This window comes from Lactuca sativa, chromosome 2, assembly GCF_002870075.4.
Source record: "Lactuca sativa cultivar Salinas chromosome 2, Lsat_Salinas_v11, whole genome shotgun sequence".
In the NCBI taxonomy this organism is placed as follows: domain Eukaryota; kingdom Viridiplantae; phylum Streptophyta; class Magnoliopsida; order Asterales; family Asteraceae; genus Lactuca; species Lactuca sativa.
This window is the reverse complement of record NC_056624.2, coordinates 172,705,765-172,777,853: the sequence shown is the minus strand read 5'-3', so window position 1 is coordinate 172,777,853 and position 72,089 is coordinate 172,705,765. Positions and strand designations below refer to the sequence as shown.

General features: G+C 39.1%; 1 protein-coding gene and 1 non-coding gene across 2 annotated transcripts; one reads left to right on the top strand and one right to left on the bottom strand.

Moving 5' to 3' along the window:
- Positions 1-6,974: 6,974 nt before the first annotated feature.
- Positions 6,975-10,450, bottom strand: LOC111900236 (leucine-rich repeat receptor-like serine/threonine-protein kinase BAM1). Its single transcript, XM_023896109.3, has 2 exons — positions 7,702-10,450; positions 6,975-7,593 (listed from the first exon to the last, which is right to left on the bottom strand). Exons 1-2 carry the CDS (start codon positions 10,319-10,321, stop codon positions 7,136-7,138), a joined length of 3,078 nt encoding a protein of 1,025 aa, XP_023751877.1. The 5' UTR covers positions 10,322-10,450; the 3' UTR covers positions 6,975-7,135.
- A 30,305-nt stretch (positions 10,451-40,755) lies between these two features.
- LOC111900322 (small nucleolar RNA R71) lies at positions 40,756-40,862 on the top strand. Its single transcript, XR_002853177.1, has one exon. It is a non-coding gene; the product is annotated as a small nucleolar RNA R71 (small nucleolar RNA).
- Positions 40,863-72,089: the final 31,227 nt, after the last annotated feature.

Genomic DNA, 72,089 nt, shown 5'->3' with positions numbered 1-72,089 from the left:
TAAACATTGTTTTATCATGTTTTGTTTTTGGGAACAAATTCCGCAACTCTTTCAAATCAAAAGGATTTACTCTGAAAATATTTTAAAAGCATAAATGAAAATCGGTCTTTTATGGCCGAGATTTTGGGGATGTCACGGTTGGTATCAGAGCATTAGTTTAAGCGAACTAGGAATTTGTAGGATTTCTAGACATAAACTTAGAATGCTAAGTGGAATTTTGAGATGTGTGTCTGTTGTGTTTTAAACACGAGCACTAGTTTATTTTAGGAAAGTTGCCTAAAATGCTTTATGTGCTAAATGTTATATGTTGCCATATATGATATTATTTGTTCGGATCTATGGTCTGTTGCCGACCGGATCTAGAAACCTTATGTGTGTAGGATTCTAAGCGTGCGTCTACGATATTAGAACTAGCATGTAAACGTTTCGGAGTGATAAGGATGATTTGAATATCTATCATGATTAAGGATCTAATTTCACCTTATTCAGTGTGTAGATCAAAATGGTGAGAACAAGAAGTGGAGTTGGAAATGCTAACGAAAACAGGAATCAACCACCAGTGATTGAACAAATACATGTCGTAGCAGCAGCACCTGAGCCAATAACCATGGCTGGTGTGCAAATGATGATTCAGGCGATGTTGGATCGTCAGATGGATGAAACTAGACGGTTGCTTCAACAGAATCGTGAAGAACTGTCAATTCGTGTGGAAGAGCCTGAATTAAATGAAGGGCACTCGGAAAGTGGAAATTTCAGTGGGTCTGTTGGTCCAGCCAACCCACCGATAGTTAGGCAAGATAACCATGATGGAAGGAATGATGGAATGGGATGCAAGTATAAGGACTTTCTAACTTGCAAACCATCGACCTTCAATGGAAAGGAGGACCCGATTGGAGTTATGGATTGGATCTCCGAAATGGAGCTAGCCTTCATGACTTGTGGCTGCAGAGGTAAATTGCAGACTATCTATGCCGTGCGTCAGTTCCGAGGTGGAGCCGTTCGTTGGTGGAACACTCTAGGGAAGACCTTAAGCCCTAATGAGCCACAGCAATTGTCATGGGCAGAGTTCTTGGTGCAGTTCAAGCGCAAGTTCTGCTCGGCTCAAAATCTGTTGGAGTTGGAGAATAAGTTTTTGACATTGACGAAGGGCAGCATGTCAGTTGATGAATACACCAATAACTTCACCGATAAGATGGAGTTTGCTTTGCGCATCGTTCCAGATGAGCTGACAAAGGTGGATCGGTATGCGAAGGGACTCCCATGGGAGTACGAGGTGCCAGTACATCAGGCACATACTCTAGAGGCAGCTATCTGGGCTGCCAAGTCTGTTGAGAACATGATTAAGGGGAGAACCACCGACAAGGTTGAGGTTGGTGAGAAAAGAAAGATTGAGGGAACATCTGGTTCCGGTAAGAAAGGAAAATTTTCGAAATCTTATTCGAAAAAGTTTGGAGGAAAAGGAGGCGAAGCAAAGTGGTGCGATAAGTGTAAGAAAAAGCACTTTGGGAAATGTAGTGAGGATGTAACCTGCTACAAGTGTGGAAAGGTCGGACATTTTGCCAATGAATGTCCGAACAACAAAAGGATGTGTTTTGGGTGTAATGAAGAGGGGCATATTTTGAAAGACTGTCCTAAGAAGAAGGAGGCAGCTAGGCCCAACATTCCACCAAAGCCGAAGGCGAGAGCCTTCCAGATGACACGTGAGGCTGCGAAAGATGAAGCTGATGTCGCTTCAGGTACCTTTCTCGTAAACGAATTACCTGCTCAAATATTGTTTGATTCTGGAGCCAACTACTCCTTTATTTCGCATGAGTTTGGTAGAAAGCTAGCTTTGCCTGTTGATAGACTAGATAATGCTTTATTAGTCGAAGTAGCTAGTGGCAAGTTTGTACTTGTTAGCCATCATATGAAAGACATCTTAATCGACCTTAATGGGAATAAGTTTCACGAGGAATTATTGCCCATCGATATCAATGGTTTCGACATCGTTTTGGGAATGGACTGGCTTAGCGCCAATGATGCCGAAATTTTATGCAAGAAGAAGATAGTTAAAGTAAACCCGCCTGGGAAAGATTCATTTATGGTGTACGGGGACAAACTGCGAGTGAATTCTGGAATCATTTCTCTAATGAAAGCCAGAAAGTGTTTGACCAAGGGATGTACATCATATTTAGCATTCGTGATTGATGCTAAGAAAGAAAAGAAGGTGATGCAGAGTATTCCAGTGGTGTGTGAGTATCCGGAAGTATTTCCCGAAGATCTACCTAGATTACCGCCTAATCGACAAGTGGAATTCCGTATTGACTTGTTACCAGGAACCACGCCAATAGCAAAAGCACCTTATCGATTAGCACTAACGGAGATGAAGGAGCTGATGATGCAACTTCAGGAGTTATTGGACAAAGGTTTCATTAGACCTAGTTCATCACCCTGGGGAGCTCCGGTGTTATTTGTGAAGAAGAAAGATGGAAGTATGAGAATGTGCATCGATTACAGAGAGCTGAACAAGGCAAAAATAAAGAATATATATCCGTTGCCAAGGATTGATGACCTGTTTGATCAATTGCAAGGTTCGAGCTATTTCTCGAAGATCGATCTTAGGTCAGGATATCATTAGCTAAAAGTAAGAGAGCAAGATATCGAGAAGACTGCATTCAGAACTAGATATAGACACTACGAGTTCTTGGTTATGTCGTTTGGACTAACCAATGCTCCGGCAGCGTTCATGGATTTGATGAATAGGGTTTGTAATCCTTTCCTTGATAAATCCGTGATAGTGTTCATAGACGACATTCTGATTTACTCGAAAAGCCAGGAGGAGCATGGCAGACACTTGCGAGAAGTGTTAGAAGTTTTGAAGAAGGAGAAGCTATATGTAAAGTTCTCCAAATGTGATTTTTGGATTCGTGAAGTCCAATTCTTGGGTCACGTGGTCAACCAAGAAGGGATAATGGTTGATCCAGCGAAGATCGAAGCTGTGACGAAGTGGGAACAACCGAAAAGTCCCACGGAGATTCGAAGCTTTTTAGGATTAGCCGGATATTACCGCAGGTTTATCCAAGGCTTTTCTTCGATCACTACTCCGTTAATAGCTTTGACCCACAAAGGAGCTACTTATGCTTGGAATGATAAGCATAAAGAAGCATTCGAGAAGTTAAAGAAAAAGCTATGCGAGGCACCGATACTTTCTCTACCCGATGGAGTTGAAGAATTCGCTGTTTATAGCGATGCGTCTGGTGTTGGATTGGGTTGTGTTTTGACCCAAAGAGAAAAGGTGATAGCATATGCGTCTCGACAGCTGAAAGAGCATGAAAAGAATTACCCGACTCATGATTTGGAGTTGGCAGCGGTAGTTTTCGCTCTGAAAATATGGAGGCATTACCTCTATGGCACGAAGTGCAAACTTTTTACTGATCATAAGAGTCTCCAATATCTCTTTAATTAGAAGGAATTGAATATGGGGCAACGACGCTGGCTAGAATTACTTAAAGACTACGACTGCGAGATACTTTACCACCCCGGTAAAGCTAATGTTGTTGCTGATGCTCTCAGTCGGAAAGTCAATCTTGAAAGGAAGAGGCCAAGAGCGTTGAGAATTGAAGTTGTCTCGACCATTGTGGAAAGTATAAAGAAAGCTCAAGAGGAAGCTTCTAAGAAAAATGACTGAAAGGAGGAACGTTTGGGTAAAACGTTGGTGTTTGGTACTAACGGTCATGGACTGAAGGTATTCCAAGATCGTATTTGGGTACCTAAGTCAGGAGGAATTAGGGATCTTCTGATGGAAGAATCTCACAAAACCATGTACTCAATCCATCCAGGTAGCACTAAAATGTATAGGGACCTGAAACCCTACTACTGGTGGCCGACGATGAAGCTTGATGTTGCAAAGTATGTGGCCGAGTGTGTGACTTGTGCGAGAGTCAAGACACAACATCAGAAACTATATGGGAGTTTAGAACCATTGCATGTGCCTATGGGTAAGTGGGAAGACATTGCTATGGATTTTGTCACTAAATTGCCCAGAACAAAGAATGGTCACGACATGATTTGGGTGGTCGTTGATCGATTCACTAAGAGTGCGCATTTCATAGTAGCCAAGGAGAAATGGTCTATGGAAAAGCTTGCAAATTCTTACGTGAAGGAAATTGTGAGGCTTCACGGTGTTCCGTTAATGATTGTATCGGATCGTGATAGCCGTTTCACCTCAAGGTTTTGGAAAAGTCTACAAGAGGAAATGGATACCAAGTTATGTTTAAGCACAGCTTACCATCCGCAGACTGATGGTCAGAGTGAAAGAACGATACAAACGCTTGAAGATATGCTGAGAGCATGTACCTTGGAATTCCTAGGTAATTGGGATGAACATTTACCTTTGGTAGAATTTTTCTATAATAATAGTTTTCACTCGAGCATTAAGATGACACCTTATCAAGCTTTGTATGGACAGAAGTGTCGTACGCCGTCTTGTTGGCCTGAGGTTAGGGAAAAACAGTTTATGGGACCGGAGATGGTTCATCAAACTGCTGAAAAGTTGAAAATAATTAGGGAAAGAATGTTAGCGGCTCAGGATCGTCAAAAGAGCTATGCTGTCAAGAAGCGAAGACCGACGACTTTTGAGGTTGGAGATTCGGTTTTGCTTAAAGTCTCGCCGTGGAAGGGACTTATAAGATTTGGTAAAAGGGGAAAGTTGAGTCCAAGGTTTATTGGACCATTTAAAGTTCTTCAGAGGGTTGGGAACCAAGCTTACAAGCTCGAATTACCCGAAGAACTGAATGGAATTCACAACACTTTTCATGTGTGTTATTTGAGGAAGTTCACGGGAGAAGTTCCCGATATAATTCCAATTTCTGAATTGAGAATTGATGAGAACAAAAGGTTGATTGAAGAACCAGAGGCAATTGTTGACCGAAAGACTAAGAAGTTGCGACGCAAAATGGTTGGATTAGTGCTTGTCCGATGGAAACACACGAATGGGCCGAATCTCACCTGGGAGACGGAGAGTCACATGTTGAGTCGCTATCCGCATTTGTTTGTTGATGTGTGATTCCGGGGACGGAATCATTCTAAGGTGGAGAGAATTGTAACGCCGGTGTTTCCGGGCTTGCCACTTTTAGCAATGTAATAGTCTAGGTTAACCTTTGTAACCCGTTTTGAAATAATAAGATTGTATTATTTGAGTATTATGTGTTTTGTGCTTAATTGCTTAATTATGTGGTTTGATTAATTAAGAATAAAAATAAGCGTCAAAATTTAAGTGTAAAATAAACTTAATATCTTTGATTTATGTTGTAGTAGTTGAAACGTGGTTTCCGAATATATATAGAACGCCCAAATCTGACTTCGTATGAGGAAGTTATGATTTATCGAAGTTTCGGTTTAGCGGTATGCAGCCTGTTTTACTCGATTTGAGATCGAGGGGTTTTTAGCCGAAGCAATCTAAATGAGAATTGAAGATCTCATTGTTGGTATCGTAGCAATAAAAAGTTAGGCGAGAACGGACGTCAAACGAAGAAGTTATGAATTTATAACGAAGTTTTTCTGTCGCGGCCTATTAAAAATAAATTCAAAATTAGCCGACGAAGTGTAAACGAAAGTTGTAGAGCGTAGTCTCACCTTTCCGTGGATATAAAGAACGTCGAAAACGGAGTTCGTATGAAGAAGATATGAATTTCCGAAGTTTATTAAATAAATTGTATTTATTTTTAATCTTTAAATCCGGCATTTTAGGCGCTTGAGCCACTCTGTGAAGGGTTGGTTAGCTTGTTGAACCGACCGTTATATCTAGTAATGGAAAAGTTGTTATTGATCTGTCAAGCAACATCTGGGTGTGGTTGATGCATTTTCGTATGGGCCTTGTTTAGTAGTTGAGAGCACTCAAGGGTTTTCGAGATGTATCAGTTGACGGTGCTATAGATGCATCGATCTTTCGTCAAGTGTGGAACAATGAGTATTTTGACTCCTAGTTAGGGTGTCGGAGCAGCGTTGTTCAGTTTTTAGAAAGTTTTGTCAATAAGTTGTGCATTTGTAGGGTTTATTTGGTTATTTAAGATTGGGATATTGCTTTGGGTTGAAGATGTTAATGTTGGGTTGTTCATTGATATGGATTGCGACCACAAGTTGGAAATCTTGGGGTTTTGTCGCTATGGATTTTTGGCATATAGTGGAGCTCTTGAATATGTTTGAGAAATTCAGATTCTTTTATGCCTAATAATGACAGGTGTGGGTGTCAAGAACCAACTGGGTGACTTTTTGGGCTGGCTAGGAAATTCGAATGGTTATGAAGTTGTTAGAGCGTAGTTCATTCCATGTGGGGGAGAATCGCTTCAGATTAATGGAAATATTTCCAAGTGCGGGTCAACTTGGAATTTCATAACCAAGAACAAATGGATAGCTAGTTTTGGTGGTGGTACGAGTTGAGGCTTATGCAAGGAATAATGTTCATTAGCATGTTGTAATCAGAGAATAAAATGTTGAGAATCTAGGTTATCTTGTCGAAGGACGCGAAGCATAGACAGTGATATATTTTGGTTATGTAACTAGGTTTTGTTAGGCGGTGGTAGAGGTGTTGTAAGGATGGGGGATGTCTTGTAGCATTCACTAGGATGGGTTAGACCATCGCAGGAATGGTTGTAAGACTATGAGAAGATCACAACATTAGCTAAGGTTGAGTTGGACTTGTTATTGTTATTTTGTCGCTCTTTTTGTCTCTAATAGCACCTAATGAAACATGCATTATGGGATAATAAGAAGCTTGGAAACTCAGTCACAACTCCATGAAATATAATAAATCAAAACGAATCATATCACTATCGAAACAATGAAATCGAAGTTAAAACGAAATCACATCAGCTCCAAAACATTGGTTTATAGATTAACCGTAAAAGATGCAACAAAATACTTTCAGACTTGATCAAAATACCATATTTACATTAAACCCATCTATGATTAATCAATTTTGTTGCCTGAATCTTGAATTTAAATAACGTTTTCGCCTGAATCTTATATTCCATTTCATTTAAAAACATCCAACCATATGAAAACACTGCTTAATTACCATAAACTCAATCCTACCATATACAAATCACATTCAAAAACTAAACAAATAACACAAAAACCCCAACCCAACATTCTTATTTCATACGCTTAAAAGATCACGAAGCTGGTTTTGTTCCCTGTTGTCAACACCACTCTCGAGTGATTCCACTGTAACCGCCGCCAAAATAGGTGAATCCATTGAGTCGCCACCACCACCACCGGTGGTGGCTGCCACCGCATCTCCTCCCTTTGGAAGCTCCGTCAAGATCTGAACAACTTCTCTCATGGTAGGCCTTTCCACCGCTTGTTCTTCAACACAAAGCAATGCCACATAAAACACATGCATCACTTCATGGGTCGGGGCATTGGGTAATCTCGGATCCACAATCTTTGAAACCCGTTCTTTGTTACCTCCGGTCATCTTTCTCACCCACTGAACGATGTCAACGCCGTCACCAAATTCCCCAACCGGTTTTCTCCCGGTGACCAGTTCCAATAGGACTACACCATAGCTATATACATCGCTTTTCTCATCAACCTTTAATGTGTATGCATATTCTGCAACAAAAAAAATAGACACGTGTCAATATTCTAATCCAAAACAGACACATGTCACAATTCTAATCCAAAACTGACACGTGTTAAGAATTAGGAATCTCTCTGTACCTGGTGCAATATACCCGTAAGAACCAGCAATGGCGGACATGCATTCAGATGTGCCAGAATCTTGTAAGAATTTAGCAAGACCAAAATCGGCAACATGGGCTTCGAGATTGGAATCTAGAAGGATGTTGTTGGATTTAACATCACGATGGAGGATCAATGGTGAACAATCATGATGGAGATAACAAAGTCCTTTTGCAGATTCGATGGCGATTTTATATCTTGTATCCCAATACAAATGGCCGCCTCTTTTTCCGTGAAGCATTTCTCCTAAGCTTCCGTTTGGCATATACTCGTAAACCAGGAGATTCGTTTCGTGATTTGAACAGAATCCAAGTAATCTTACGATGTATCGGTGTCTAATCCTCCCTAGGGTTTGAATCTCGGCGTTGAAACCATGATCATGGGCTGAACCACGGCTCATGACTGGTAATCGTTTCACAGCGACAAGCTCGTTGTTTGGCATCACTCCTTTGTAAACGATTCCGGCTCCTCCTTTTCCGATGATGTTGTCTTCCTTTAAGCTATCGAGAACATCATCGCAGGTGAAGTCTAGTCGCTGGAAAGCTGTGAGCTTCCATGATCGTGCGTCACTGGCTCGCTTTAGAGATCGAGCTTTAATGATTGCTGCAACTGCAAATACTATTGAACAGAGAAGCAGGCCGATAACGAGAAAAAGCTTGGTTGAAGGTGAGAGTGTTCCTTTTGAATGTGGTTGATGGGTCCCATTGGCGACTCCATCTTTACAAGGTCCTAAAAATGGTCCACAGAGATCTGGGTTTCCTAAAAATGAAGTGTAGTTGAAGTAGCTGAACTGGCCGGTGCCTGGAACCATGCCGGAAAGACTGTTATAGGAGAAATCAACAGATGTTAGACTCTGCATTGATGCTATTGAGGTCGGAATGTTGCCTACCAAATGATTTCGTGATACATTCAAGTAATTGAGAATGTGCATTCCTGTGAGTTCAGTAGGAATCTCACCGGAAAGCTGGTTCCGGCTAAGATCCACGTATGTTAACAGCTTACACTGGCTGATCTCCGGTGCAATTTCGCCGGAGAAGCTGTTGCCACTGAAATCAATCTTTGATAGTTGTTGTAGCTTCCCTATTTCAGACGGAATAGGACCTGTAAATTGGTTACCATCGAGCAAAAGTTTCTGAACGCCGGAAAAGTTACTAATGGTAGGAGGTAACGGACCGGAGAGATGGTTATTGGATAAACTCACCTGACCGAGGCTGATTGAAACAGAATTGGTCGCCGGGAATTCACCGGTGAGGAGGTTATTTTGAAGCTCAACCTGCGAGAGTTCAGGCAAACTGAGCATCCCTTTCGGAATCGAACCGTTGAGAAAATTATCCCCCATTCTGATTCGATTTAACGATTGGCATTCACCAAGGGACGCTGGTATCGGCCCAAACAAGAAGTTTCCCAATGTGATTAGGGTTTGAAGCTTGTTTCCGGTGCACAAATTAGGCGGAAGTTCGCCGGTTAATTTATTTGAAGACAGATCAAGTATTTGCAGCTTCCCGTTCTTTCCAAGACCTTGCGGAATGCTTCCGGTGAAGTTGTTTTCCCACAGCTGCAAGACTTCTAGCTCCGGCAATTCACCGATGAAGTCTGGTATTGAGCCGTGGAGTTTGTTACGAAACAGGTTTAGTAAGGTGAGGTTGAGGAGGTTGAGGAAGGAATCGGGTATTTCTCCGGTGAATATATTGTTTGAAAGATCCATTGATTTCAAGCTTTTTAAAGTTCCGAGCTCTTTCGGTAGAGATCCATAGAGCCCATTTACTTGTAAAAAGAGTGTATCTAGGTTTTGAAGTTTACCAAGTTCAGAAGGAACTTCTCCGGTGAGGCCACAGTTGGCGGCGTCGAAGCGAATGAGGTTTGATAAGTTACCAATTTCCGGAGGAATACCGCCGGTGAAATTATTGAAGTAGCCGATGTAGAGATATTTGAGGTTTGTTAGGTTTCCGATTTCCGGCGGGATAGCTCCAGTGAGTTCATTTCCGGAAACCGCTAGGTATTCGAGCGTAGGAAATCGGCCGTATTCCACCGGAATAATCCCAGAAAAATAGTTTCCGCCAAGGTGGAGATGACGAAGGTTTGTCATTTCCGACACAACAACAGGAAGATCTCCGGTCAAGTTGTTGTTGTAAAGGTCAAGCACTTGGAGAAACTTGAGGCTAGCAAGTTCTCGGGGAAAGGTTTCATTGAAGATGTTGTTAGACAGGTTTAGAAGACGAAGCCCAGAAATCAAAGAAAGCTCCGGAGGGATAGGCCCAACAATGTTGTTGGAAGCGACGGTGAAGTTAACGAGATTGCGAAGGTTTCCGATGTCGGAAGAAAGAGTTCCGGTGAGGTTAAGTCCAGAAACGTTTAAGGCGATGACATGACGATTGGAGTCGCAAGTAACACCAAACCAAGTGCAGTGACTAGTAGAGATCTTCCATGAAGAGAGAGTGGATTGTGGGTCGTCGGTGATGGCAGTTTTCAAGGAGAGGAGGGCTCGATATTCCGGCAACGGAGCCGATCCGACGGCGGAGGAATCGGGGAGAAGTTGTAAGTGGAGTAAAAGCAGGAAGAGAAGACAAAAACCCATCTTGGGCTCTCTGCAACTCTCCATTTCTCGAAAGCTTATTTCTTGAAGAAGGAAATGGGGAAGAAGAAAGATGATGGTGGGTAAAAGCAACTTAGGAGAGTATTCTCAGCACAAGCAATGTACAAGTATCGATGAACAATGTGCATATTATTAAAGCAAAGTTGCTATGTACTCGTAGTTTTTTACTCTAAACAAGGTTTTCCTTTTTTAACGTGTACTCATCGTCGCTTAAAATTTGTTCTTTTTCAAAATTTACTATATTTATTACGTTTTAAAAATTCTAGAAATTTTTTATGTTAAAAAATAGACAAAATTTTGGTTTTCTTAACAAGGTTTTCCTTTTTTTTTTTTTTTTCTCTGTGTGTTAAAAAAATTACAAAACTTTGACTTTTTTTTTTTTTTTTTTTTGGTTTTTTGGTCTAAATAAGATTTTTTTTTTTTTTTTTGTATTTTTTGTATTTTTGAAATTTTTTTATATTATTTTTTAATTTTTTCGTATTTTTAATAATCTTTGTTTTTTCATTTTATTTTTCATCAATTTAATTAAAAAATTTGACGTTTTCAAAAAAATGTAGAACTTATGAATATGTTATAGTATATTATAATTTTGGTGTTTTGAGTCTTTTTGGTTTTCAAATTGAAAAAAAATATATTTTGAATTTAAACTATTGGAATTTTATATAGAAATAGGATTTGCAAGTTACATTTTAAAATTTTAACAAGTTTTTTTAATAATTTTAAATCGCAAATACCACACATTGAAACATTAATTATAATATACTCTAATATTTTCTTACATTTTAAATTTTTTCAAAAATATCAAAAGAAGTATCGAACTGATGAAAAATAAAACGTAAAAGTTAAGAAAAAAAAAACAAAACAAAACAGAAAAAGACAAAAAAATTATAAACATATGAAGATATTAGAGTATATTATAATTTTGGTGTTTGAGTTTTGTTTTTTTTTTATTTTCTATTTTTCATTACTTCAAAATAAATAAATAAAATAAATTGCTAAAATTAAAAAATAAAAAAAATAGAAAACAAATACTAAAATAATGATAATGATAAATACAAACTTGAAATTATAAACAATAATTACTATGGAGTATCCAACTAAAAAAAACATAAACCGTAACGGTATAAAACTAATATATATATATATATATATATATATATATATATATATATATATATATATATATATATATATATATATAATAACGGTTCAATTCAAAAATAAGAAAAATAAAAGAAAAACGGTTTTGACACTGTTTATCAAATTTTAGTTTATTTACTTGAATCAAAATAAATAAAACATTAGAAAAATCATAAAAAAAAAAAAAACAAATTATGAAATAAAAATACAAAATAAAAGGTCGAAAAATTAAAAAAAAAAGTTATCAAATTGTTGAAATTATATATACATATATATATATATATATATATATATATATATATATATATATATATATATATATATATATATATATATATATATAAATTCAAGTTTCCAAAATTACACAAATGGTCATGGAGGTTTGTTGTTTATTAGATTTGTTACAAGAGTAAAATAGTTATTTCATAAAAATCTAGAAGCTGAAAGTTAGTTTTAAGGTCAAAGTCAAAAGGACCATTCATGAAATTTTGTAAATCACAGTGACCACTCGTTCCGTTTTCCATAGGAGTTGTCAAAGTGTGATATTTTGCAAGCCACAGAGACCAATTATGAAATTTTTTTCCAAAAGATATTTTAAAATTGACTCCAAAAAATGGTACCTTGTAAGTTGTAGTAGGTTTATAAAGAGATAATGACTTAAAATTATAAAATATTTTTCAATTTTAACACATTTGGTCACTGAGCTTTCTTTCGGTCCATATTTACCACTTCAATTTGTTTAATTGTATACATTCAGTATTTATGACAGACTACTCCAAATAAGCTAGAAACAATGACTTATTATGGTAATATATTTCTCATTTTGTACACATTTAGTCCTTAATATTTTCTGATGGAAAAAAAAAAGTCATTGTTGTTTTTGTACACATTAAGTATGTATGAATGGTTTTTTAGGTTTTTTTTCACAACAGTCTACATAGGACAATCATTAATGAGGTGTTCGGGGCTGTTCATGCTTATGGCCACTGTGGCCTTGATTGATTGGTGTTTAAGTATTGTCTTCTAAACGTCGTAAATTCTTCATACAATCTCAGATTTGAACGATTTTTATATCTATGTGTTCGTATTTGAGTCTACTACAATTTTCGTTTAAATTACTCCCATTAGAAAAGTTATAATATATTTTTACTTATGAGTTTATAAAAAAAAACATTGATACATATATTAATAAAGAATGCATGTATATAAAGATCGTAAATACAAATATATTACTTTTTAATGGGAGTAATCTAATCGAAAGTTGTAATAGACTTAAATACGAATGTATGGATATAAAAATTATTGAAATCTGAGATCATATAAAGAAGTTACGCCGTTCAGAACACAAGATCTAAGCGAAACACAAGACCTAAGCAACCAAGCAGCTGAGTTTGTGGTGGCCATAATCATCAACAACCACGAACACTTCATTAATTAATTGTTCGGCATAGGATGTTGTGAGAAAACCTAAAAAAAACCGGTCATAAGTACTACATGTGTATAAAAACAACAAGAGTTCATTTTCAACAAAAAAATATTAATGATTAAATGTGCAAAAAATATTAAGGACTAAATGTGTACAAAATAAAAAATATATTACTCAATTAAGTCATTTTTTTTCTGGCTTTTCTGGAATAGTTGGTCATAAGGATTGAATGTGTATATTTAAACAAGTTGAAGGGGGAAATATGGACGAAAAAATTAGTGACAAAATATGTACAAATCGAAAAGTATATTACCATTTTAAGTCATTTCCCATTTATAAACGAAGGGAACAAAATATTATAACGTGGAAATTCGTTTATATTCATTTATTTAATACTCCTTTCGTCCCATATGTATTTTTCACTTTTGACTTTTAAAATTTTTATTCTTCAACTTTGACCTAATATAATTTTGTTTTTAATATATAATGTTTGATACAAAATATATGAATGAAATGTGTTTTAAATGTTTTTTCATTGTTATAAGTTTCATAAAATATTTTATAACACAAGGTAAAATATTTAAGGTCAAAGTTGAAGAAAAAAGTTATCAAAAGTCAAAAGTGAATAACAAATATGAGACAGAGAGAGTATATAAATGAAAGTATATAAACGAATGAAACAAAATATCATATGATGGAAAATTCGTTTATATTCATTTATTTAATATATAAGCGAATATGAATAAGATATATTGTTTGTTTAGTTAAAGAAACGAGCATAAATAATAATATTGTTTTTTTTATTTATGTTTGTTTATATATGATTGTTTTATGTTTGTAAGTATTTTTTCATATTTTCCCATAAACAACTAATTAATGGATTTGTCATATTTTTTATGTTTGTTTATATTTGGATATTTATATTTGTTTATTTATGTATGGTTATTGATTTGAATGTTTATATTTATTTATGTACATCTTTTCATATATGTTTGTTTAGTTAATTTTTGGAAAGGGAACTTCGCTATTGAGGGTTTCCGGACCAGCTTTTGCACACCGACTAATCCCTCCTGCGAACATGAGGCCATGTCTCATGCCCTAAAGGCACTGTAGACGAACCTCCATGTCCAAAAGGGCTGAGTAGTGTTAGTATTTGAACATGGGTCAATAGGTTATCCACCATATCTTGTTTAATTTATTTGTTTTCTTTTGTTATGTATATTCATTTAAAATCATTTATATTATGTGATATGTTAGAACAACATGCTAGTACTAGGTTAGGGATCTTCAGGAATTGCATGATAGAATTGCCTGATTACATGATGCCTGCTAGCCTAGGGTTTCCTTTATATGAGATTTACATCATTACTATAGTTTGCTTAGTGTATGCAACACGGTCGTACATAATTAAGATCTTATAGCCTGAGAATGTTTGATTTAGCCATATGTTCTGTTCTTATTGATTAAGGGCATAGGGTAGGGTCAGTTATTCAAAAGTATATAGGGTCTAGTGTTATGTATGACTAGCATACACTAGTGCTGCAGGGTTGGTGGACGTTTCATGAATGGGTAGGTTGTGCGAAGGCCGGTAGGCCAGTTGTGAGACAGTTAGCCTTCCTCTAAGAGTGAGGTTGAGTGACCACCATATGCACGTATATTGTTAGGGTGTTGTGATGATACTTGAGACAAATATGGGTAGGTGTGGAAGATAGTATAGGCCCGTACTACTGAAAGCATAGGATCCATACACGTAGCAAGGAAGTCACAACCCCTAGGGTTTAGTCGGGAGTTGGTTCCCAGTTATTTATGCGGATTGTTTGATATCTTCCTGTTATATTATCAGTATGGTGGTTACGAGGTGTTTTGTGACTGGATCTAGATCGGGATCAGGGCAGGGCCAATGTTGACAGAGGATCGAGTCAGGGAGATCATCCGCAAGGAGGTGGTCGAGATTATCCGGGGTTAGATTCCGAAGTTGTTTGGGTCTGTCAAGACCACTATGATGGAGTACTTCGATGAGAGATACGCAACCCTTACAGAGACGGTTGTCGCTGCAACTGCATCGGTTGTATCAGCGGCAGGAGGAGGAGAAGGAGACACTCGGGGCTTCCAGTACAAGGACTTCGATAACAAAAAGCCCACTACTTTTAATGGGTCTCAGGACCCCATCAAGGCTATGAGATGGGTTTCTGATGTGGAGGGGTGTTTCTTTACTTGCTCGTGTCTTACTGACCAGAAGATCAGGTGTGCTCTGAACCTGCTAAGGTTCAGGGCCAAGGAATGGTGGAGGTTGACGACAAGGTCGTACACTGATGATTAGAGAGCTGCTGTTACTTGGGAGCAATTCAGGGATATGTTCCGCGCCCGATACATTCCATGAGTTGAGTGGGAATGATTGTCACATGAGTTTTGAGTTTGAGATAGGATGGGGAGTCGGTGACGAAGATCACCCATATGTTCATAGAGAGGGCGATGTTCTGCCTAGAGTTTGCTTCCGAGCAGGCTCAGATGACTCGTTATCTAAGCATGCTCAAGACGGACATCTGTCAGTTTGTTGCCACACAATGGCGTGAGTTGGAGATTGAGCTGCAGTTGAGGGAGCAGCGTCAGGCCCCGACACAGTCTCAGCCGACGCCGAAGCGATCTAAGACAGTTGATTTTAGGACCAGGGGTCAGCAGAGCCGCACTTGTGGAAAGTGCGGCAAGGGTCATTCTAGATTTTGTCGAGCGGGTAGTGGATGCCACAAGTGTTGCAAAGAAGAGCACTATGTTAGGGACTGTCGCCAGCCACCCCTGCATCGGATATGAGGATATGCTATCATTGTCATCAGGTTGGTCACGTGAAGACCAACTGTCCACAACTCGCAGCTAGGCCGACGCAGGTTCCAGCGCCGGCTACATTAAGGATTGCAGATGGGAGGCCAGTTAAGGCAAAGCCTCCGAAGGCTTAGGGGCGTGCCTTCCAGCTTACGGCTGAGGAGGCCAGGGTAGCATCGGATGTGGTTGCTGGTATGTTTTGATCTTTTATCTCATTTATTATATCTATTTTATGCTTATCTGTTGTACCTGTGATTAGGTACATTTTTAGTGAACTCCTTGCTTGCATTGGTTTTATTTGTGTAGCACCTAGTTCTTGGTATGTATTATGTTATTAAATCTTCATTTAATTTTTGCATTTTTGGCCTTGGACTCGGCGAGTCGAAGGACTGACTCGCTGAGTAAAAGCGGGATTAGACGCGGGACTTAAGTGATGGACTCGGTGAGTCGAGTCCCGGACTCGGCGAGTAGCCGCTGTTTGGACAAAAACCCTAATCCAGGGGTTTGCACCCTATTTAAGCGACCTTATGCAGCCTCCTTTCCCCCTTATGCTCCCAAACACTCCTCATAGCAACCCTAGCCATTTTTGTGAAGATCTAAGGCTTTTTGAGTGATTCTTGTGAGTTTTGGTCTCAAGGAAGAAGGAAGAGCATAGAAGGATCAAGAGGGGACTGAAGGATTCGAGTTTGGTTCATCATTTGCAGTCTTTGGAAGGTATAAATTCTGAACCTTTCTCATTCATTTGTTAGATCCCTCTTTAGGGTGATTTAGGGCTTTTATAAGCCATTTTTGGTGGCCAACCATGTTTGCAAACATGGTTGGGGGTTTGGACTTCTGTATCATGTCATTTTATGAGCCACAAGTCAGATCTAGGTTGCTTTTTGCACCAAGGAAGGCCCCATGCAACAAAAGAACCAATTTAGAGCCATTTAAGCTCTAATGTCCCATGCATGCATGTAAAGTTTGTAACTTTACGTGCTAGATCGAGTTTAGGGGCCTGGATCTATCATTTGGTTAAGTGTTGTACATCAGAAATCGAAGTTCTTAGTAAGGAATGTGATAGACTTGGCGAGTCCATTTCCTGAACTGGGCGAGTCCAAGGGTTTTGGTCCCATATCAGTGAGGGTCATAAGGACCGGTTGAGTGTGGAAGGGTTTTAGGAGTCTCGGGGAGTGACCCAACGTTCTGGACTAAACAAAGTGTTCTGGGAATTCATGGTACTCGGCGAGTGCATGAACGGACTCGGCAAGTCCAAGATAATCTTCATTGAACTCGGCGAGTTGTTCATCAACTCGGCGGGTCGAGGACAGAACGTGTTCATAGGATGAAGAGTAACTCGACGATTTGTTCATACAACTCGGCGAGTCAAGTCAGGACATGAGTATTAGTTGATGATGAACTCGACGAGTTGTTCATACAACTCGGCGAGTCGGATGTGGATTCAGTCGGTGTTCATTTAGAAGGAAAACTTGTCGAGTCACCGCCTAACTCGACGAGTAGAGACGGGTATGAGGTCTGATGGAAGGATAGGGACTCGGCGAGTTGACGAGTCAACTCGGCGAGTCAGGTCAACTAGAAGTTGACTTTGACTTTGACTTGGTCAAGGGGTAAAATCGTCATTTTACCCTAAGGGTAGATGTCAGTTTCTGACTAAGTGTTTTGTGGGAATTATAGTCGGAGGATTTCTGGAGCAACAGCGGCAGCAGTCAGAGGATTCCCACATAGTTCAGCAGCTACGAGGTGAGTTACCTTCCAGTAGCGGTGGGTCTACGGCCACAATGTCGGCCCACCAGTAGAGTTCGTATGTTAGGTGATTGTCTTCGTGATATCATCTAGGTTTGCTACTACCTGGTATGTTATATGCTAGCATGGTATGTTGTATGTGTAGAGTTCGGTTGTTAGGACCGAAGTGAGTCAGACACCCCATATACGTCTGACAGTATGTGATAATATGTTTGCATGTTGGCTTGTATGTTATAGGCGATAGAGGTAGTAGGAGGGGACCAGTCCCCGAGATTCGGTTGTTAGGACCGATGGGTAGTCAGCACCCCAAAATGGCTCGACACGGGTAGGTCAGCGCCCCAAAATGGCTTGACACGGGTAGGATGGCACCCCAGAATGGCCGTACGGGTAGGTCGGCACCCTAGAATGGCCGTACGGGTAGGTCGACACCCCAGAATGGTCGTACCGGGTAGGTCGGGCACCCCAGAAATGCCTGGAAGTATGTATGTGATATGATTGTATGGTATGTGGTATGATGGGGGAACTCACTAAGCTTCGTGCTTACAATTTTCAATTTTTGTTTCAGGTACCTCTTCAGCGAAGGGGAAGGAGCCGGTGCAGTAGCGGCACATCATACACACACACTTTGGTTTTCCGCATTATGATATATTCTGGGATTGTACTCTGACATTATTACTATTTTCATGTGTTGGGTATTTAGACACGAGATATGTTTATTGAAATGATATGATCGTATGACATTTTACTACAGATGTTTTATAAACTACTTAATTTAAATGAAATTTTTGGACGTGAAATTTGGGTTGTTACAATTTGACTTGGGGGCGAGTCGGTTTTTCGTATCTCGGACATTTAGTAGGGAGTTCAGTGTGCCAGTAGGCGAGCTAGAGTGACTGTTGCGAGTCTCTATCACCAAATAACACGGGGTTTCTGCTTCTTCGGTCTACCGAGGATGCGAGTTGGAGATCTTAAGAGTATCCTTTCTGATAGACTTGATTCCTATTCCCATGGGGGAAGTGTGCGTGATTATAGGGATGGATTGGCTTAGTCGATATGGTGCCATAATAGATTGCGAGGGCCAGCGGGTGGTAGTTCGAACCCCAAGTGGGGGAGAACTGATTGTATATGGCGAGGCCACTAGAATGGGATCAGGGTTTTGTTCAACCGCTAGGGCTCGACAGTATATTCTGCATGGGTGTGCGGGTTATCTAGCGTATGTGGTGGATACACGGGTAAGAGATCAGACTCCAGTTTTAGAGGTTCCGGTGGTTAGAGAGTTTGCTGATGTGTTCCTGGAGGAGTTACTTGGGGTACCTCCAGAGAGGCAGGTCGAGTTTCGGATCGACCTAATGCCGGGTGCGGCTCCTATCGCCAAGGCGTCGTACCGGTTGGCACCACTTGAGATACAGGAGTTGTCATCACAGCTGCAGGAACCACCGGGCAAGTAGTTCATTCGACCTAGCAGTTCTCCGTGGGGAACACCGATCCTCTTCGTCAAGAAGAAGGATAGTTCGCACCGGATGTGCATTGATTATAGGGAGTTGAACAAGTTAACAGTGAAGAACCGTTATCCACTCCCAAGGATAGATGATCTCTTTGATCAGTTGCAGGGTGCATCCTGGTTCTCCAAGATTGATTTGAGGTAGGCGTATCATTAGGTCCGGGTCAGAGAGGAGGACGTGGAGAAGACCGCCTTTTGGACTCGTTATGTTCATTACGAGTTCGTGGTGATGCCGTTTAGGCTCACCAACACGCCGGCAGTATTCATGGACCTGATGAATCGGGTATGCAGAACGATGCTTGATCGCTCGGTCATACTGTTTATCGATGATATCTTGGTGTATTCCAAAACCCGAGAGCAGCACGGGGAGCACCTCAGGGAGTTATTGGGAGTTCTGAGACGAGAACGGTTGTATGTTAAGTTATTGAAGTGTGAGTTTTGGTTATGAGAGGTCCAGTTCCTTGGGCATCTCGTTAACCAGGATGGGATTTTAGTCGACCCGGCCAAAACGAGGCAATCATGCAGTGGGAGGTGACGAGATCTCCCTCAGATATCAAGAGTTTTCTGGGATTAGCAGGGTACTACCAGAGATTCGTACGGGATTTCTCCAAGATTGCAATACCCCTCACTCGTCTGACAAGGAAAGGGGTGGATTTCCGGTGGGGCCCTGAGCAGCATAGAGCGTTTGAGACCCTCCGCCAGTGTTTGTGTGAGGATCTAGTTTTGACTCTTCCGGAGGGAGTTGAGGATTTTGTGGTGTTCAATGATGCATCCATCACAGGTTTGGGGACGGTCCTCATGCAGAGAGGATGAGTGATAGCCTACGCATCGCGGCAGCTGAAGCCGCAAGAGACTAGATACCCTACACATGATTTAGAGCTGGGAGCGGTGGTGTTTACTCTCAACATATGGAGACATTATCTATATGGGGTCTGTTGTACCGTATACACGGATCACAAGAGCTTGAGACACATCATGGATCAGGTGAACCTGAATATGAGGCAGCGCAGGTGGCTGGATGTAGTCAATAACTACGATTACGAGATCATTTACGACCCTGGAAAAGAGAATGTGGTTGCGGATGCCTTGAGCCGCAAGTTTGATGGGTCTTCCACCCCAGCGATATGTATAAGGATAGCGGTGGATTCCTCGCTTGTGAGTTTGATCAGGGATGCTCAGGTTGAGGGCATGCGACCTGAGAACTAGAAGATGGAGAGGATCAGGGGTGAGAACACCTGGCTTGTGCAGGATAGCAGAGGATTATTGACCCGATGCAGTCGAGTATGGGTTCTAATGTCCGATGGGGTCAAACAGACAGTCATGGAGGAGGCTCATAAGTCTCATTTCTCTATTCACCGGGGGCCACCAAGATGTACAAAGACCTGAGTTTGAGTTACCGGTGGCCATGTATGAAGCGAGAGATCGCTTGGTACGTCGAGAGGTGCTTGACCTGTAGGATGGTCCTGGCCGAGCATCAGAGGTTGCATGGTATAGTGCAGCCCCTGGAGATTCCCATGTGGAAATGGGAGCAGATCATGATGGATTTCATTACCAAACTGTCGAGGACGACGAAGGGGTTTGATGCTATATGGGTCATCGTAGATCGATTGACCAAGAGTGCCCATTTCTTGGCTACATGGGAGAGTTCTTTGGCCGAGAAGTTGGCCGACGTGTACGTTCACGAGATCGTTGCTCACCATGGGGTTCCGGTTTCCATTGTTTTCGACCGAGATGTTATATTTACCTCCCGTTTCTGGCAGAAGTTCCACGAGGAACTGGGCACACAGCTGCACTTTATCACAACATTTCATCCGCAAACCGACGGTCAGAGCGAGCGGACCATTCAGAACCTCGAGGATATGTTGAGGGCGTGTGTCATTGATTTTGGTGGGAGTTGGGATTCGCACCTACCCCTTGCAGAGTTCGCCTACAACAACAACTATCATTCCAGCGTTGGCGCCCCGCCTTTCGAGCTGTTTTATGGGCTGAGATGTCGCACCCCGGTTTGTTGGGGTGAGGTCGGACACAGGGTGATGGGATGGACGAAGGTAATCTTGCAGACTACCAAGAAGATTCAACAGATAAGGCGGCGACTACAGACCACTCAGAGTCGGCAGAAGAGTTACGCCGAGAGACACCGACCTGAGTTAGAGTTCCAGGTTGGTGATATGGTACTTCTGAAGGTCTCACCCTGGAAGGGTGTGACCCACTTTAGGAAGAGGGGGAAATTGGGTCCCCGTTACATTGGGCTGTTCAGGATCATTGCCAGGGTTGGCAAGGTGGTATACAGGTTAGAGCTACCGGAGGAGCTTAGTCAGATCCACAACACTTTCTACATTTCACAATTGCGAAAGTGCATTATGGATCAGGAGGCAATGGTGTCGTTGGATGATATTCAGGTCGATGAGCGCCCGAATTACATGGAGAGGCCTGTGGCCATACTGGAGAGGGAGATGAAGGTTCTACGGAACAAGGAGATACCTTTGGTGAAGGTACAATGAGAGCATCGGGGGGATTCGAGTGGACGTGGGAGCCCGATTCCGAGATGCGGGATCATTACCCGGATCTATTTCACGCAGCGGACTTCAAGGATGAAGTCTAAGTTAAGTGGGGGAGAATTGTAACATCCCAAGATTTGGCAGGTATTCTCGAACCCTCTTTTATCATTATCCTATCATTTATAGTCCTTGGGGTTGGAAGTGATGAGCCAATATAAGTTTAAGGGCGAAGTTTTGCAAACTTGGGCCAAGAGGGAGTACGATGCGCGTACATAAGAGTACGCTAAGTGTACTGAGGTCCGCCTTAGTACGTTGGGCATACACTTGTGTATGCTGGGCGTACTAATGTCAGGGTGAAACCCTAATATTTAGGGTTTGGGGCCTATATAAGCAACATTATGGGCACCAAGACCTCTCTTACCTCAGCCTCCACAGATTACATTCATCCTCCCCAAACCCTAGCCTCTCCTTTGTGTGTTTAAGCTTATTTGGTGTGTTCTTGAGTGCTTTTAGAGGAAGGTATTGCATCAAAGAGTTGGAGAAGAAGGTCAAGCTTGTAGATCTGAAGCTAGCTTGTGCTCAAGAAGCTCCAGAAGGTATAAATTCCAAACTTTATGCATATATGCATAGATCTCACCATTTTACTTTAATAAAACCATTTCTTGTCCCAAAAGCCATAAAGTGGTGCATGTTGGCGTTTTGGACGAAAAGGGTTGTCCTTCTAGACTATTGAAGGGACCTTGAGTGATAAAAATGAGGTCCCATTAGCTGTATGTGTCCCATGCATGGAGAAATAAGGTCTCAATGGATTAATACCAAGCATCAAGAACTTTATGTACGTCCAAAGTGATAAAGTTCATGACTTTATGTATCCTAGGCATGTTAGGTCTCTAGATCTGAAGTTTGGGCTTAAGTGCTTAAGCCATTAAGCACTTAATAAGGTTTTGGCAAACTATAGAGTACGCCCAACGTAAATCCAGTACGCCCAGAGTATTGGTTCAACTACCCCGATGGTGGTCAACGATTGGATGAGTATGCCCCGCGTACCAGAGGAGTATGCCTCGCGTACGTCCTTTGTTGGGCCTTTGTCAAATGGGCTTCAGATTTTGGGCTGGTTCTGGACTAAATGGAATTGGGCCTTTGCTGGACGTTGTAAATAAGATATTTTGGGCCCAGTGGTGATAGTGGATCATGGGGTTAGGCCCAATTAGGAAGTTGGGCCCAATTTAGTAAATTAGGCTAATAATGGGCTTTATATATGGACTTTCAAGTCAAGGATTGGGTAATTGGTCCTTGGCCCAAAAAAGAGAATGGACTTAATGAATGGTGTGGACTTTTAGTCAAGAAGGTTATTTTGGGTATTAACTTAGTATTTATTGTGTAATAGTTTGGGATTCCCTACAAGATAGCAGTCAGAGATTTACAGTACTTCAGCACTACTTACTAGGTGGGTTATCCTCACTATATCAATAGGGTCCAAGGCACTAAGGCCGGCCCTTTATGGATTTATATCCGGATTATGGAATGATATGTTTATTGACTACATCCTGGTATTTAGGATGGTGATATGATTATGCTTAGTGACCTGGTTAGGTCGGTGTCTTGGTTATAGGATGATGCTATGCTAGTGACCGGTTAGGTCTGTATCCCGGTTTTAGGATGTCGCTATGATTAGTGATCTGTTAGATCTGTTTGACTGTTATATGATAAGAGCTAGTTTACGCTAATTATGTGCACATGTTTATTTGATTGTGGGTTGGGTTGAGGCGGTCCTGCTTTGTGTTGTAGGCCAACATACCCGACGAGCGGTCTGGATAGGGTGTAGGCCCTATGATGTGCACGAAAGTACCCACTAATTTTAATATTTATAACCTAACAAACTTATACTAACTATGCACTTATAGCCAGTGTACCTAGTCAGATTACAGTATAGTTTGGGTAAGTCGGGTGTCGATCACAGGGAACAATGTTATTAATTTATATATTCACTACTAAATTAATCTAATTATTAATAAGCTAAAAGGGTTTGTATCTAATTTTGCAAGTTTAGATAAACTTAATTCTTTAATGAAAACTCAATCAATAAACAAAATACTTCTATTAGTTCGAATCCACTTTCACTCAATGGCTATACATTAGTCAAGACTATTACCATTGGTTACCAATTTAAGAAGTATTAGCAGTTTAGTTCTGAACCTACAAATTATTAATCAATTCATGTAAATCTATGTATAGTCACACAATAGTTAACACATAATCTATTATTAAGTAAGCTTGGAGCTATGAAGATTGATTAATCAAAACACAATTACGTTCATAATATGAGTTCTCTAACACAACTTAATTCAATAATTCAATTGCTTATCTAAGATTGGTTTGATCTTAGCTCTAATAAACTAGTGTTCACTTTGTTATTAGGTATTCATATTCATGCAGCTTTGTGTTCACTAACTACACAGAACAAGAATTTAAAGCAATTAAATCATTAACTAAACATGCTAGGTAAAATCAATCAACACAAGCATATAACCAACAAATAAAGTCTAATCTAATGTATTCAAACCATGAGTTCCAACTTCATCTAGCTAACAGAAGCAACTAGATTTAGTTGGACATATTAACAACTAAACAGTTAAAAGCTATAATCAAACACATGATAAATATACCAAGTTTATAAAGCAAATTATGATCTTCCTCTTCTTTGGTGTTGAAAACCACTTCCAGATCTCTTTTTCCTCTGAAATTCGCCTTCTGGAATCTCTTTCTTCTGCCAAAAGTCCCCCCAATTCGTAATGGTTAAGGATATATATAGTTTCCTGATTTTAATAATTCACGTCGTGAACAATAAAATATTCACGTCGTGAATACAAGATAACCGTGCTCGGCAAGGATTCCTTCACCCGTGTACATATCTTCTAGAACTTAAACTCACGTCGTGAATCTTCCAGTTCTCACGACGTGAGAACGCTTTTTCCTGATTTTCTTGTCCTTTAATCTTTTAACTCCCAAAGTTTCTTCCTTTAACGTTTTTAGTCACTTTTCTTCAAAATGTCTTCTTTTTGGCTGCAAATAACATTTAAACCCATAAGTACCATTATTCTAAACAAATTACCAACTTATATACAAAAATGTACTTAAATATTGCCTAAAAATAGGTATAAATATGGCAATATCAAAATACCCCAGACCTGGGCTTTGCTTGCCCTCAAGCAAATTTAAACCTAACCCTTATTACTAACATCACATAGAACAATCCAATTCCATCTCAACCATTATGCCAAGACCTCAACGCATGTATTTGTGTCTAAAATTTTCCTAAAGTACCCCCCCATACTTTAAATACTCACAATCTTCATAAACACTCGCCCACTTCTTTTGAACAATGCTCATTTTATGCAACCCTCCGAATCCATCCACATAAATCTTACTTAACCTCAAAGTATTTTTCTAAAGCTACCTAATCATTCATAAACTAGAGAATTACAACTTTAAGATACCAATACTTGGAGCTCTTGAATTCTTCACTTCTTTGATAATTTAATCTTGATTTCTTTGAATTCACTTTTTTCATGATTTCTGACATCTTCAACTTTTGATTCCTTAGAACTTTGATCTTTGATCTACATACTTTGATAGCTCCAAAATTCTTCAAGAATTTTTACTTTTCAGTAATTTCTCTCTCTCTCTTTTTTTTACATGTATAACTCACTTTTTTCACTCAAAACCTACATGCTTAGGCAGGGGTGCTTAACTTCAACCTTTATTGGTTAAGCCATACCTTTCCTAGATACATTTCAGGTTTAGGCTGCTAAATATGTTGCATCCCTCAAACCAAGAAGGATTATGTTTTTGTTCCATGATTTCACTAGAATAAGGGAGGCCATAAATGCACTATAACGTGTATTAGCTCAACTAAACATTTGAACTTTTATCGGATGATCCCATATGACACTAACAATTATAGTTCAAATTATTATTACTAGATTTAATTATTAAAAATTCCAAATTTTCAAATTTTAAATTTTACCATCAAATTTTACCATTATCTAGCAATTTACTTTTTCTACCCCCTACCCCACACTTATTTCATACAATTCCCTCATTGTATGCCTAGGATAAAACAAAATTAAGAAAAAAGGAGAAAAAGGAATAGACTCCCCTGGGATAGCAGCGTAAACATCTCCAAAAGTGTGGAAAACATGCATCTTGAATATGGACTCTAAGAAATAGAAACTTTGATCTTGAACACGCGAGATAAAGAATGTACCGGCAAAATAGGAAATCGAGCCTTCAATCTTCTACAAATGTGGTGGAAATCTCCAAAATAGAACGAACAATGTGGAAAAACATACGCCACATTGTATGGTAGTAAAAATGAGCCAAAATAATCATCATAATAATGACAAGAAGAATGGTATCAACCCATGGAATAATAATATGTCAGGGCCTTGAACTTGTGAAGAACACCGATTCACGACGTGAGATAAGAAGAGTCACGACGTGAAGTCGCAATCACGCGTATTCTGGGAACCCCTGAGAACTGACTTACGACGTGAGTAACAAGAGTTCACTTCGTGAAAACTGGGCAGACAGAAAAACGTTTAGCCAAATCTTCTTTTAATGTGCACAATTCAACCCAACGTCTTAATCTTTTAAGACTCTTCTAAATTCACCAAGTTTTGACTCTTTCGCTGACTATCTACTCTCTTGACTCACCCCACACTTATTTTAAAATATGGGTCTCGACTCTCGACTTTAAACACTCCTGGATAAACATGTACGCACTTATATCTCGATATCCTTTTTAGGCGCTCCTAGCAGTTTCTGAGAAATAACAACCAAAGAAGAATCAAACTAACATAATATCTTCATAGTTCTTACAATCTTAAACAAAATAAAACCAAACAAAACAAACCAACACAAAATAAAAATAAACAGACACTCAATCATCCTCCTCATCATCGTTTGCTCCGCTCGTGCCCGTTCCGTCCCCCAAAAAGATTTTTGTTAGGTATTGGGACATCCTATCAACCAAGCCAACCTCCCTCAACCTTACCCACTGAATAGTGGGAGCAATAGCAAACTCCCGGTTGTAAAGCCATCCCAACCGAGTATTCCATCGCGTGTAAACATCCCAGGGTGTATTGGTTGGAAAGTTGTAAAATGGGTGTAAACTCGCAATCCCAAGAGGTAATTCCCTTCTAGGTGCCATCTCAAACTCGGGTTGCCTCCCGAGAAGCTCTTCTTTTTCTTGGAGCCATGAGCTGGACTCCGTGCATTCTACGTTGAATCATCTGAATAGTCTACCACTAGGATCCTCTGTTCCTTGAAACGCCTCTTGTAAGGTTGAACTCGTCTTTTGTACGCCTTTTTCGAATTTTCCTTTTTAGCTTTGACCTCATCTTCATCAATCTTGCGTTTGGTCCCTTTAGTTTCCCCCTTGCACTCCATAGCATCCTTCTCCTTTTTCACTACTGGCTTTGTCACCTTTGAACTAACCTCCTCTTCATCACTTGTTATCTCATCATCTTCCTTGCTTACCCAAGAAGGTGGACTCTTGTAAGCAATGACTTCAACCAGATATGGAACAGATGCTCTTGGTTTTGTTCTTTTGACTTGATGAACTGTCTTGATCTCTTCTTCCATAAGCTTTTCTAATTCTTCTAATTCATTGTCTTCATTAATTGTGAACACATCTTCTTGAACATGATTCCTTTGAAAGTCATCCTCTATCCCAAAAATTTCTTTTTCATCACTAACCCTCAAGGTGAGCTTAGACTCGCGAATATCAACAAGAACTCCAGCAGTGTTAAGCAATGGACGACCAAGGATAATTGGAACATCGGGGTATTCCTTCATATTCAACACTACAAAATCTATTGGAAAAACAAATTTTCCAATTTTTACTAAAATATCCTCCACAATGCCCCGGGGCTGTGTCACTAAACGGTTCGCCATGTGAATAGTCATTCTTGTAGCCTTCATCTTCTGAATTTCCAACTTCTGATAAAACGAATAAGGAATCAAATTAATGCTAGCCCCAGAATCGGCTAAAGCATCAACCTTCATATCATTACCAAACTCACACGGAAGAGTGAGGCGTCCAGGATCTCCCATTTTCTTAGGTGTCTCTCCCAACACAGCTTTTGAGCTTTGCTCACTTAGAATCACCTTAGAATGCTTCTTTAATTGCTTTCGAGTGTCTATCAAGTCTTGTAGTAATTTTTGATACTCGGGAATTTTGGATAAGGACTCGACAAAGGGAGTATTAATCAGGATACCTTTCACATGCTTAACAAACTCTATACGCTATCTTTCCAGTGGACTAAGGGTAGCTCAGGAAGGAAAAGGCAAAGGCGGCTGATAAATCAAACCAGCTACATAAATTTTCTGTTCATGATGGGCCCACGTCATGAGCTTATATGGCTCACATCGTGAGTTTGTCAATTCAGCAACATCTTGATTCTCGAGCTTGGGCTTCTTTAACTTTGGATCGGGCTGCTGTTGTTCAACTTCTAAGGCTTCTAGGAACTCAGATATGGCCTCTTCTTCAGTATCTATAGCCATTACATGAGATTGGGTCTTCGTTTCAGGATTTTTCGGGGACAGCTTCTCATGAACCAAAGTAGTTAATTGACCAAGTTGCACTTCAAGATTATTGATGGAGGCTTGTTGGTTTTTTATTAAAGCCTGCTGTTCTACCATCAATGCATGATGATTCTTTACCAAAGTTCTTTGTTCATTAATAGCAGAATCAGTAGCCTCGTGTCTCTTTTCTGAAGCTTCCATAAACTTCATCAACATGGTCTCTAGATCGGGTTTCTTCTCAGCTGGTGGCTGCTCCTTTTGATAGAAGCCTCGACTTGTCTGCCTATACTTCTCTTCCTTTTGCTTCTTATACTCTTCATATGGCAGCCACTCCTTCTTTGGTTTCCTCCAATCTTCATCATACTTGTCCCCACTCGAGTAGCACACTTGAGCTTTTCTGTTCCCAAACTCATCTAAATTGTAGTCCTTGGTCAAGTGTGGACCATTACTGTCACACCCCCGAACCAGACGGCGGAAACGTCCGGGGGCTGTCGTGACTCAATTGAATACCATAACATTGAATATATATGAAACAAAACAACATTCGTCACCATTCATCAACATAATACAACCAGTAGTGTTTACATGTCATACATTGTTTGAGATATTACATTTCCAAAAATTAATATTGTTTGGTTCATTCAAAAATAAACTGCGACCGTCACTGAGCATGATTTCCCTTGACTCACTGGTTTCCTGAGAATACAAGTATTTTGAAAAACGTCAACATATGAAATGTTGGTGAGTTCATAAGTAGTGTTTGAAGTCGAATGTTTATATTGTTTGAAAAACCACCAGAAAATCCGATATTTTCTGAAAAGAAAAGCTTTCAAAACGTTTGTGAAGATCCATAGGTATGCTTGTTTGTTTCTATACTTGCAAAAATTGTTCATTTAAGATGTATGCATTTAAAATCTGTATGTGATAAAAACCCTAGGGAAACCCGATGTTCCCCTAGTTCTTTTGAAATCCATTGAGTTGCGTTGAAACCATTACAAAAAATAGTAGTATCGGTCCCAAGCGACGTTGGAAGGTTCTCGAGCATTGATTATTTACTACAAACCCGCATTACACAAATGCCCGGTTTATAGATATACCAACGATTCCCGAAGGCGTCGTCAGTACTAATCACGTTATCCAATCGCCCGGACTATGAGTAGCCCCACATCCTAAGAGAAAGAGGTCACGAAGACCCCGGTAACTCTATTAACCGGCTGGGGAAATATGTGTGCGAGGGGTCCCCGACCCGCCTCGTAAAATGTGTAGACTTTTCTAGCAATACCATGGCCCTTGGGGTCCAATGATACAAGCCATTGAAAGTCACCCTACGTTGTGCCAAGTCGGTAAAACTCAACACTTCGTAGAAAAAAAAATGTCTTCGGGCCTTAAGATCAGGTCATTGGGCTAGCTAGGCCCAACAAACAAGATTTTACACTTTTGGGGCCCGAAGATGGTGCGTAGACGTCTGTGCACACTCGTGTGTATATGTATTACCAATCGTTATTTGTATGTATCAAAGCGTTAGTAGTTGTAGATTTCCATTGGCTCGAGACCGAGCCAATTCGTTTAGCAACGACTTGTGGTATTGTAATGAGTTGTATTTCGTTGGTAGTCGAGGTATCGTTATTTGATCAAATTGTACATAGTGTATCAGCCTTGAAATATTTTTGTTTTCAGCCCCTCATTATTTGTAAAATTTACATTTTTAACCCTTTTATTTAAGTATTTTCCGGTTTGGTCCTTAAACTATTTTTCTTGACATTTTAACACCAAAAATTATTGAAATTAATATTTTCCAGCATATTTTTCAAAGAAAACAGTTTAAGTCCCTGAAAATGCAGTTTTTCTCGGTTTTAGCCCATCTTTTCGCAATTTTGACAATTTTGGCCCAAAATGGAAAATTTTTGCAACTTTGGTCCCTTTTAAATTTAAAAAGCATTTTAAACCTTTGAAAAGGGTTTGGGACACTTATAGTCCACTGTTTTACAGAAAGTTACAGTTTTGGTCCTCCAAAACAGAAAAATTCGCATAATGGGCCTTATTGGGCCGAAATTTGCATTTTTAGCCCAATAGGCTTGAAATTTATGTTTTTAATCCACCAATTGAATAGAATTCCAGAAATAGCTTTATTGAAACTGTTTTGACACATTTCAACCATCAGAATCTGTAAAATGTCATTTTGGGCCCTTAATTTTGTATTTTTCACATTTTTGGCCCAAAATATATGTTTTTAGCTTAAAGAAAATTGTTGCTAACCACTTGGCTATTTATCTAGTACCACTTATTATGTAGGAACATATTTGAAGCTAATATCATAAAACATGAGTTATATCTCGGTTTTGAGGGGTTTAATGGCTAGATCCAACATTAAAACACATATAAGCATACATATAAGCATGGAAATCATACAAGGCATACAAACACATATAGATCTACACTTTCACTTGTATTCCCCCCCACAAAAACTCTTAAAAACAGAAAATAGGGGTATGAATCTCACCTTGAGTGGGTAGTTTCGGTTCTTGAAGAAAAATTGGAAGAAATGAAGTGATTTTTGGCCCTTGCACTCCTTGATGAACTTTTCGAGATTAGGGGGGTTTCTAGGGTGCAAGATCACGGTTTTTACATGGATTAGGAAGAGATTTTGATAACAAAAGAATTTAAACCATAGATCTATGAATAATCTTACCTTAGATGATGATTTGCTTGCAAAATCCTCTTGGAAAGTCCCTAAATTTCGAGATCTTTGGAGAGGGGAGGGAAGGAGAGTTCTTTGAGTGTTCTAGAGAGAAAGTTGAGATATTTGGTGTGTGTGATGATGCTTGGCCGAGAGCAAGAAGGGAGGAGAGAAAGAAATGACTCTTGAAGTGATACATGCATGGGTGTATGTGATTTGTGCCTAGAAATCCATTAGGTAATAGTGAGGTGGCAACCAAAGTCAACCTCCCCTTGGATTTGGGCCTTGGGCCGAGAATATGAAGGGGAAAGAGGAAAAATTTGGGCTTTTGCCCCCAAGCCCAACATTAGAGGTAATTAGGGTGTGTTTTGAGTCTAAGGAGTGTGGTAGGATTTTTATGTTTTTCTTGAACTAGTTTTAGGTTATTCATGTGTTAAGGCTTTTAATTTATTTAATTCTAGGCCCAACATGACCTAAAATGTTAAAATAAATAAGTGTGGGTCCAATTAGAGCCCAATTAGGGTTCTAAGTCCATGATAGTCTAGTTGGAAGCTTATTGGCCCATTTGGATCCAATAAGGAAGTTCTAGCCTAAATTAGACTTAATAAGAACTTCTAGGGTCTCCAATTGTTTGATGACTATTTGTACTCCTAGCATGTTGTATTTGATTGAAGTTTTTGATTCACATTAACTTGAATGTGTAGATTACATAGCTTAAAATTCACAGTTGTGACATCATCCCCCCGTTAAAGGGAATTTCGTCCCGAAATTCTGTTTGAAAGCTAGATTTGAGAAAACTAGAATAGGTGAGGGTACTTCTGCTTCATTTGATCTTCGCGTTCCCATGTGAATTCTGGCCCACGCTTTGCGTTCCATCGAACCTTCACGATCGGGATGCGACTTTGTTTAGTACGCTTCACCTCCCTGTCCATGATTTCGATTGGTTCCTCGACGAACAGGAGATTATCGTTGATTTCGATTTCGTCCAGAGGAATGACAAGGGTTTCATCTGATAGGCACTTTTTCAGGTTAGCAACATGAAACACGGGGTGTACACCGTTTAGCTCCGGGGGTAGTTGTAGTCTATAGGCTACCGGACCTATTCGGGCGACGATTTCGAAAGGTCCAATGTACCGTGGGTTTAGCTTTCCTCGTTTTCCGAAACGTATAACTCCTTTCCAGGGTGAGACCTTCAACAATACTCGATCACCGACCTGGAATTCTAAGGGCTTTCGTCGTTTATCAGCGTAGCTCTTTTGCCGGTCGCGCGATGCCTGTAATCGAGCTTTGATCTGGACAATCTTTTCTGTGGTCTCGCGAATGATTTCCGGTCCTGTCATTGCCCTATCCGACGTATGTGTTCTTGCTAGCTGGGTGTCACCTACTTCAGCCCAACATAACGGTGATCTACATTTACGCCCGTACAGTGCTTCGAAAGGGGCCACCTTAATGCTTGAATGATAACTATTGTTATATGAAAACTCGATCAACGGTAGGTGGGTATCCCAAGACTTTCCGAAGTCTATCACACACGCACGAAGCATGTCTTCAAGCGTCTGAATGGTTCGTTCGCTTTGACCGTCCGTTTGTGGGTGATACGCGGTGCTCATATCAAGATGAGTTCCCATTGCCTTGTGGAGCGACTGCCAAAAGCGTGACGTGAACCTACTGTCCCTATCCGAGATGATAGATTTTGGCACTCCATGAAGTCTTACAATCTCTCGTAGGTACAAACGCGTTAGCCTCTCCATCTTGTAGGACTCTTTGATTGGCAGGAAATGGGCAGATTTCGTCAGTCGGTCGATTATCACCCATATGGTGTCTAATCCGTCCGACGTCTTGGGCAGCTTGGTCACGAAATCCATAGAAATCCCTTCCCATTTCCACTCGGGAATTGCCGGTTGCTGTAACAGTCCAGAAGGTTTCTGGTATTCCACTTTTACTTTGGCACACGTAAGGCACTTACTAACATAAGTTGCGATTTCCGCCTTCATGTTAGGCCACCAATAGTGCTGCTTAATGTCCAAATACATCTTGTCCGAACCAGGATGAATGGAGTATCGCGTCTTGTGGGCTTCCTGCATAACGGTCTCTCTGAATCCTCCGATTTTTGGAACCCAGATACGGTTCACGAAGTAGTATACCCCATTCTCTTTGACTTCCAGGTTCTTCTCCATTCCGCGCAATGCCTCGCTAGTTCTATTTTCCGCTTTCATAGCCTCTGCCTGGACTGATGCAATTTGAGTGGTCAGATGAGACTGAATGGTTATCGAGTGCGTTTTCGTACGCCGATTTGTGTACTCCTTCCGACTTAATGCGTCAGCTACCACGTTGGCCTTGCCTGGATGGTACTTGATCTCGCATTCGTAGTCGTTTAACAATTCCACCCATCTTCGTTGTCTCATGTTCAGCTCCTTCTGATTCAAGATGTGCTGGAGGCTCTTGTGGTCCGTAAAGATGGTGCACTTTGTACCGTACAGGTAGTGCCTCCAAATTTTTAGAGCGAAGACCACAGCTCCCAGTTCTAGGTCATGGGTCGTGTAATTTACTTCATGCGCCTTTAGTTGACGGGACGCATACGCTATCACTCTTCCACGTTGCATGAGAACGCAACCTAAGCCTTGATTTGACGCGTCACAGTAAACTACGAAATCTTCCGTTCCTTCAGGTAGAGATAGTACAGGAGCGCTGCAAAGAGCTTGCTTCAAGGTTCGAAACGCAATCTCTTGTTGGTCTGTCCACTTGAACGGCACACTCTTTTGCGTAAGCAAGGTAAGTGGCTTGGCGATCTTTGAGAAGTTTTGGATGAATCTTCTATAGTAGCCTGCTAGGCCTAAGAACTGACGAATTTCTGTGGGCGTAGTCGGAGTTGCCCATCCTTCCACAGCTTTGACCTTAGAGGGATCCACGTGAATTCCATCTTGGCTAACTACGTGACCTAGAAAATTCACGCTCCGTAGCCAAAACTCACACTTAGAGAGTTTGGCGTAAAGCTTTTCCGATCGCAGCGTTTCTAGGACTTGTCGAAGATGTTGGCCATGCTCCTCTTTGCTTCGCGAGTAGACGAGGATGTCATCAATAAACACAATGACGAAGTTGTCCAGGAACGGTCGACAGATTCGATTCATTAGGTCCATAAATGCGGCAGGTGCATTTGTTAGACCGAAGGGCATTACGACGAATTCATAATGTCCATAGCGGGTTCGAAAAGCGGTTTTTGGAATATCCTCTTCTCGGACTTTGAGTTGATGGTATCCGGACCGTAGATCTATTTTAGAAAAATAGCTAGCTCCTTGGAGCTGGTCGAATAAATCATCGATTCGCGGGAGTGGGTAGCGGTTTTTGACAGTGAGTTTATTCAACTCTCTGTAATCGATGCACATTCTGAAAGATCCGTCCTTCTTTTTGACAAAGAGCACCGGAGCTCCCCATGGCGAGTAGCTAGGTCGGATAAATCCCTTGTCCAGAAGCTCACTGAGTTGGCTGGATAATTCCTGCATTTCAGCAGGAGCCAGTCGATATGGTGATTTAGCGAGGGGAGTCGCTCCTGGAACGAGGTCGATTCGGAATTCAACCTGTCTCTCTGGGGGTATTCCTGGAAGATCTTCGGGAAACACGTCCGGAAATTCACACGCTACCGGGATGTCTTGGATGTTAGTTTCTTCTTTTGTCTTGTCCACTATGTGGGCCAAGAACGCTAAGTTGTTCTTTCGCAGATGTTTTTGTGCTTTGATGCACGAGATAAGACGAAGATTCGTGCTGGGTTTGTCTCCGTAAATTACTAGGGTTTCGTGATTTGGGAGACGAAGGCGAACGGCCTTCTCGTGGCACAAAATCTCAGCATGGTGGGGGCTTAACCAATCCATGCCGATAATCACATCGAAACTCCTAATTGCTACTGGCATTAGATCTATTCGAAAGACGTGTTGGTTAAGGGTTAAGGTACATCCGATGTAGATTTCCCTAGTGGATTCGGTTTTCCCATTGGCCATTTCCACCGTATAGGTTTCATTTAGCTTCTGGGGTGGTTGTTTTAATAGATGTTTAAACTTCTCGCTTACGAAACTTCGCTCTGCTCCGGTATCAAATAAGATGCATGCATAAGTGTGGTTTAGGAGAAACGTACCGGTCACAACTGCGGGATCTTGAACTGCATCACTCTGACCCATAGTCAGCATTCTTCCTGTTCCTCTGTTTCCGGAGTTGTTGTTGTTGTTAGGGCAATCTCGACGGAAATGTCCCGTCCTTCCACACCCGAAACAGGTGTGGCTAGGCCCTGTGTTGTTGCCGCCGGCATTGGTGTTGTTGGCATTGCGGTGATTGTTGTTGTTATTCTGGTTGTTTCCCTGACTCTGGTTCTGAGAAGGATAAGTCCTGCAGAACTTTGCAGTGTGTCCCCTTCGATTGCAACTGGTGCAATGGAACTCCCTACATTCTCCTTGGTGATGGAACCCGCACTTGTTGCATTTGGGATGAGTGCCGGAATAGGGTCTTGAAGTATTTGAAGTAGCTGAGGCTGGAGCATGTGATGTGACTGGTACCGGCGCAGTGACAGCGTGAACTGCCACCGTTTGCTGCTTTTTAGAGGTCTCGGGACCTTGACGCCCCTTCCTCTTGTTGTTCCATCCCTTCTTACCATCGCTCTCCTTCTTCTTCTCAGTCTCTACCGGTTTCTCGCCCTTTTTGTGGTTATGATCATATAGCCTATTTGCCAATCTCTTCGCGCTGTCAAATGTTTCAGGGTTAGCAGCTATCACGTTCCCTTGAATGGGGGATGTCAATCCCCAAATGAATCGTTCAATCTTCTTCCCCTCTGATGTGATCATACCCGGGCACAACAGAGATAGTTCGCTGAATCTCGATATGTAAGCATCGATGTTCCCATTCTGCACTGTGAGATTCCATAGTTCCTGCTCCATCTTCTGTATTTCGCCTCGGGGGCAGTACTCAGCCGTCAACATCTCTTTCATCTCTGCCCAGGGAATAGAGTTGGCGATAGGGAGTGTCATAGCTTCTATGTGACCATTCCACCAAGTGAGTGCTTGGTCCACGAAGGTGCAGGCCGCGAACTTCACTTTCATCTGCTCGGGGCACTCGCATATCTCGAATACCGACTCTACCTTCTCGATCCATCGCTTTAGGGCGATCACTCCCCCAGTGCCGTTGAAAGTTCGGGGTTTCGCGTTCGCAAAATCCTTGTAGGTGCACGTTTTAGTGAGCCCTTGGTTCGTCCCGTTGTTCGAACTTCCGGAGCCTTGACCATTGCCTCCTCCATTGTTTCCTCGGTGAAGTTGTGCCATAGCTGCCGTGACCGCAGCAGACACGGCTGCCTGGAAAGCAGTGGAGTCAACTTCCGGCGGGGTTGGTTCGGGATTTCCGCGAGTAGCTGGGCGAGGCATCTTTCTGTCATGAAACGGAAAGATGTGGTTTTGGTGAGGTTATGATCCTACTAACTAGGTGTAGGGTACGAACCTAAGCATTACTATCATCAAGCATATAATCATAACAACTCAACACATAACAACTGTGAATATCATAGCAAAACACGCAAAAGTTCATTAATATTATCCGTGTTTAGTACAAGAAAATTTGCTCGTAGGAGCATACATGAGTAACACTAATCCGACAGCATAACGGCTCCATGAGTAGTGTAGTCACTTAAACATAGAGCCGGAGTACATAACATAGTTACTAATATCCTACTACGATAGGTCTATCCCTAACCGCGATGAGCTGCGTCAGGAGGTGGTGCCGAAGATGTGGATGCTCCCTGAAAACGAGTCACCAAGCGTTCCGCATCCTGAAGTCGAGATTCCCACCTTACCTGCCTCATGTGAAACTCCCGGAGGACGTCACGCGTCTCCTGTTCCGCACGCTCGACTCTAGTCCACAGCTGGCGTACTTGATCAGCAGTGTCCTGAGCAAGGTCGCCGGTGTCCCGTAACCGTCTCACCATGACCGGTAGGGCTCGGTCGGCCGGTCCTCCGTCCCTCAAGTCAAAGAACTCACGTGACATGCCAAACGGGGGTCGCTGTCCTTGTTGTCTGCTCCATCTCCAAAGATCCATGCCCCAAGGAGGGGTAGGTCCAGTGGGTCCCACACGATAAGCGGGTACCCTGATCGGGTAAGGGGGGTCGATGACCTCGAACTCTGCATCCGAATCACCCCCTTCGCTGTCATCGAGCTCCTCTTCGAAAGGTTCTTCGTCTTCTTCGGGTTCGGCAGGCTCGCCCTCGACTTCTGCTTCCGGTTCCCCATCTGATTCCTCTTCGGGGTCCTCCTCAGGTTCTTCTTCAGGCTCTTCCTCAGGCTCCTCCTCTAGCCACCCGTTGTTTCCCTGATTAGGGAAGTAGGGGTCTCCCGGGTGATGAAAACCAGCCATGCTGTCTGCGCGAGTACGTAATTATGCTACATTATTCTTAGGGTACTATGACTATTACACAGACTAAGCAAATATTCTCTTTTTGGGTGATATAGGGTACAATTTTTAGGTTCCCTGGCTATTCCGATCTCATCAAGACGTGTGTTAGTTTTACCTTGGAGAGAATGTAGTTGATCAGGCTACATTCGCCCCTTGGCATCACTAAGAACAGTCCCGAGTTGACCGAGATACCAGCATTATGGTGTTTGATTCAGCGTTAGGTCCTTACTCCTAATGCAGGCAAGTGTGTTTTATTTATTTGTTTTGTTCAGAGTTATGTTAGTCCCTCTTTTTGGTTTATAGTTGCATATCAATGTATGGCTCGACATGCTAGTTCACTATAAACAAAGCTCTGATACCAACCTGTCACACCCCCGAACCAGACGGCGGAAACGTCCGGGGGCTGTCGTGACTCAATTGAATACCATAACATTGAATATATATGAAACAAAACAACATTCGTCACCATTCATCAACATAATACAACCAGTAGTGTTTACATGTCATACATTGTTTGAGATATTACATTTCCAAAAATTAATATTGTTTGGTTCATTCAAAAATAAACTGCGACCGTCACTGAGCATGATTTCCCTTGACTCACTGGTTTCCTGAGAATACAAGTATTTTGAAAAACGTCAACATATGAAATGTTGGTGAGTTCATAAGTAGTGTTTGAAGTCGAATGTTTATATTGTTTGAAAAACCACCAGAAAATCCGATATTTTCTGAAAAGAAAAGCTTTCAAAACGTTTGTGAAGATCCATAGGTATGCTTGTTTGTTTCTATACTTGCAAAAATTGTTCATTTAAGATGTATGCGTTTAAAATCTGTATGTGATAAAAACCCTAGGGAAACCCGATGTTCCCCTAGTTCTTTTGAAATCCATTGAGTTGCGTTGAAACCATTACAAAAAATAGTAGTATCGGTCCCAAGCGACGTTGGAAGGTTCTCGAGCATTGATTATTTACTACAAACCCGCATTACACAAATGCCCGGTTTATAGATATACCAACGATTCCCGAAGGCGTCGTCAGTACTAATCACGTTATCCAATCGCCCGGACTATGAGTAGCCCCACATCCTAAGAGAAAGAGGTCACGAAGACCCCGGTAACTCTATTAACCGGCTGGGGAAATATGTGTGCGAGGGGTCCCCGACCCGCCTCGTAAAATGTGTAGACTTTTCTAGCAATACCATGGCCCTTGGGGTCCAATGATACAAGCCATTGAAAGTCACCCTACGTTGTGCCAAGTCGGTAAAACTCAACACTTCGTAGAAAAAAAAATGTCTTCGGGCCTTAAGATCAGGTCATTGGGCTAGCTAGGCCCAACAAACAAGATTTTACACTTTTGGGGCCCGAAGATGGTGCGTAGACGTCTGTGCACACTCGTGTGTATATGTATTACCAATCGTTATTTGTATGTATCAAAGCGTTAGTAGTTGTAGATTTCCATTGGCTCGAGACCGAGCCAATTCGTTTAGCAACGACTTGTGGTATTGTAATGAGTTGTATTTCGTTGGTAGTCGAGGTATCGTTATTTGATCAAATTGTACATAGTGTATCAGCCTTGAAATATTTTTGTTTTCAGCCCCTCATTATTTGTAAAATTTACATTTTTAACCCTTTTATTTAAGTATTTTCCGGTTTGGTCCTTAAACTATTTTTCTTGACATTTTAACACCAAAAATTATTGAAATTAATATTTTCCAGCATATTTTTCAAAGAAAACAGTTTAAGTCCCTGAAAATGCAGTTTTTCTCGGTTTTAGCCCATCTTTTCGCAATTTTGACAATTTTGGCCCAAAATGGAAAATTTTTGCAACTTTGGTCCCTTTTAAATTTAAAAAGCATTTTAAACCTTTGAAAAGGGTTTGGGACACTTATAGTCCACTGTTTTACAGAAAGTTACAGTTTTGGTCCTCCAAAACAGAAAAATTCGCATAATGGGCCTTATTGGGCCGAAATTTGCATTTTTAGCCCAATAGGCTTGAAATTTATGTTTTTAATCCACCAATTGAATAGAATTCCAGAAATAGCTTTATTGAAACTGTTTTGACACATTTCAACCATCAGAATCTGTAAAATGTCATTTTGGGCCCTTAATTTTGTATTTTTCACATTTTTGGCCCAAAATATATGTTTTTAGCTTAAAGAAAATTGTTGCTAACCACTTGGCTATTTATCTAGTACCACTTATTATGTAGGAACATATTTGAAGCTAATATCATAAAACATGAGTTATATCTCGGTTTTGAGGGGTTTAATGGCTAGATCCAACATTAAAACACATATAAGCATACATATAAGCATGGAAATCATACAAGGCATACAAACACATATAGATCTACACTTTCACTTGTATTCCCCCCCACAAAAACTCTTAAAAACAGAAAATAGGGGTATGAATCTCACCTTGAGTGGGTAGTTTCGGTTCTTGAAGAAAAATTGGAAGAAATGAAGTGATTTTTGGCCCTTGCACTCCTTGATGAACTTTTCGAGATTAGGGGGGTTTCTAGGGTGCAAGATCACGGTTTTTACATGGATTAGGAAGAGATTTTGATAACAAAAGAATTTAAACCATAGATCTATGAATAATCTTACCTTAGATGATGATTTGCTTGCAAAATCCTCTTGGAAAGTCCCTAAATTTCGAGATCTTTGGAGAGGGGAGGGAAGGAGAGTTCTTTGAGTGTTCTAGAGAGAAAGTTGAGATATTTGGTGTGTGTGATGATGCTTGGCCGAGAGCAAGAAGGGAGGAGAGAAAGAAATGACTCTTGAAGTGATACATGCATGGGTGTATGTGATTTGTGCCTAGAAATCCATTAGGTAATAGTGAGGTGGCAACCAAAGTCAACCTCCCCTTGGATTTGGGCCTTGGGCCGAGAATATGAAGGGGAAAGAGGAAAAATTTGGGCTTTTGCCCCCAAGCCCAACATTAGAGGTAATTAGGGTGTGTTTTGAGTCTAAGGAGTGTGGTAGGATTTTTATGTTTTTCTTGAACTAGTTTTAGGTTATTCATGTGTTAAGGCTTTTAATTTATTTAATTCTAGGCCCAACATGACCTAAAATGTTAAAATAAATAAGTGTGGGTCCAATTAGAGCCCAATTAGGGTTCTAAGTCCATGATAGTCTAGTTGGAAGCTTATTGGCCCATTTGGATCCAATAAGGAAGTTCTAGCCTAAATTAGACTTAATAAGAACTTCTAGGGTCTCCAATTGTTTGATGACTATTTGTACTCCTAGCATGTTGTATTTGATTGAAGTTTTTGATTCACATTAACTTGAATGTGTAGATTACATAGCTTAAAATTCACAGTTGTGACAATTACACCTCTCGCAACCCACTCTTATGGCATGAATTGAGTGGTCCATTTGTGTCAACCACCAGTCCATATTATTTAGCACAGCCATCATGGCTGATATTTCTTCAGTTTGGGCCCCTCCATCGCCTTTGATTCCATCTTTCCTAGGGTTGTGGTATTTGCGAGAGTGCTTCGCGAATTCTTCAATCAGCTCCTTGACCTCCCTTGGATTTTTTTTTTGTCAAAGGTCCTTGAGAGTCAAGTAGTTGTCTTGTCATAACGTTGACCCCATCATAGAAAATCGACATCTCTTGTTGCACATTAAGATCATGTTGAGGGCAATTTCTGAGCAAGCCCTTGTACCGCTCCCATGCTTCGTATAGTGACTCCCTCGGCTGTTGTTCAAAGTTGGCTATTGCCTTCTTGAGTTTAGCTATCTTGGATGGTGGGCAAAACTGGTCCAGAAATTTCTCACGCATTTGAGCCCAAGTGGTGATCGTACCCGGTGGAAGTGATTTTAGCCACTCTTTAGCATCTCCTTTGAAAGTAATGGGAAGCATCCTGAGCAGGACGGTGTTTCTGTTGACATTTGGGACATTGAAGTAATCCGTAATGTCATTTACTTCATCTAGATGCTTGAAAGCATCCTCATGATCTTTCCTATAAAATGGGATATCCTTCAGTGCAGTCAAGATGTGCCCCTTCAACTCGAATGTGGCAGTGGAAGGTATTGCGGGTTGGACTAAATCGGGACCCACATCTTCTAGGATCCGCTTCTTGTAAGCTCCCATAGACATCTCCTCAATGTCTGCCATCTCATTCCTTGGCTTGTTCTCGGGTTCGCTCGTATGTTCTTCAAATTCAGGCTCGGTATCGTATTCGGATTCGGTTTGGATGGGTATTTGATCCAAGTGTTCAAGATTGCTCTTGGTCTTTCAGGATGAACTTGACTCTCCTGTCTTCTTTCCCGACTTCCTTGAAAATGCTAACTTTAGTTCTTGCAATGGCGTCTTCTTATCAGTCTTTTTGTGAAGTGCAACTTCTGGATCTTCAATCGGTGGCACCAAAGGTGTGGTAGAACCTCTGGTCATGAACTCCTACAACTAAACAAAATAAAAACGTAAAACTGAACTAAAATAGAAAAATAAACTAAAAACTAAAAATCACAGCTCTCACGGCGTGAGTTTATAAAGCTCACGTCGTGAATTCTGTGACAGAAACAAATATCAATTTTTTTAAAAAAATAATATGCTACTAAACTAAGCAAAAAATAACTAATTAACTTTTTTGCAGGTTTTATCCCACAAAAAGGATCGATTAATCTAATGCAACAAAATAAACTAATAAACTTAGCCGTTCCCCGGCAACGGCGCCAAAAACTTGATATGCATGAAAGTACCCACTAATTTTAATATTTATAACCTAACAAACTTAGACTAACGATGCACTTATAGGTAGTATACCTAGTCAGATTACAGTATAGCTTGGGTAAGTCGGGTGTCGATCACAGGGAACAGTGTTATTAATTTATATATTCACTACTAAATTAATCTAATTGTTAATAAGCTAAAAAGGTTTGTATCTAATTTTGCAAGTTTAGATAAACTTAAATTTTTAATGAAAAATCAATCAATAAACAAAATACTTCTATTAGTACGAATCCACTTTCACTCAATGGCTATACATTAGTCAAAACTATTACCGTTGGTTACCAATTTAAAAAGTATTAGCAGTTTAGTTCTAAACCTACTAATTATTAATCAATTCATGTAAATCTATGTATAGTCACACAATAGTTAACACATAATCTATTATTAAGTAAGATTGGAGCTATGAAGATTGATTAATCAAAACACAATTACGTTCATAATATGAGTTCTCTAACACAGCTTAATTCAATAATTCAATTGCTTATCTAAGATTGGTTTGATCTTAGCTCTAATAAACTAGTGTTCACTTTGTTATTAGGTATTCATATTCATGCAACTTTGTGTTCACTAACTACACAAAACAAGAATTTAAAGCAATTAAATCATTAACTAAACATGCTAGGTAAAATCAATCAACACAAGCATATAACCAACAAATAAAGTCTAATCTAATGTATTCAAACCATGAGTTCCAGCTTCATCTAGGTAACAGAAGCAGCTAGATTTAGTTGGACATATTAACAACTAAACAGTTAAAAGCTATAATCAAACACATGATAAATGTACCAAGTTTATAAAGGAAATTATGATCTTCCTCTTCTTTGGTGTTGAAAACCACTTCCAGATCTCTTTTTCCTTTGAAATTCGCCTTCTGGAATCTCTTTATTCTGCCAAAAGTCCCCCCAATTCGTAATGGTTAAGGATATATATAGTTTCCAGATTTTAATAATTCACGTCGTGAACAATAAAATATTCACGTCGTGAATACAAGATAACCGTGCTCGGCAAGGATTCCTTCACCCGTGTACATATCTTCTAGAACTTAAACTCACGTCGTGAATCTTCCAGTTCTCACGACGTGAGAACGCTTTTTCCTGATTTTCTTGTCCTTTAATCTTTTAACTCCCAAAGTTTCTTCCTTTAACGTTTTTAGTCCCTTTTCTTCAAAATGTCTTCTTTTTGGCTGCAAATAACATTTAAACCCATAAGTACCATTATTCTAAACAAATTACCAACTTATATACAAAAATGTACTTAAATATTGCCTAAAAATAGGTATAAATATGGCAATATCACCCTACGAGGCGGTCCTGTCTTGCCAAAGGCTCGAGAGCGGTCCTGATAGGCTGTAGTCCCTGCGAGGCGGTTTAGTCAGGTTGAAGGCTCATTATGCATGTTTTTCTGTATTCGTTGATATGATATGATTATAATTATACAAGGTTTGTATTTTGGGGGAACTCACTAATCTTTCGGGCTTACAGTTTCAGTTTATTGTTTCAGGTACCTCTGGTGATCGCGGAAAGGCGAAGGCATGATCGTACCGCTCCTCCTGCTGTTATGATTTTATGATTTGATACTGGGATACTTTTATATTTATTATTTTGAAAAAAAACTTTGTAATGTCAAATGGTTTTAAGTGTTTTTGGAAAAGTTTAAATTTGGCATGATTTTTATGGGTGTTACAGACTCAGTGGTGAAATACACCCGTTGTATGCTATGTATGTTATGTATGTGCGATGTATGGCATGTGGTATTTGGTATTTGGCAAACTCACTAAGCTTTTGTGCTTACGGTTTAAGTTTATGTCTCAAGTAATTCTAGTTCGAGCGGGAAGGGCCTGGCCTGATCTCAGCGCATCCACCCATGTTTCCATAACTTTTATGATTTTGGGATTTGTACTCAGATAACTATTTTTACATTGGCATACTTTGATGGTTGTTTGAGATATTTGATGAATTTTGGTTGATTTAAAAATAAAGTTTTTTTACTTACGATTTTTGGGATGATACAAAATACTTCAGAATGTTCTTTACTGTTGTCCAGTAGACTCTGCCAGGATTATCCTAGAAACGACTTACCTAACTTAAAACATAAGAAACATCAGGACGAGTACAAGTCATGACATACATGAGCGATCCAATAGTTGAATCATATGGGACTCGACTTATAGCATCTATTTCTTTATCGCTACTAGGACAACGAGTCTTGCTCAATTTAATAGTATGATGAATGAGAAAATATCCTTTCTTGGAATTTTCCATACTTAAATGTTGCAATATTTTATCCAATTATGTACTCTGTCTAAGTCCAATTAGAAGTTTCTTTTTATACCTGTAAATTCTTATTCTAAGAATGTATGTCGCCTCTCCTAGATCCTTCATAGAGAAATACTTTCCAATCTAAGACTTTACCTCTTGCAAGTTTGGAATGTCATTTTCTATTAGGAGTATGTCATCAACATACAAGACCAAGAAGGTTATAACACTCCCACTACCTTTGACATACATAGAAGACTCATTTTCCTTCTAGATAACTCAAACTCTTTGACTTTCTCATGGAAGCAAAGATTGCAGCTGCAAGATGCTTGTTTTAGTCTATAGATGGACTTTTCAGGCTTGCACACTTTATTAGGATATTTGGCATGTTCAAAACCTTCTGGTTGAGTCATGTAAACATCCTCAGTCACCTTCTCATGTAGGAAGGTTATTTTAACATCCATTTTCCATACCTCGTAATCATAGAAGGCATCTATGGAAAGCATTACCCTAATAGACTTGATCTAGGCTACTGGTGAGAAGGTCTCATCATAGTCCACCCCTTGGGTTTGACTAAAGCCTTTCACAACCAACCTAGCTTTGAAATTGTGTACATTCCCATCAATTTTAGTCTTCTTCTTGAAGATCCATTTACAACCCACCATCTTTTGGCCGGGTGTCTGATTTACAAAGTTCCACGTTTGGTTATCATACATGGACTAAATCCCGCTGTCCATTTCCTCTTTCCACTTTACCACCTCAGGGCCTTCCATCGCTACTTTTAGTTAGCTGGTTTATCCAAATTTACTAGTGTTCTACCACTGATATATGTGTCCTCATCCGACATTATGTAAAATCCATAAGAGTCGGGTGGCATGCTTACTCTACTAGACTGAAGAAGAGATAATGAATTTTCAATTGACACAATAGACGTTTCTTCCTTTGGTTGAGCGCTAGTGTCAAATAAAGTCTCCTCATTCGTTGACTCTTTAATTTATTGACGAACGATAGCACTCCCACTATTCTATTTCAATGTGAGCTCTCTCTCATGAAAGACTCCCCTTTAAGATATAAAGACCACGTTCTCACTTGTTCTATAGAACAGGTATCGAAATAACTTTTGTGGGTATCCAATACACACCTCTCAACTCTAGGCTCTAAATTATCATGGGTCTCATGCCTAACGAGAGCCTAAGAACCCCATACCTTGATATGCACGAGTAAGGGAGTTTTCCCACTGCATATCTCATTAGGTGTTTTGGAAAATTTCTTAGTTGGAACAAGATTTAGGATATGGGCGACTATTTCTAAAGCATACCCCTAGAAGGATATAGGAAGTGAAGCTCGAATCATCATGGAACGAAGCATGTCTAATAAAGTTTGATTTCTATTCTCATGTACACCATTTAGTTGTGGTGTCATAGGAGGAGACAATTATGAAACTACTCTACATTCTTTAAGGTAGTTGATGAAGTCGATACCAAAATAATCTCCATCTATGTTAGATCGGAGTATATTTATCTTCCCGCCCAGTTAATTCTCTACTTCGTGTTGAACTCTTTGAGCTTTTTAAAATTTTAAAATTTATGTTTGATAAGTAAATATAACCATATCTACAATAATCATTTGTAATGTGACATAATAGCGATTGGCATCTCTTATGGCATGTCTGAAGAGTCCACATATATCTGTGTGAATTAGGTCCAACAAACCTTCACCTCTGTCATATGTCCCTATAATGGTGATTTAGTCATCTTGCCTAATAGACAAGACTTGCATTAATCATATGCTCTAAGATCAAATGATTCCAACTCTACATCCTTTTAGAGTTAGACGATGCACTTCTTGTTTATATGGACAAGACGACAATGCTATAAGCATGCCTTGTCTAAACCATTAAAATAATCAATGTTATACACATTATTTCCATCATTCCCAATACATAGAGTAGTTTAATACACACAATTACAAGGATAAGCTTTGAAAATGAAAATACCATTCTTATAAACAAAAATAGAACCATTGTAATTATCAAAAGAGTAACGATATTATTGTCTAAATAAAGCATGAAATGAAATAATGTTGCATGTCATATCACAAGAATAACAACAATCTAACAAATCAACCCTAATAACACTATCAAACACGAGCTCATAAATCATGACCCTAGTAACGGGCGAATAAAGTCTATTCCCCAAGAGTTCAACTTCCCATGTGCGACCTCTTTACTTTCCTTTAAACCTTGCATATCATAACAAATGTGAAAACCATGTCCCATATCAAGGATCCAAAAATTAGAGATTTTGGTATTATTGATTTTGATAGTGTACATACCATAAGCAGAACCACACAATTTGACCTTTCCTTCTTTCACTCGTTGAAGGTATTTTGGGAAACTTTTATTCTAATGCCCCTTTTGGCCACAGTGAAAGCAAATAGCCTCTTGCAGATCACTGATAGGTGGGTATTCATAGTTATATTTCCCGTTTGACCTACTGGACTCTCTAACGCGGGCTTTCCCTTTCCACTTGGCTTGGGCGACGACTTTCATTTTCTTTCCCTTGCGTTGATGAATGTATATAAATAGTTTTACTTTATGACATCTGTATTTATACAGGATGAGTATCTAAGTTGTATTGAGAAGTTATAGTTAAACACAACCATCTAGGTCGTTCTACAACCATAGTTGAATGTACATATATTATTGTATAAAGTACAGAAAAAAGAATGAATGTAGTAGAGTTATCAGATTATGATGGTGGTTATAATACTATACTTATGTATAGTTAATTTGTAGTGGTAGCCTATGTAATACCACGATAGAAAGGTTATTAGAGTATAATAGTAATATGAGTGGTTGTAAGGCTACTACATAGAGTTATTGGTAGGAGTAACAACTTGATTAGCTGTAAACCTGATTATTGAGGAATTTTAGTAATAACACTCAATTCTAATTTATATTAGGTGGATTAAAAGGCATTTTGGAGATTATATGAGTTAAGGATGTGCTGATATTTAGTTATGTAACTATTTTATATATTGTCATACATGTTACTCACTAATCTCTTGTAGCTTATTCTTTATTGTTGTTTGCGTTTCAGGTTCAGGTAGACCAGATAGAGACGAATGAAATTTAGTAGCGCTTGAATTGGATCCATACTTGGATCTTTACTTGGTTATAATTGTAAGATCATTTTTCATAACTAGTGTGATAGACCAATAAAGGTGTATATAACAAATTGGTTTATCGTTTAAAACGAAATTTTTCTAGTCTATTTTGTATTAAAAAGTTGAGTTTTACGATTTACACTACTTATATAGAAATTTACATCCATGGTAAGTGAACATTAAATAGGTTCCTAGTAGGTGATCATTTTTTAACAAACAAAACTGACTAAGAGAAACCATTTTTGTAGATGCCATATGCAAAAAATCGGGTGTTACAATTTACACTATTAAAAACAAAACTGAAACATGAAGCGAGATGTATTAGATAAAATCATTTCTTAACAAAATATCTGACAAAGAAAAACCATTAAATGGAGGCATTTTGTAGTAAAAATATTTATTCGGAAATATTATATGCGAAAATGACTTTTCTCAATCAACTTTTTTGCTAAGCAGTTCTATTTCACATATGATCTATGTGAGAATGATTTTATCAGCAAAAAATTTGAATGTGAAATTTCTTAGTCAAAATTTTGCTTAGAAATGAATATTTTGCTACTTATGTTAATAATCATTGAAAAGATCAACAATAACATGTACCCTAAAAATGTATTAAAAATATAAAAAGAAACATTAATCTTAAAAATAAACTTTCAATGCTTAAAATGTTACATTTGAAATTAGATGGATGTTTAGATATAATTTTGAGAGCTATGTGTAGCATTTGAAAGGAAATCGATGTTTAGACATAATTTTGGGAGCTGTGTGTTTAAAAATGTTTTAAAGAGATTTTTTGGTTTTTATTTTCACATTTTTTGTTAAATGAAGGAAAAATATAAGTATAAAGATTTTTATGCAACTTTTGTTTTGGGAAAGAATATATTTTTAGAAAAAAATTGTAAATTCGGTCCATGTGGTTTGTCAAAAATTAAGACTTTGGTCCAAAATATTTTGGAGTTATGCCATTGGTCCAAAAAGTTTCATTTATTGTGATTTTGATCCAATTTATTTTGAACTTTTTAAAAATAGCAATTATGCATGCACCTTTTCCTTTTTCTTTTCTATATTTATAAGAAAATAAAATATAAAAAATCTCATCCACCCTTACTAATCTTACCACACCCACCGCCTTTTTAACACATTTTCTTCTCTATCTCCTATCAACACCATCATAACAACCGCTCGGAAAAACTTGAAAGTTGTCGCCGCCACACCTGTCGGAGTTCCATCTCCCCACGAACACCAACTAATGCCGCCACAAATAGATATCTTTGATGATGAATAACTATCTCCGGCAAAGAACAATTCTAAAACACGAAGGGTGATGAGCAGATCGGAACTAATAACTTTGAGCTAAGGTTCACAAACCCTAAGCCTATGAAAGTGACAACGAGATTCAACAGTTGGTTGGTTGCATATTCGGTGAAAGTGAGAGGCAATGAAAATGTTGGTTGCTTGCAGATCCAACGATGTTGCAGAACTACACTGGAGGTGGAAAGTTGGTTCAGATCTACGATGACGATAGAGGTGGTTTAGATGGTCCAATGACTGAGGTTCCTGAGGCTTCCGACATATCTGAAGGAATGTGAAACACTACCACCTCTTTCTGATGGTGGTGGTCCGATTTTCTAGATCCAAAATCCGACAAACATAATGAGGGAAGAGAAAGAGAGAGAGAGAGAGAGAGAGAGAGAGAGAGAGAGAAAGAGAGAGAGAGTTTAGTAAGAGGGATGTGGGTGGGTGATGTTTATATATTTTTTATTATTTTATTTTAATTATGTAGGGTTTTCAATAATCACTGTGTATTTAGTGAAATGTGCTTACGAATAATTTATAATGAAAATTACAACAAAGTTTCCAATAATACAGGATATACAAAATCAGTATTAAAAACTAAGATCTTAAAGAATCATTCCTATTACACCCCCACCCCCCCCCCCCCCCCCCCAAGCAGAGTTGGGTAGTATCAATACGAAGCATGGAACGACAATCTTCAAACAGAGAACATGGAAGACTTTTGGTGAAGATGTCAGCCAAATGAAGATGCGTAGAGACATACTTGGTATGGATCTTGCCAGATAGCACCAGTTCTCTTACAAAGTGATAGTCAATATCGATATGTTTAGCACGCTTATGAGAGATGGGATTTGGACTTAAGAACAAAGCACTACGATTTTCACATAGAATAATAGGACATTCAGATGGCAAGACATGAAGCTCTTGTAACAAGTGAGTGATCCACATTATCTTAGAAGTATTGTATGGTAATGGTCAATATTCATATTCACAATTAGAGCGAGACACAGTGGGTTGTTTCTTAGTACTCCAAGAGACTAAATTACCACCAAGAAAAATAGAATAACCATAAATGGAACATCTTGTTTCAATACATCAAGCCCAATCAACATCAGAATATCCAAAGAGTGATGGAGAGCAAGCATGTGAAAACGAAAGACCAGATGAAATAGTCCCTTTAACATAACATAAAATACCCTTTACTGCTTGAAAGTGATCTTGAATTGATGAATGCAAGAATTGACTCACCTGATTTACCACAAAGGATATATCAGGACGAGTGATAGTAAGATATTATAGAGCTCCTACAAGAGATCAGTAAAGAGTTGGATCCGACAATGGAATGCCTTGTCTTATAAAGTGTGTTGAGGTGGAGAGGGGCGTGTCAACTGGCTTTGCATCTAGTAAGTAAGCACGAACAAGAATGTCATGAGCATATTCAGATTGGCTAAGAAAAAGACCAGAAGAATGATAAGAGACTTCAAGACCAAGAAAGTAATTTAACTTTCCAAGATCTTTAATGAGAAATTCTTTGTTAAGACGTGTGATGAAATTGTGAATAATGGTGAAATTGTTTATGGTGAGGATGATGTCATCAACATACACCAACAAGTAAAGAATTGTGGACTCTTTTTTGAAAAAAAAGAGACGGATTGGATCGAATGTAAGAGAATCCAATGATAATAAGAAAGGAACTTAATCGTTGAAACCAGGCCCTTGGAGCTTGTTTAAGCCCATAAAGAGCTTTCTTGAGACGACAAACATGATTAGGAAATTTAGAGTCAATAAACCCTCGTGGTTGTTCCATGAAAATAGTATCTGAGAGATTTCCATTTAGAAATGCATTTTTAACATCTAGTTTATGTAAGGGTCCTTTGTTAAGAACAACGAGAGAAAGAATGATCTGAATTGTTGGAGATTTAACTATGAGGCTGAATGTAGCATAATAGTCCAAGCTCAAGACTTGAGTGAATCCTTGAGCAACCAAATGAGATTTTTATTCGTCAATGGTACCATCGGCATGGAACTTGGTACGAAAAACCCATGTACTACCCACAATATTTGAATTAATGGAGTGTGGTATGAGATCCCATGTAGAATTAAGTTTAAGTACATTCATTTCATCACATATTACAACAAACCATTTTGGGTCTTTAGTAGCTGATTTCAAGCCTTTGGGTTCTGTAGAAGTAAACAAGGCTTGATGGAGAGCTGGTGATGATATGAAAGAAAGATCAACAATATAATGTTGTTTGAAAATTCCACCCTTGAGTGAGTCACCATGGGATGACTAGAAGAGTGATGAGGTGGTGTGGGTTGTGGAGTGAGTTCCTCAGGTATGCTTTGATCACTAGGAGCTATTGAGGGTGGTGGTGGTATCAAATATTGAGGACAAAGATCAAATTAAGCGATATGGATTGATGATGGGATGGTGGATTTATCTGTAGGTAATTAGGATGAAGCAAGCTGAGGAATAGGTACCGGATAGTCATCTCAATAAGTCGTTAAGAGAAGTTGAGAAGCTGAACTCTCAGATTGGCGATCTAAAAAAGGAAAAATATCCTCGTCAAACTGAGCAAGTCGAGTGGTGTAAATTTTTCAGGTAAAGAGATCAATACATCAATAACCCTTATACTTAATGAAATAACCAATAAATATGCATTTGGCACTTTGTGGAACTAGTTTGTGAGAAGAATAATCACAAACATATAGAAAAATACATCTGCCAAAAGTACAAAAGTTTCCATAGTTTGGTGGTGATGATAAGAGCTCATATGGAGACTTGTTACCAAGTATTTTGGTTCGTAAACAGTTTATGATGTATGTGGTGGAGCTAAAAGCATGCACCCATAGTGTAGCCGGGACATGAGCAAGAAACATCATAACTAAACCAGTTTCAGTAACATGGCGATGCTTTCATTCAGCCCGACCATTTTGTTGAGGAGTATAAGGGGAAGAGAACTGATGATGTGTGCCATTCTTAGTGAGTAGACTAAGAACACGACTGTTATTGAATTATGTTCCTCCATAGGATTGAAAATCTTTAATTTTACATGAGAATTGTGTCTGCACCAAGGCTATAAATGTTTCAAAGACATTGTAAAAATCAGATTTTTCCTTTAGAGGATAGAACCACGTGAACTTGGAATAATCATCCACAAATATTGCATAGTAATGAAAACCATCCACAAAAACAACATGTGAGGGTCCCCACAAATCACAATGAACAAGATCCAAAACATGTAATGAACATTTTGAATTAAGATCAAAACACAAGCGTTTGCTCTTAGATAATTGACAAGAAGAGCATATCTTTGGGTTTGGTAAAAAAAGAAATAGATAAACAACCCAACTTATTTAAACTAGAAATAATGTCATGTGAGACATGACCTAATCTACTATGAAAAAGGTCAATAGAGGCCATTAATCATCTTGATGAAAGTTTTGCCAAAATGGCTTGTTGACCTTTCTCCAAAACATAGAGACCATTTTTATGCCTGCTTTGAGCTAGAATTTCCTTTGAGTTATAGTTATGAATGAGAAACATAGGGTTGAAAATAAAACATCAAATGGATTATCTTCTGTAAGTTTACTAACAAAGAGAAGATTTGTTGTGAGTTTGGAAACCACAAGAACATCAAGTAAAGAAATATGAGGAATAATATGGGATTTTCCGATATACGAAATAGATGCACCATCACCATTACCAAAAAACAACAATATCATTACTAGAATATGGAGTAGAAGAATCAATAGTTGAAGATGTAGATGTCATATGTGCCGATGCCCCTATATCAGCGAACCAGTTAGGAGAAGAATTGGAGATATGACATTGGTTTTGAAAAGCTTCTACAATATTTGCATCAAGAGGGGAATGACAACTAGCAAAGGTGTGAAAGTAACTGGCTAGCATAATGGCCCTCTTTTCTACACAATTGATAGTGGGGAGGGCGTCTATTTCCCTGAACTCTTCCTCGTTAAGAACCTCCACTGTAATGTCTGCAGATTCGAGCTAGTCAATTTAGAGATAATAAGCGTTAAAAATGAATTTCTGATAGAAGATTATTTAGGATAAATAATCTTAACAAACATTATAGTATATGTCACAATGATTTTGTACAAATAAAGAATGCTAAAATCTGAATTATAACGAAGATGTTATGACCCGTTGAAGTTTCACAATTTAAACTGGCATGACTCTACGTAACGTAAAAAGTAAACTCTTGATAAAAAAATACTTTTTAGCCTTAGTGATAGTAGTAGTCAAAATGAGAGCATTCATATAAATAACGTCTAAATTTGACTATGTAAAAAGTAAAAAGTCATAGTAGTCGTCAAACTGAGAGCATACATATAAATAACGTCTAAATCTGACTTCGTTAGAGGAAGTTATGATTTTTCTAAGATTGAGCACAACAATATACAACTCAGAAATCGAATTTTAGATCTGCCGATTTTTAACCGAAACAATCTAAACGGGAATTGAAGATCTCGTAGGAGTTCAACGATAAAAAAAACAATCGAAAACGAACGTCGAATGAAAAAATTATGAATTTTTTAAGGACATTAATAATCTAAGGCTGTTAAAATATAACTTTAAAAATAAAGTCAAAATTAGGCGACTGAGTTTAAATGAAAGTTGTAGATCTCGTCGATAACTACGCGTTCGTATGAACAAGTTATAAAAAAAGTCAAAAACGGAGTTTATGAACAAGTTATAATTTATAATAGCATATTTACGTATTAAAATAAAATATAAATCATATATATATATATATATATATATATATATATATATATATATATATATAAATCATATATATATATATATATATATATATATATATATATATATATATATATATATATATATATGTATACACATGTATACACATATATGCATATTTATATATCATTAGAAAGGTATCGACGATCCGGTCATTATAAGACTAATATTGAATACTTCTGACATTAGTTTACTACAAACATCGTTAAATCTATTTAAAATAGTATTATAAAGGGGCGTTTGGTCGTTTAAATAACTATAAGGTTGTTTAAGTAACTATAAATAGTAGTTTTTGAAAACAAAATTACTATAAATATGAAGCTCTAGGCTCTCATATTTCTTGCACATTTCTCTTGCTCAAAATTCTTTCTCTTCTTATCCCCAAGCATTTCGCTCTCTTGTGATTCGACTTCTATTTCTGTAGTTTCAGTATTGTAAGGTGAGCGTTGAAGCGCTACAAGAATCTTTTTAGAAAGAAGATTCAGCGATGAAGTTCTGACCACGAAGTTCTAAGTTTTCTCTAGAATCCCTATAAGTTGAACTACACTTATTACGCTTTAAGTGTAACTTATGTTAAAATTCATTATCGTTATTATGAACCTATAAACAAGATTTATCATTGATTCCAAGTCGTTATACTAATTGATCTACTTACGAGGATGATGACAATGCTAGATTTAGTGAAGTGTTTAACGTAGGATTTCCAAACACTATACTCTGTATACCAAACAGAACCTACCTCTGATATGATCTTACCTGTTGTCCCTTTAAGACTCAGTGATAATAATACTAGGTTACGTCAAAGGAAAAGACAGTTGCTAGAAGCAAACCGCTGTTCGAGTTTTGAGTAATCACTTTAACAAGTGAGTGCATAGTTACTTTCATCTTACACATAAATATGAAATATTTATTATAAATACATGCTATATGTGCCTATTATTTGTGTTCCTGATATCTATGCTAGATGAACTATTTATACATGTTTTACTCAATTTAAACTATATATTTATTTTGATACCTCTAAATATATTGGGTAAAGATGGGTAGATGATAGATGATATCGATGATGAGAGATGAAAGATGCCATAGTATGATGAAAGATAGGATGCCATAGTATGACAAAAGAAGTAAGCAATGATAGAATTACATGACTTTGGAATTGTTATTTTACCAACGATGTAGTCACGTAGCAAAGTGAAGGTAACAACTACCGGACTAATTGATGATAGTCCCATAGAACATTGGCAGCTATGGACTTAGCGCATATTGGATAAACACTGGCATCTTTGGACTTAGTGCCTATCATATTTATACTAGAAGCTACAGACTTAGTGCCTATCAGATAAACACTGGCAGCTATGGACTTAACGCCTATTAGATAAGCATTGGCAGCTATGGACTTAGCGCCTAAAAGATAAAGATTGACAACTATGAACTTAATGCATATTAGATAAACCCTGGAAGCGATGGACTTCATGCCTATTCCTTAGGATAAATCCTTAGGAATAAATATAGAATAATACCTACTAAAAAGTATCATGGAGGAATCCCTGAACTAGTACTATCAACATAGATGATCCTTAGGTTAGATCCTTAAGAATAAAGATGTTGGGGTTGCAAAGTTATTCATTCATGACTTTGTAAATGTTTGACTTTTGTAAAACCCACTTGCATGTGGTGCTTTAGCCTTTAGACCCATTTGTTAGAGAGTGAGAGAGAGACATGTAAACACCTCTATAAATAGTGGGTTCATACCACTTGTAGAGGTGTGCTTGAGAGATGTAGAAGTGAGTGTGTAAGTGTGTGTTAATTATGTAGTCTAGATCTAGATCCTTTTTGTGTAACACCATATACATTCAATATATCTCTTAAACACCCAAATCACCATGTTCAATTGTGCAAGCTTTAATTCCGCATGCCTAACCATGTTCTTTTGTCACTACAATTGGTATCAGAGCGGGTCTTCAAGATCAAGGTGATTTTTGAAGAACGATTCTCGGTTTGGCAATTTCTGTCGCAACTTGAATAATTTTGGTGAGTCTCTCTCTATGATCTCTCATAATATTTGATTCGTGCGTTGCGTTTTTGATTTGTGATCATTTGACTCGTTGGATCTAAATTTTTGTTGAAAAACCCATTTGTTGTGATCCAATAATTTTTTGTTGATCAAAGCCCGATCCAATCTCATATTCTTTTGTTCTAATTGATTCTCAAATTACAAGTGTTTGTTTGAATTGAGTTTTAAGATCAAGCGCTAATTCGTTACTGTTCATATGATCCGATTTTAAAGCCCAAAATCAATATTTCAGTTACTATTCATACTGCTCGAATGAAAGCCCAATTAAAAATCAACTTACTGTTCATGATCTTTGTTTGAGCCCAAATCTTAAATCGGATGAGATAATTTTGAGTCCATAAACAAATCTGATTGATCCGATGCCTGTATCAATTTGACTTGTACACCAGCTTTATCTGGTTGTACCATTGTGCTTGTTCTTCATCGTTCCTTCATAGATTCATCTGTTGCGTTTTTGTTCTTGATTCTCGATTTCATTCCTTCATCTCTAATCATCATTTGTTGTTGATTGTTAACCTGAATTTTGAAATCGATTTCAGTAAATTTGTTGTATGATGATATCGGTTTTTGACTCAAAAACCGGTAAATGATTCATTAATCATGATAAAATTGGTCAAGAACTTTGAAATTGTTGTGAAGAATAGTTGAGGAACAGTTGTTTGAACACCTTTTGATCTGAAATTAGACCTCAGAATCATTGATTTCGTGTTTATGATTTGTTGACTTTAAAAAGTCAAATTGTGAAATTTTCAAATCCGACATGCTGGAGTCGATTCAAGGATTTGAAATCGTGATTTGGAGTAGATGATTCGGTTTTGGATCAGAGATACGAAATCAGATGAAAAGAAAAATCGAATTGAGATAATCGGTTTTGTTGTTTGTCGACTAAAGCACTGATAATCGATCAAAAGACAAAATCGAAATCTGAAAGTTAAAATTCGATTTCTTCTTGAAGATGTGTTTCTTTGTTAAAATTGATTTCAAAGATCCGTGAGTTCACAAGTTTGGAATTGAAAAACGATGTTGATTTTGGGGTTCCTGTAATGAAAAGAATGAAGAACGATTGCTGCGATTGGAGTCGATTTTGATTGAGTACTGTTCGCAAATTTTGTGCTTGTTTATGTTTGCAAGGAGTAAGGAAGCTTGGTTTTGGGTTGCTGATTGTAACAATTTTGGATTCGCATTTGGCAATATTAAAGTTGAAGATCTGTATGTGTGATAATCAATTTAAAGTTTGCATTTAGTTACAGAGACAAAAATCGGGTTCGCATTTGTAACTGCAGTGTGCATCTAGTGTTTAATTCGCATTTGGAGTTTTGTATTGGAATCAAAATGCGAATTCATCTCATTATGATTCGCATTTTGGTGAGTGAAACATGCGAAGGGATGCGAAGGGTGTAAGAATGAATATGCGAAGCATGTGAAAGCTATTACAGTAAAATGCGAATTGGGGAAGAAGGCTAACAGTTTCGCATTTGGTCCCTGCTCTTTTCAAGAAATGACAAAAATAATCCAACTTCGCAAGTTTGAAGAACATACAGAAAGTGTCAAAAAGCGTACCTGTAGTTTCGCATTTTTTGACAGTTTATACCCAACTTCGCAAATGGGGTCATAAAATGATGAAATTGCAGAATTTTCAAATCTGGTCCCTACAGTTTGTGCGAATTAACGCTTTATGCCCGGTTTCGCAAATGGGCTAGAGTTTCGCATATTTGACTGTTTTTGGCGCAACGGGTCACTGCAGAATTTTGAAATTGACGATTTCTACCCATTTTTGAGAAATTTTGTCAAAGGCGATCCGTGAACGAAGCTAAAAATTCAATATTTTTTGGATTTTTCGGATTGAAGCACAATGTTTATGCCACATGTTAAGGGGGAGTTTTGACATGAAAAATTCCGAATAGAGCACGTTCTTTTTCCTTGGAGTTTTATAATCAAATTTCGATTATAAAAAGGGGGAGAAGTTTTATATGGAAATTCGAACTTGAATTTTTCATATTACGCGGATTTGAAGACCGAAGTGATCTTGAAGTTTTGAAGATTACGAGATGATGCAATTGGAAGTTCGGAAGTGATGTATTCGAAATGGGTTTGGAATTATTGAAGATTTTTGGGGTGTGTTTTTATGCGCAACTTTTGGGTGATTATTTGGAATTAATCATTCGTTGCTGCTTGGTTTGTATGGTCTCACATCCTAGAGCCCAAATTGAAGAGTCATGGAAGAATTGAAGATTGAAGATCATTTCGACATGTGTCACCTTTGAGGCTCGAACCGCGTAGTGCTTGATTTTGGAAGATTTGAAGTGGGTCATTCATTCCTAACTTTGAGGGGGAGAATGTTGGGGTTGCAAAGTTATTCATTCATGACTTTGTAAATGTTTGACTTTTGTAAAACCCACTTGCATGTGGTGCTTTAGCCTTTAGACCCATTTGTTAGAGAGTGAGAGAGAGACATGTAAACACCTCTATAAATAGTGGGTTCATACCACTTGTAGAGGCGTGCTTGAGAGATGTAGAAGTGAGTGTGTAAGTGTGTGTTAATTATGTAGTCTAGATCTAGATCCTTTTTGTGTAACACCATATACATTCAATATATCTCTTAAACACCCAAATCACCATGTTCAATTGTGCAAGCTTTAATTCCGCATGCCAAACCATGTTCTTTTGTCACTACAAAAGAAGATAATGGGGATTGGAAATTAGGTTTATTTTTTTTATGATTAAACATATTAATTATATTATTGTGGGTTGAAAACCCTATGTATTCTCCTGGTTTCCCAACCAGACCCACTCAGTTTATTGTATCACTGTATTGACGATGACATCCCAACATTTTAATATAAATATAATACAATTACTTGGAAATGTTTTGATAATATCATTATCACATTTTTGGAACAAATTCCACAATATTATTCTTTAAAAAGGATACTCTGGTTTTTAAATAAGAATAAACAAATCGTTTTTTTCTGGCTGTGAAATTGGGGATGTCACAGTTGGTATCAGAGAATTAGTTTAAGAGAATTAGGAATTTCTAGGATTTCTAGACTTAAGCTTAGAATGCTAAGAGATGATTGTGAGATGAGTGTCTGCTATATTTAGAAGTATGCTTGAATAGACATGAGCACTAGCTTATTTATGGAAGATGTCTAAAGTGATTTTATGTGCTAAATGATTTATGTTATAGCTATAACGATGCCTTATATGTTGTATGATGCTTTTATTTGATCGGATCTAAGGTCTATTTCCAAACGGATCTGGAAATTTTACGTGTTCAGATTTCTAAATATTTAATTACGGTATTAGAACTAACATGTAACTTTTCACAGTGATAAGGATATTTATACGTCTATCGCAAATAAAGATTTTCCTACCTTAATTCTCGTCACTATACATCGAATGTCTGCTTTGGTGTATAGATCGACATGGTGAGAACTCAAAGCGGATTAGGAAACGGTAATCAGTAGCCTAAGCCACGGGTGATTAAGAGTGCACCAGAGGTAGAAGCTACACCTGAGCCAATCACGATGGCAGGAGTACAAGCAATGATGCAGATGATGTTGGATCGTCAGATGGAAGAGACAAGGCATCTACTTCAACAAAATAGGGATGAACCTATTGTACATGTTGTGCAACTTAAGTTGAACGAAGAACAATCTGAGGAGGGAAACTACAGTCGGTGTGTTAGCCAATCTGAGCAAAGAGTGGTTAAAAGGAACCAACCAAATGAAGGAGATGATGGGCGTTGATGCAAGTACAAGGAATTCATGGCATCCAAGCCACCAAGTCTTTCTAGAATCCTAACACTGGCGGAAGTCATGGATTGGATCTCCGAAATGGAGATGGTGTTTGAAATTTGTGAATGTTACAACAAGCAGAAGACCGTTCTCGCGGTTAGACAGTTAAAGACAGGAGTATTAAGCTTGTGGAAGTTACTAGCTGGTACCATGCCCAAGGGAGAAGCTAGTAAGATGTCCTGTGAAGACTTTCTCTTGCAGCTAAAAATGCAGTAACTCTCTAAACAAGACCTTCCAGAGACCAACAATGAATTCCAAAATATGAAGAAGAGTAAGACGAGTGTCAATGAATATGCTGCAACTTTTATGGAGAAGATGAAGCTAGTTCCTTACCTAGTTCCTACTGAACTTTCCAAGGTCAACAAGTTTGCTAGTAGACTACTGACAGAATTTGGTCCAATGGTCAAACAAGCAACCAGCTTGAAAGTCGTCATCTGGGCAGCTAAGAATGTAGAGACCCAGATAAGAGAAAATGGTCTAGAAAAAGATAAGGCAGGAGAAAAGAGGAAGCTCGAGGATCCTCAAGATCCGATAAGAAAGGAAGTTCTTGAAGTCCAACCTGGACGACCAAAAGTATAGGGGTAGTAGTGGAGCCAAGTGGTGTGAGAAGTGCAAGAAGAAGCACTATGGGAGATGCGACAGAGAAGTGACTTGTTATAAGTATGGGAGGATCGGTCGCTATTCCAAGGACTGTATGTTTAATGATAAGGTATGTTACGGGTGTGGAGACAAGGGGCATATGTCAAAATATTGCCCGAAGAAAAATGAAGCAGCAAGGCCGAACGTGTCACCGAAGCCAAAGGCAAGAGCATTCCAGATGATCCTTGATAAAGCAGGCGACGATGCAAGGGATCAGGAGTAAGGATCTATATATCTGAAGATCGAGATATAGAGTAGCCATATAGATAGTATCATATGGTGTAGCCTAATATAAAAGGCATAGTATAGGATGAACTTGAATATTTATGTAATCATTTCAAGAAATAATATAAACCTTAGTTATGTTATCTAATGTGTTAAATGACTATGTGAAATTCTTGTACGGTGACTTGGAAAACTAAAAGGAAATTATTGGCACGAGTATGAGTAGGTGTGAAAGATAGTAGAGACCTATACTACCGGAAGCACAAGATTCACACTTGGATTAAGGAAAGTCACAAGTTTACTAAGGCATTAGTAGTTGACTTTGTTTCGTTTATTTACGTCGTTACCATTGTTTCGGTAATGACTATGAAGATGAAAGTTATTCCAACCCTAGTGGTCATATCAAATCAAGTTCGAATTAAGAACAAGTCTATAGAATAAGTTAATTGGCTCAGAGAACCATGTTCGATGTGGTATCTGACTCAAGTCAGGAGGTTAAAGGAAATGATAATCAAAGCAATCGACAGAAGTATCGTGGCTGTCGGTAAAGCTAAGCAGCCTGTAACTAGAATTTCTACTTGTTATAATGTGGTTATACCACATTAGCACATGAAGGAAGGTGTCATCTATATTGGATTCTGACTCAAAAGACCTGAGTCTAGCCATTGCCTCATACGACGAAAGGTCATTAGATGCATGACCCATCGATATGTTACAGTAGTCGAAGTAAGGACCTTAATATAGGTTAAGTCTATTCAAGAAAGAGCAGAAGTCTTTGATGGATATCACGTTTAGAAGTAAGAGTAGGAGCAACACTATCACTCGTTAAGAAGTCCAAGAATTAGAAACTCAATAAAAAGGACATTAGAGTTACGATTACCGCCTATGATGGAAAGGTAACGTTCCAAGTCATTATACAAGCCCTTTTTTGTTGATGATTTTGGGTTGTAGTTATCCTAAGGGGGAGATAATTGTAACGCCCGCAGATTCGGATTAGTCAAGTTAGAGATAACAAGCGTTAAAAATGATTTTTTGATAGAAGATTATTTAGGATAAATAATCTTAACCAAAATTATAATATATGTCACATGGATTTCGTACATATAAAGAACGTTGAAATTCGACTTATAATGAAGAATTTATGACCCATTGAAATTTCATGATTTAAACTGACACGACTCTACGTAACGTAAAAAGTAAAATTTTGATAAAATACTTTTTAGCCTTAGGGATCTAAATGAAAGTCATAGTAATCCTCAAATCGAGAGCATGCATATAAAGAACGTCTAAATATGACTTCGTTAGAGGAAGTTATGATTTTTATAATATTTAGCATAGCGGTATACAACTCAGAAATCAAATTTTAGATCGGTTGATTTTTAGCTGAAATAATCTAAATGAGAATTGAAGATCTTGTTAATAGAAGTTCAACAATAAAAATACAGTTGAAAACGGACGTTGGATGACAAAGTTATGAATTTTTAACGGACAGTAATAGTCTAAGCCTTTTAAAATATAACTTTAAAAATAAAGTCAAAATTAGCCGACGGGGTCTAAATGAAAGTTTTAGACCTCGTCGATAGCTACGCGTGAATATAAAGAACGTCAAAAGTGGAGTTCGTATGCACAAGTTATAATTTATAATAGCATATTTATGTATTAAAATAAAGTATAAATCATATATATATATATATATACACACACACACACACACACACACCATTAGTAAGGTATTGACGATGCGGTCATTATAAGACAATATTGAATACTTTCGACATTAGTTTACTACAAATATCATTAAATCAATTTTAAAATAGTATTATAAAGGGTGTTTGGTCGTTTAAATAACTATAAGGTCGTTTAAGTGACGATACATGGTAGTTTTTGAAAATTCAATTACTATGAATATGAGGTTCCAGGCTCTCATATTTCTTGCACCATTCTCTTGATTCAAGAGTATTTCTCTTCTTATCCCTGAGCATTTCGGTCCCTAATGATTCGACTTCTCTTTCTATAGTTTTAGTATAGTAAGGTGAGCGTTAAAGCGCTACAAGAATCTTTTTAGAAAAAAGATTTAACGAAGAAGTTCTGATGACCACGGAGTTCTAAGTTTTCTCTAGAAACCCTATAAGTTGAACTACACCTATTACACTTTAAGTTTTACTTATTTTTAAATTCATTATCGTTATTATGAACCTATAAACAAGATTTATCACTGATTCTAAGTCGTTATACTGATTGAGCTACTTACGGAGATGATGACAATGCTAGATTTAGTGAGATGTTTAAAGTGGGTCTTCCAAACAATATACTCTGTATACCAAATGGACCCTATCTCCGATATGATCTTACCTAGTTGTCCCTTATTAACTATAGATCAGTAGACTTTGAATTAATGATGAATCTAGACTAATAATTAGTCGCATTACATATTAGACTAAGACTTAGTGATAATAATACTAGGTTATGTCGAAGGAAAAGACAGTTTCTAGAAGCGAAGCGCCGTCCGAGTTTCGAGTCATCCCTTTAACAAGTGACTGCATAATTACTTTCATCTTACACATAGTGTGACATCCCCATTTTCAGGGCCAGAAAAGACCGATTTTGTTTATGCTTTGTTTAAAAATCAGAGTAATATTTTAAATAAAAGTGTTGCAGAATTTGTCCCAAAACAAAATATGGTAAAGATTTATCAAAAGTATTTCCGTAGAAATGTATTTCATTAAAAAGACTTGGGATGTCATGTTCGATACAGATCATAAGCATAAACAATACAACATAGGCCTTACTACATTATTCCGTATTTACAGGCCTAAAATCCATTAATCTCTCATCCCAAGACATCACATCTATGATCATGCTCCACTACCTGTAATACAAGAAACTGAGTGGGTCAGGCTTGGGAGCCTGGTGAGCACATAGGGTTTTGAACCCACAATAAATAAGTTTATTAGCTTGATCAACCAAACAAACCCGATTACCCATTCCCGTTATCCTCACTTTACGTCCCTAAAACATCTAACACAATGGACCTAGTCTAAGGACTATCATCGGGATGGACACTATTGCTAAGGGGATTCCTCAGCAATAAATGTCCTTGAGGCAACCATGTGGGGGATGGAGTACATCTGGTGAGCACACAGTTCAAATAAACACACAGTTCAAATAAGCACCTACAGGTTGCGAGCCTGCTAGTGTTCCACTGGACTGTCTAGAATAGTCTGTGGTCGTCATCTATACTCCTCTAGATGAGTGGATCATCAATAACATCTATAACAAGGCCTCTCATTATTTTATTTTGTCACACAACAACTATTACATCTACCCATGTTTTACCCAACACATTTTGTAGATATAAAATACATATATAGTTTATATCATTTAAAAAAAATGTATAAAATCGTTCATCCAGCATAGATAGCAAGTATACAGATAATATGCACACACAACACGTAATTTATATAAAATACTTCATATCTATGTGTAAGCTGAAAGTAACTATACACTCACTTGAAAGGTGGTGACTCAGCACTCGGACAACACTTCAATACTCTCAAAACAATTTTCCTTCGATAAAACCTAGTACCAATACCACTAGGGTTTAGTCTAACGTCAACCGCGACTAATTAATAGTCTAGCTATTATTATTATTATTATTATTATTATATAAGCGTTAAATAACACTCAATATAACTCATAATAATAGCCCAAATAATTATTTTAAAGACCTAATAACATTACTATAATTATTTGAAAGCAATATTAAAAATTGCGTAAGCGTAGCTCACTTACAACGAATTTTAAAGAAAACCGGGCTTTATTTGGAGCAGTGTTTCGAAACCGAAAGACCCTTTTTCTTGGGACTCTGGGAGCCTCGGGGCTTCCTTCAGGTGCTAGGGAGGTTCCCTACAGTTTAAGAGGGTTTAGGAGCTAGAGAGAGAAAGTAGTGAGAGAAAAAGTTGAGAAAATGGGTGAAGAAGTCGGCTGCCCTCGCAGCCCTTTTATAGGCTGGTCCTCGGACGTACGCTGAGCGTAACTCGGATAAGGGTTACAGGTGGTGATCTCTGGATGGTGCGACGTGGGCAAGGCTGGACCGAGGAAGGCTCTTCATACGCGGCACGTTCCGAGCTCATACGCTGGGCTTAGCGAAGGGCGACGTGTCACAATCCAAAGCGAATTCAGAGACCATCATCGGACGGTTGTGGCGCTGCCACGTCACCTACTTCGCACCAGGTCTCGCAAATTCGTTTCCGAACTTCAAAAATTTGTATCTTCCACATACGAGCTCCGTTGTTGACGTTCTTTATATCCACGCGAAGGAGGGAACGTACTCTACAACTTTCATTTAGACTCTGTCGGCTAATTTTGAATTTATATTATTAACAAGCCGGGACAGGATTGGTCGGTTAAATTCTCATAACTTCTTCATCCAACGTCCGTTTTCGCCCATCTTTTTCTCGTTACGCTACTCTTAACGATATCTTCGATTCTCGTTCAGGTCGGGTCGGCTAAAAAACCGTCCGATCTAATATTCGAATTTCGGGTTGTACACTGCTAATCCGAAACTTCGAAAAATCATAACTTCTTCATACGAAGTCAGATTTGGGCGTTCTTTTTATCGACGCTCTTAGTTTAACATATTCTACGACTTTCGTTTAGAGCGCTAAGGCTAAATCTCGCTATATCGTAAATTCACTATTTATGCTTCCCGGTATTGTGCTGGTTCTGTCGCGAAACTTCGACAGGTCATAACTTCTTCGTTATAACTTGGATTTCGGCGTTCTTTATATCCCCGGAATCCTTGTTTCGAAAACTACAACTTTGTATAAAGATATCGGGCTTATCTCACACTTTAATTTTGATGCTTATTTTTGTTCCTTATTAATTACACATTTATAATTAAATAATAAGCACATAAATACACATAATTCACATAATGCTCAAATATTTCATCTTTATTACTTCAAAAAGGGTTACAAGAATTGACCTAGACTATTACATTTTCAAAAATGCTTAGCCCTGAAACCCGGGCGTTACAATTCACTCCCCTTAGGATGATTCTGTCTCGGAATCATGCATCAGCAAACAGATGTGGATAGCGACTCATCATGTGATTCTCTGTTTCCCAAGTGAGATTCGGCCCATTCGAATGTTTCCATTGGACTAGCACTAAGTCGACCATCTTGCGTCGTAACTTCTTAGTCTTACGGTCAATAATTGCCTCAGGCTCTTCGATCAGCCTTTTATTCTCATCCATCCTTAATTCTGAGATTGGAATTATGTCGGGGACATCTCCCGTGAATTTCCTCAAATAACACACATGGAAGGTGTTATGTATACCATCGGGTTCTTCGGGTAATTCGAGCTTGTAAGCTTGGTTCCCAATCTTTTGAAGAACTTTGAATGGTCCAATGAACCTTGGACTCAACTTTCCTCGTTTCCCGAATCGTATAAGTCCCTTCCACGGTGAGAATTTTAGCAAAACCGAATCCCCAACTTTGAAGGTCATTGGTCGTCTTTTCTTGTAGGCGTAGCTCTTCTGACGATCCAGAGCTGCTAACATTTTTTCCCTAATCACCTTCAACTTCTCAGCAATCTCATGGACTATCTCGGGGCCCATAAACTGCTTCTCTCTGGCTTCAAGCCAACAAGACAGCGTAGTACACTTCTGTCCATACAAGGCTTGATAAGGTGCCATCTTGATGCTCGAGTGGAAACTATTGTTGTAGGAAAATTCTACCAGAGGTAAGTGCTTGTCCCAGCTACCTTGGAAGTCGAGGGTACATGCTCTCAGCATATCTTCTAGTGTTTGAATCGTTCTTTCGCTCTAGCCATCGGTTTGCGGATGGTAAGCAGTACTCAAACACAACTTTGTACCCAACTCCTCTTGTAGACTCCTCCAAAACCTCGACGTGAAACGACTATCTATCACGATCTGATACAATCGTAAGAGGAACACCGTGAAGTCTTACAATTTCCTTCACGTAAGCATTTGCGAGCTTATCCATAGACCACTTCTCGTTGGCTGCTATGAAGTGTGCACTCTTGGTGAAATGATCCACGACTACCCAAATCATGTCGTGTCCGTTCTTCGTCCTAGGTAGTTTAGTCACAAAATCCATGGTGATGTCTTCCCATTTACGCATGGGTACAGGTAAAGGTTCTAAACTCCCATACGGTTTCTGATGTTGTGCCTTAACCCTTGCACAAGTCACGCACTCGACCACATACTTCGCAACATCGAGCTTCATCGTAGGCCACCAGTAGTAAGGTTTTAGGTCCCTATACATTTTAGTGCTACCGGGATGAATTGAGTAAATGGTCTTGTGTGCTTCTTCCATCAGAAGGTATCTTATTCCTCCCGTCTTAGGTACCCAAATCCGATCTTGGAATACCTTCAGTCCTCGACTGTTCGTACCAAACACTAATGTTTTTCCCAAACGTTCTTCCTTTCGGTCATTCTTCTCTAAAGCTTCTTCTTGGGCTTTCCTGATACTTTCTACAATTGTCGAGACGACTTCGATTCTCAACGCACTTGGCCTTTTCCTTTCAAGGTTGACTTTCCGACTGAGAGCATCAGCAACAAAATTTGGTTTACCGGGGTGGTGAAGTATCTCACAGTCGTAGTCCTTGAGTAGCTCTAGCCAGCGGCGTTGCCTCATGTTCAAATCCTTCTGATTAAATAGATACCGGAGACTCTTATGATCAGTGAACAACCTGCACTTCGTGCCGTAGAGATAATGCCTCCATATCTTTAGAGAAAATACTACCGCCGCCAACTCCAAATCGTGAGTGGGGTAGTTCTTTTCGTGCTCTTTCAATTGCCGAGATGTGTATGCTATCACCTTTTCTCTTTGGGTCAGAACACAACCCAACCCGACTCCAGAAGCGTCACTATAAACCACAAAATCTTCAACTCCATCGGGTAGAGAAAGTATCGGTGCTTCACATAACTTCTTCTTTAGCTTCTCGAATGCCTCATCGTGTTTCTCACTCCACATATACGTAGCTCCTTTATGGGCAAAACTGTTAATGGAGCAGCTACCGAAGAAAAGCCTTGGATAAATCGTCGATAATATCCGGCTAATCCTAGAAAGCTTTAGATCTCTGTGGGACTCTTTGGACGTTCCCACTTCATTACAGCTTCGATTTTTGCTGGGTCAACCATTATCCCTTCTTGGTTAACCACATGACCCAAGAATTGGACTTCTCGTATCCAAAAGTCACATTTGGAGAACTTAGCATAAAGCTTATCCTTCTTTAACACTTCCAACACTTCCCGTAGATGCTTGCCATGCTCCTCTTGGCTTTTTGAGTAGATCAGAATGTCGTCGATGAACACTATCATGGATTTATAGAGGAATGGTTTACAAACCCTGTTCATCAAATCCATGAATGCTGCAGGAGCATTGGTTAGTCCAAATGACATAACCAAGAACTCGTAGTGTCCATATCGAGTTCTGAATGCAGTCTTCTTAATATCCTGCTCTCTCACCTTCAACTGATGATATCCTGACCTAAGATCGATCTTTGAGAAGTAGCTCGAACCTTGCAGCTGATCGAATAGGTCATCAATCCTTGGCAATGGATACTTGTTCTTCAACATTGCCTTATTAAGCTCTCGGTAGTCTATGCACATCCTCATGCTTCCGTCCTTCTTCTTCACGAATAACACCGGAGCTCCCCAAGTTTATGAACTAGGTCGAATGAAACCGTTATCCAACAGCTCCTGAAGTTGCGTCATAAGCTCCTTCATATCCGTCGGTGCTAATTGGTAAGATGCTTTTGCTATCGGTGTTGTACCTGGTAACAAGTCTATACGAAACTCCACTTGCCTATCAAGTGGTAATCTGGGAAGATCTTCGGGAAAGACTTCCGGATAATCACATACAACCGGTATATTCTGTACCTCTTTCTTTTCTTTCTTAGCATCGATTACGAATGCCAAGTATGATGCACATCCTTTGGACAAACATTTTCTGGCTTTCATCAGGGAAATGATTCCAGAATTCACTCTGCGTTTGTCCTCGTACACCATAAATGATTCCTTTTCGGGTGGGTTTACCCTTACTATCTTCTTTCGGCATAATATCTCGGCATCGTTGGCGCTAAGCCAATCCATACCCAAAACGATTTCGAAACTGTTTAACTCTATGGGTAATAGCTCTTCGTTGAATTTGTTTCCGTTTAGGTCGATGACTACGTTCTTAATACGATTACTAACAGGTACGAACTTGCCACTGGCAACTTCTACAATCAGGGCATTATCAAGTTTTTCTACAGGCAATGCTAATTTCCCACCAAATCTATGCAATACAAATGAATAGTTGGCTCCGGAATCAAAAAGTATATTTGCAGTCAAACCATTTACAAGAAAGGTACCTGAAGCGACGTCTGTTGCCTCCTTTGCAGCCTCGAGCGTCATCTGGAAGGTTCTCGCCTTCGGCTTCGGTGGTATGTTGGGCCTTCCCGCATCTTTCTTCTTTGGGCAATCCTTAGCAATATGTCCCTCTTCATGGCACTCATAGCACACCCTCTTGTTGGTGGTGCACTCATTGACATAGTGCCCCGTTTTCCCACACTTGTAGCAGGTTACTTCCTCGCTACATTTTCCCGAGTGCTTCTTCTTGCACTTCTCGCACCATTTCAATTCATTTCCTCCTCCCTAGAACTTCTTTGAACCGAACTTGCTCTTCTTTTCGTTGGGTTTAGCAGACCCTTCAAATTTCCTTTTCTCGCCAACCTCAACTTTGCTGGAAACTCTTCCCTTAATCATATCCTCCACAGACTTGGCAGCCCAGATAGCTGCCTCTAGAGTAGGTGCCTGACGCACTGGCACTGCATACTCCCATGGGAGTCCCTTAGCGTACTTGTTGATCTTTGTCAGCTCATCCGGAACAAGACGCAAGGAAAACTCCATCTTTTTTGTGAAGTTGTTCGTGTATTCATCGATTGACATGCTTCCCTTCTTCAGGGTTAGAAACTGGTTCTCTAGCTCGAGCAGGTTTTGAGCTGAGCAGTACTTTCGTTTAAATTGCACCAGAAATTCTGCTCATGTAGTTGCAGGGGCTCGTTGGGGCTTAAAGTCTTCCCCAAGGTATTCCACCAACGTACAACGCCTCCTCGAAACTGACGTACTGCAAACGTGGTATGTAGTTTTCCTCTTCAATCGCACGTCATGAAAGCTAACTCCATTTCCGAGATCCAATCCATGACCCTGATCGGATCTTCCTTTCCCGTGAAAGTCGATGGCTTGCAAGTCAGAAAATCCTTGTACTTGCATCCATTCATCTCGACTCCATCATCTTGGTTGTTTTGTTGAACTATTGGTGGGTTGGCTTGACCAACAGTCCCACTATAGTTTCCCTCCTCAGTCTGCCCTTCGTTCAACTCGGGCTGTTCGATCTGAATAGTTGCTTCCTCTCGATTTTGCTGGAGAAAACATCTGGTTTCCTCCATTTGACGATCCAACATCGTCTGGATCATCGCTTGCACTCCGACCATCGTTATTAGCTCAACAGCGGCTTCCACAACTGGTATTTGCTCAATCACTAGGGGTTGGTTTCTGTTCCCATTTGCATTCAAATTTTCGCTACGGGTCCTTGCCATCTTGATCTATACACTGAATAAGGTGAATTTAGATCTTTATTTAGGACTGATGTTTAAATCATCCTTATCTCTCCGAAACGTTTACATGCTAGTTCTAATATCGTAGTCGTACGTTTAGAATCCTGAACACATAAGGTTTCCAGATCTGGTCGGCAATAGACCATAGATCCGAACAAATAATAGCATGTCAGACACAAAGCATTTAGCACATAAAAGCATTTTAGGCATAATTCCTAAAATAAGCTAGTGCTCACACCTCACAATCATCGCTTAGCATTCTAAGTTTAAGCCTAGAAATCTTACAAATTCCTAATTCTCTTAAACTAATGCTTTGATACCAACTGTGACATCCCCATTTTCACGGCCAGAAAAGACCGATTTTGTTTATGCTTTGTTTAAAAATCAGAGTAATATTTTAAATAAAAGTGTTGCAGAATTTGTCCCAAAACAAAATATGGTAAAGATATATCAAAAACATTTCCGTAGAAATGTATTTCATTAAAAAGACTCGGGATGTCATGTTCGATACAGATCATAAGCATAAACAATACAACATAGGCCTTACTACATTATTCCGTATTTACAGGCCTAAAATCCATTAATCTCTCATCCCAAGACATCACATCTATGATCATGCGCCACTACCTGTAATACAAGAAACTGAGTGGGTCAGGCTTGGGAGCCTGGTGAGCACATAGGGTTTTGAACCCACAATAAATAAGTTTATTAGCTTGATCAACCAAACAAACCCGATTACCCATTCTCGTTATCCTCACTTTACGTCCCTAAAACATCTAACACAATGGACCTAGTCTAAGGACTATCATCGGGATGGACACTATTGCTAAGGGGATTCCTCAGCAATAAATGTCCTTAAGGCAACCATGTGGGGGATGGAGTACATCTGGTGAGCACACAGTTCAAATAAACACACAGTTCAAATAAGCACCTACAGGTTGCGAGCCTGCTAGTGTTCCACTGGACTGTCTAGAATAGTCCGTGGTCGTCATCTATACTCCTCTAGATGAGTGGATCATCAATAACATCTATAACAAGGCCTCTCATTATTTTATTTTGTCACACAACAACTATTACATCTACCCATGTTTACCCAACACATTTTGTAGATATAAAATACATATACAGTTTATATCATTTAAAAAAAATGTATAAAATCGTTCATCCAGCATAGATAGCAAGTATACAAATAATATGCACACACAACACGTAATTTATATAAAATACTTCATATCTATGTGTAAGCTGAAAGTAACTATACACTCACTTGAAAGGTGGTGACTCAGCACTCGGACAACACTTCAATACTCTCAAAACAATTTTCCTTCGATAAAACCTAGTACCAATACCACTAGGGTTTAGTCTAACGTCAACCGCGACTAATTAATAGTCTAGCTATTATTATTATTATTATTATTATTATTATTATTATTATTATTATTATTATATAAGCGTTAAATAACACTCAATATAACTCATAATAATAGCCCAAATAATTATTTTAAAGACCTAATAACATTACTATAATTATTTGAAAGCAATATTAAAAATTGTGTAAGCGTAGCTCACTTACAACGAATTTTAAAGAAAACCGGGCTTTATTTGGAGCAGCGTTTCGAAACCGAAAGACCCTTTTTCTCGGGACTCCGGGAGCCTCGGGGCTTCCTTCGGGTGCTAGGGAGGTTCCCTACAGTTTAAGAGGGTTTAGGAGCTAGAGAGAGAAAGTAGTGAGAGAAAAAGTTGAGAAAATGGGTGAAGAAGCCGGCTGCCCTCGCAGCCCTTTTATAGGCTAGTCCTCGGACGTACGCTGGGCGTACAGGTCCTCGGACGCGGGGCGTAACTCGGATAAGGGTTACAGGTGGCGAACTCCGGATGGTGCGACGTGGGCAAGGCTGGACCGAGGATGGCTCTTCGTACGCGGCGTGTTCCAAGCTCATACGCTGGGCGTAACGAGGGGCGACGTGTCACAATCCGAATCAACTTCTTAGACCATCATCGGACGGTTGTGGCGCTGCCACGTCACCTACTTCGCACCAGGTCTCGCAAATTCGATTCCGAAAATTCCTATCTTCCACATACGAGCTCCGTTTTTGACGTTCTTTATATCCACGCGAAGGCGGGAACGTACTCTACAACTTTCGTTTAGACTCCTTCAGCAAATTTTGACTTTGTTTTAAAATCTATTTTATTAACAAGCCGGGACAGGATTGGTCCGTTAAATTCTCATAACTTCTTCATCCGACGTCCGTTTTCACCCATCTTTTTCTCGTTACACTACTCTTAACGAGATCTTCGATTCTTGTTCAGTTTGGGTCGGCTAAAAAACCGCGCGATCTAATATTCGAATTTCGGGCTGTA

Coding starts and splice junctions, on each gene's coding strand:
- LOC111900236 (XM_023896109.3), bottom strand. CDS start 10,321: ATGGAGAGTTGCAGAGAGCCCAAGATGGGTTTTTGTCTTCTCTTCCTG. Junction 7,594..7,701: donor TTACGGGTATATTGCACCAG/GTACAGAGAGAT, acceptor TTTTTGTTGCAG/AATATGCATACACATTAAAG.